Raw genomic sequence first — 72,089 nt, 5'->3', positions numbered from 1 at the left:
TTCGCCAATTTTCTCACCTTGGCTCCTTCGGCTGGGATGCTCGACATGAGTCCCAAGTCTCTGTCTGATGTCGATTTCTTAAGTTTGCATAACACCACCAGTCTATTCAGCCACGCGGAGAACCGTTCCGTGGGTCTTTTGACTGGTTTCGAGCTCTCTTACCTAATTCTCCGGATCAGAAGGCAGACCGGCTACCGAAATATTCTGGGAACGTCTTTTCCCCTTCCCAACCCAATCGTGATCAATTCCCTGAACTCCCTACAAGTCCCAGGTCTCACATGTGATAAGAAAAAGTGCTCACTTCCCCCTTGACCGACCACGTCCCTTGCGGGAGAGTGGAACTGCAATTGTGGGGTCCACACTCACTTCATGATAGAATCACGTCTCACACACATGCTTGATCACACTCCACTCAACCATGCAGTACTCACGGTTCCTTTCCCACATGGATTCTTTGTGCGCACTGATTTTCTGAGTGAAAAAGAAAAAAAAGCACTGCAGCCTCAGAGATCCCTCTTCAGATCGTTCTGAGTTTCCAAGAGCTGGGCCCGTTATTATCCCTCTTTGGCTGTGGTTCTGGCTTCAGTTCGGTGTTTGACTGGTTTTGCGAACTCCCAATCCCGTCAGACCGCTGAAATCAGTGGGGCGCCTTCTGACTGGAAAGGGGTCTCCGAACCCGAAATTCAAGTCACGTCAGGGTCACCAGAATTGTTATGAATGATCAATCGAAAAGCCATATTATAAAAAAATGCTTAAAGATTTATTTCTCTTTTTGCGCAACCAAAATACGGTCCTCAAAACCACCACAGCCAAAGAGACAGTGTTGAGCCCGGGATCGGCACTGGGTGAACCTGGATCTGACTCCTATCACATCGAATCCCCACAAGTTCAAAGGAGTCACTTCTAGCAATGAGGTTTTATACAGTTTATTGCGCCCAAGGCGAAGGAGTCCCAATTTCTTTTGTAACTCTTCACATTCATAGTTGGTTCTTTCACTGTGGACAAAGGCCGTCTCCTGGTTGATAGCCAGCGTTGATCGAATCCCAGGAAGTCATGTATTCACATGTATCTTCCTGACGACTTTGGCTATCTTGATTGATGTTATCCACAGGGTGATGATCGCTCTTAGGTGGTTTCTGATGACTTGAGATACCGGTGATTATCGCGTTGGGTGCGTCTATTCTTGGGCTAAAGTGCCAATTGTTATCTAGCCCGACTCCAGGAATTTTGGAGTTTGAATAGACATCCGCCTCTCGGGCTGCTTGTGGTCAGAGACTCGTTTGGGTTTCACAATCTTTATAAAAGACATTCTTTGATAGCATGAATTATTTCTAACATATATTACACCGATGAATTCTTGGAAGTATTTTGGAAAAGGTCAAAAACTAACACAGAATTCCGTCTTTTATTTAGTATGATGATGAAATGCGTTCTCAGTCTTGAAGATGAACACCAGCTGAAAACCCCTCCTCCGTGTTCCCCTCTTCGTGTCCCTGCACCCCCTCCTCTGTTGCAAGGAAAGACTCTCCCAAGTTCTCCTGTCTGTACTCCTGCTGCCCAAGATGGTGGAGACCACATGGCAAGGGCTGCAGGGTCTCCCCTTCTGCCCTCTGCTCCCCACGCCTTCTCTGACGGACGTGCTTACCTCGGTTGCCATAGCACCGCAAGACGTGGTGGGGGTGGCAAGAGCCGTATCCCCTCGCACAGGGCTGCTGCCACTCTGTCCCCCCCAACGGCCCCCCCCCCCCGTGGAAAATCCACAGCCACCACACTGGCGGTCAGCAAGGCCAGAGCGAGCCAGCTGATATGCGCTGTCCAGCCCGCCCCGCGGCAACCTGCTGCATGAGGGCCGAGGGCAGGCGAGTGAAACTGGTGGACCTGGGGCACCGCTGTCGCGAGTCAGGTGGACAGCCCCGCTGAGGGATGGCTCAGAACCACAGTCCTGGCAGGAAAACCGCTGCCCCCTGACCACGGTTGCTGCTCTGAGAGCCCCGCACTGGCAGTACCCACAGGCACCAGTTGAGACAGACCCCCCGGGAGGGGACCAAGCCTAAGCACGGCTGCCAGCGCCAGGAGCAGAACCAACTTTGCACGGCAGCGCACCAGCACCAGCAATGCATCCAGAAACACCAACACAAACCCACTGGCAAAGGTAAAAAAATCCTTGCCATGAACGTTTTGGGGACAGTAAAATGGTTCATTGTAAAAAACAAATACGGTTTCATAACCCGGCATGATAACAAAGATGTGTTTGTTCATCAGACTGCTATAAAAAAATATAACCCCAGGAAATACCTCCGCAGTCTAGGAGATGGAGAAATTGTGGAATTTAATAGAATACAAGGAAGAAAATGCCCCCAAGCAGCCGATGTGACAGGACCTGGTGAAGTTCCAGTGCAAGGTAGTAAACATGCACCAGACTACAAACCTGCAAAATATTATCCACATCACAGAAGTCCTCCACACACCTACCAAAGAAATAGAACCCGAACCCAACAGCCATCAAGCCCCAGCAACAGACTAAAAGCAAGAAGAGCACAGAACACTGGCAAGCTGTGCTGCATCCAAAAGCCCATGTCGATAATGAAAGAACCTTTTAGTCTGATAAGTCCCACTTCTTCTAATACCCTTTCCCGATTCCTGTGGCCTTCCTGCCCCCCTCCCACTTTCCCTTTTTCCTTTCCATTGTCCTATTGCCCCTTTTTTATGTTCCCACAAATTCCTACCACCCTTTCTCTTTTCCCATGGTCTCCCACCACTAATCCCTTTCCCCAGAGTTCCTTTATAATACCAGAGTGAGCGTGATTAGGAAGGAAAGAAAGGAAAGTTTCCCTAAAGTAACCATCTTTTTCTTAAAGTAATGATTTCTATTTGGAGTTTCCAACAGGCACACCACCACCTACACTACCTTGTGCAGAGTCTATCACAGCCGACCACTTCACCACAGGAGACAGAGAAACAGCCCCTGCTGAAGAAACCTTCTCCTGACTCAGTTTCCTGAAAAACCGTGCTAAGAAAACCCCACATCCCTCTTGCCAGCTCTAAGACACTCCAGAAAATCTGTTTGGACATTGGAGACTCAGAATTGTTTGCATTTTGAAAATTGTCTTATAGACACTTTTGATTGTTTTTGTCATTTTTTGTTAATTGAGTTGATCCTTCAGAAAAGCTTTCTTAATAATATAAAAAATGGGGAGTTGTGGAGGCCCTGGAGGGGCTTCTCCTAAGTTACACCTCATTGGCTCCTTTCCCTGTTGCTATGCCTGAACATAGGTGTTCCTGAGGCTCTCCCTCCCTTTTCCCCGATTGGGCCTCACCTTTATACTGCCCGGAGACCAGGGTCAGCCAGGAGGCCCCTGGGGGAGAGAGGGGGACCTTGGGAGGAGTGTGTGTCTGAGAGGAGAACATCTCACCACGCGGCTGAATTAAACATCTATAGATATTATGCAAAAGCCTTTTTTGCTTCTTTACCTTGGACTCTACTAGCAGCAATTCAGGCTGGAATATTTGGCTTTATTACCAGCTTGTTACTGTGCTATCTCCTTGTTTGGTCAGATTTATGGTGTTATTCTATTCTTGCTTTTTGGGTTGTGGCTCCTGGTTTCTACTAACTAGCTACAGAGATAAAGTGTATTATGTATATAACACTGTCAGAAAACATTACATGAACAGGGAAACATTCCTTGTGGACAAAAGGTTAAAAAGTGATACACTGGTACAAAAATCTGCTACATATACATTTATATGAAAAGCAGAACTGTAGTAAATTTCTACCCCTCTATGTTGCATTAAAAGGGTTGTGATGTCAGGCTGCCCTGTCCTGGGGTGACTTTATGATGCTTGTATCCCCATTCATCTGTTTAACCCAGAAATAAGTTTTGCACCTTTAAGAATGGTTACAAGAGTGAAGGGGGGGAAAGAAGAAGCGCGGAGTTTGTTATCAGAAACTGCACTTTCTTCCCTGCATCCTTCCCCTGGACTGTGTTGTCTGCAGCATGGACAGCGAGAGAGAGCTCTCCTTTGCTTTTTAGTTAGTTTTTAGCTAGCTGAGGCAGCGAAATTCCCTGGACTGTGTTTTTTCTTTTTCTTGGAACTGTTTAAACCTGCTCTGGACTGAAAACCCAGAAGAGCACTGGGAGCTCACACCTGTGGCCCACTGGGCCGGGCCTGGTCCATGGTATTTCCAGCCCCAGAGGGACTGATAACAGACTGGGTGAGCTGAGCTGCAACCCACGAGAAGGACTTTCTGAGTTTATCATCTCTTCAGATTGGTAAGAGATTTTATTGTTTAACAGTGTTCCTTTTTTTTTTTTTTTTTTTTTTTTGTTTTTTTTTTTGTTTTGTTTTGTTTTGGCTGGTGAATTATTTGCCTGTTAAATGAACAGGTTTTTTCCACTTTTCTCCAAGGAAATATTTTCCCAAGCCAGTTGGGGGAGGGGCCGCTTGAATCCGCTTTCTAGAGGAACCCCTTCAGAGGTTTTCTCCCAAATTTGCCCTAAACCAGGACACTGCCCTTAATCTTCAGTTTGCTGACATTATTTCTAGCACTCTGTTCCTTCTAGGATGATAGTGAATAGAATTGGGTTAGAAATAAATATTAGTATTTACTTATTAAAGTCCTTTTTGCCCTTTCCTCACAGGTAAGCACATTTAAGTTTGCTTGACATCAGTTAACTCAAACCCACTGTACTGTAAATCACTGTACCTATAAAGAAAAGCTTAAAGTTACGTGTTACCGTGATGGACAGGGGTCTTGCCCAATCAAATATCTCCCAAGGCTGCAGGCATCTCACTGGCCAGAACCTGAAGGGACAAGGAGTTCAAACCAATGAGAGCATCCAGACCGAGTCTTTCAAATGCACTGTATAAGGGAGGGCTTGGGAGATAAAATCTCTGTTGCCACATGAACACCGGGGTGAGTGGTCATTGTCTCCTGTGCCGCCTTCCCCCCCGCCACCGTGACTTAATACTTGGTGACCCATGAAGTGATCAGACACAAAGGAGACAGACAGCGTAATAGCCGGAACGGCGTAAAAGCCAGAAATCGGTCCAGAATCAGGATATAGACAGCATAAATACTGGGAAGCGGCATGATAGCCAGAATGGCGGGAGAGCCAGCACGATGTACATCTGGGACTTTGCTGGGTAGACAGCGGAATTGTGGTGAATCTACCACAGGCAGTGGAAAACTGCAGCAAAAAATCACCTCGGAAGACAGAGGAAAGTGCTATGTGGCTTCAAACTGTTTTTGTGGACTAGAATCATTATCGAGACCATGGGATCCTGGACTACAACACTAGAAAACTCCACCTTAAAGGTATGGATTTGCTTAATTTAAAAAAAGAGAGATTAATTATAGTAAACGAGCTCTGCAAACTGCTCACATGGTGTGAGAGCCATGAACTAAATGTGTCCGAAGAGACTGCTTTAAATTTATCCTTTTTGGAGGAGGTTGAACAATATATACTTGCTGCAGCCTCTAATGGTGAGGACACAGCCATCGGTGCTATAAAGCCTTGTCAATAGTTATGGACTTGCTAAAACAGTTGGAATATGAGAGGCAAAAGGGCAAGGGCAGCAGCGTAGCCGCTTCTTTGTACAACCCCGCGTGGGAGCCGGCACTTCCCAGGGAGCCGGCGGGACCTGGCCGCTGCGAAAACGTGCCCTGCAGCAGTAGGACTCTGGCTGACTGCTGCAGAGCGACTGTGGGGAGCGGCACAGCTCCGGGGAGTGGGGGAATCTCAGAAAAATGAGACAATCCGAGGGCTGCCCGTGCCGCGAATGCCGGCACTGCCCCCGGGAGGCGGAGGGGCCGATTGCGCAATCCGGTCACTTGGAGAGATGGCGGCCGCCGCAGCCCCGACAGCTCCGAGATGCCCCGTGTCCACTCCGGACTGCTGTAATCACAATGCAGCCAACTTGGGCCACTATATTGCCAATCAAGGCGCGCACACCATGCCGCCCTGTTGTGGAGGACCAGACCACGTGGCGGCCGCTGAGACCACCCCCCCACCATTTGCAACGGGGCCGCCCGCACTTCCCATCACCATGGAAACGCCAAGACTGCCCCCTCCGGAGACCGAGTGGGCTGGCTCCAAAGCCACGCCTTCACGGAGCCTGGCTGAGCCTATATCGGGGGATGTGCCTACTCCCCCGATCCCGCCTGCGTCAGGGGGTAGGGCCCCGCACCCAAGCCAGCCTCCGTGGAACACAGCCGTGCCTCTAGTGGGAGTGGCCTCATTTCCGACCCTGCCCCCAAGGCCGAGTCTGGGAACGTCACCACCTGGCGTTCCTGCACACGTCAAACCCAGAAGTGGAGCGTGGGAAAAGCCCTTGCGAAGAGCCTGTCCGGCTAAAGGCAGAGGAAAAAAGCATGCAAAGATTTCGTGCCGTAAGAGCAGAAACAATCAAGTCTGCCCGAAGAGATGGGGCCGGATACATGGGATAACTGCATCACAACAGCTGAAATCAAACCAACCTTTCACCCAGTCCAGCGAGAAGCCAGCTTTTCCCTGCAAATGAATGGTGAGGAGAAAAACAAAAACTGGCTTTCCCCCTCTCAGGAGCCTCACAACCACTTTGCCTCCTGATATATCAAGGTTTTCATATTTCAAAGATTCTAATAAACTAATAACATATGCCAAGAGTAAAAATATCGAAGGGTTATCACACAAGAGTTACAAAAATGCACAACTGTTTGTAAAATCTGCCTTAGAGTTAATAGTACAATATTTATTATTCTTGTTTGCATTTGCTAAAACCAAAATTGATTAGCCTGTGATTGCTAGTTCTGCTAAAGTTATTTGGAAAATATTACATTTCTGTCTCAGGCAGGTACTACTGTGTCTTAAAGAAACCCTAGTATGTGTATTAACATGTCTTTTCTTAGTACTCCTAGTAATTATTCTTGCATTGCTTCAAGACAAATGGGTAAGATTCAAAGAATATCCACTGAGGTACACATAGAACATCAGTTTATCATAAGCAAATATCATTTGCAAAGTTTTTTAACTGAAATTCTGCCACTTGTCATAATTTTAAAAGTTAAAAGTCATCTATTAAAGTCAATAACAAAATTTCTAATTTCTAACAAATGGAAAAAAGTATATCGCTTGCACTGTTATGTTAAAAATTCTTCTTGCACTAGGTATTAATAAAAGCTTGTTTTTAAAATATAAATACAGAAAACCTCTCCCAACCAAGTTCATGGCCCTGATCAAACCATGAACCTGGCTGGTAAAAAAAAAATATATTAGTAAACCTAGATGAAGCTTTGCATAAGTTAAACCCTTTTCCCATTGGGATAAATGAAAAAGCCTCATCTGGAAGATGTTTTTTCAAGTCCCCATAGGGAAAAAGAGACCCCCTCAGTAACCCCCTAAGTAATAGTATTCAAATTCCATGTTTTGTTCCTATTTTTATTAATTTTACAAAGAAAAAAGGTTGAAGGTACATCCTCCTCTTTTGAGTCTTAAGTAGTATGATGTTCTCATGCTTTACAATAAATCATATAACAGTACAATAACCCTATGAGATCACAAATGATCACCTACCTCATGGACAGTTCATATAAGGACTTGATTTGTTTACAAATTATTTTTCATGTTTACAAACTCTTTTCCTGTTTACAGATTGTTTTCTGGGAGTTGGATTTTTCTCCAAGGGATAAATGGGTTACAGGTTGTTTTTTAATATTTGGGTTTTTCTTTAAGTGTGAAATGGGTTAAGGGTTAAATAGCTTTCTGCTTTTAGAGATAAGTTGTAATTTGTAACCAATAAGCATAATGCCTGTGGCCTGAATTCTCCCCTAAGAGGTCCTGGAAGTGAATGCTGCAGCTCCAGTGCAAATTAGACCCATGCTGTTTTCTGTCACCCTGTTTGCAAAGGGCCCTTGCAGATAGGTGACAGAGAGCAATTCACAAAATTTTATAGACAAGAAGGGTGAGATATTACCGTGATTGACAGGAGTCTTGGGTCTTGTCCAATCAAATATCTCCCAAGGCTGCAGGCATCTCACTGGCCAGAACCTGAAGGGGTGTGGAGTTCAAACCAATTAGAGCATCCAGACTGTCATTCAAATGCACTATATAAGGGAGGGCTTGGGAAATAAAATCTCTGTTGCCACATGAACACCGGGGGTGAGTGGTCATTGTCCCTTGCGCCACTTCCCCCTCCCCCCCCATCGTGACTTAACAGTTACTATGATTTCATTCTAAATGTAAATGTTTGAGATTATTATAGCAAGTGAAGGGGAAAGTGAAATAGTAACTGTTTGGTAGTGATAATCTGTGACCAAGAAAAGATCTGCCATGGAGGGCAAGAAGGCCCTAATGCAGAAGGGGTTGAACTGTCTGGAAGCAGGAATGCCAGAGACAGAACTCCCTGTAAGGGAGTGTTCCCCTGGTGATGAGATAAAAAGCTACAGCATTGTCTTGTAGCCATCCTGGAATGCAAGTGCTCAGAGGCCAACTTTGGGCAGCATAGCTGGGCAGAGGGGTGGTTCCAAGGCAGGGCTGACACCTCATACAACCGCTCATGGGATTGGTGCTGGTGCAGGGTATATAACAAATCAGCTTGTGATGCATCCTACACAAAAGATATTAAGAAATGGGGTTATATTTTTTTATAAATGTTATATTTATGTTCTATCTTGTTGCTTTCTGGATCAAGGCAGGCGACCTGGTTCTGAGGATCAGCACGGCGACCCAAACTATCTAGGGTCGCTCGGGCCAATGACACATGCAGACACCAATATGGTGGACAGTCTAAAGGCCTTTATTACTTCTTCTCGTGGTGTTTTATAGTCTAAGGGGTTGTCTACGTCAAAAGGGGGTTTGTCCTTCTTATCTATGGTTAGTAAGGAATGGAAAAGTACTGGGTAAGGAATGGAAAGTTACTAGCACTACTGTTAGTGGGGCCACACCCCTAGGGTAATCTCTTATCTTAGAGGAACAGGGGGTCCTGCCTTTCCGTGACATCGCGAGATCTTCCAGAGCGCCTTTCCCTATCTACCACACTATCTGTAAGTGCTCCATACTCAACTTCTGTGAAGATTCTCCTTCTGATATGACCTAAAAAATTATATTTTTTGAAGTGTGAAATCACAGTAATGGTCCTAGACTGGAAACCCTTTATCCTTTAATATTCCTAACTGGTGCTTTAAGATGATATTATTACAACTAACTGTTGCTTTCTTAGGATGTTACCTTCATTCAACAAGAAACAAGTTACTGGGTTATAAACACATGTATCACTGTGGCCAAATTGCTATCTGGAAGGATTAGGCTAATCCTCAAGCTGGTTGGGCCAGCCTAATTTATTTGGAATCTTACCACATCTTTGGTCTAGTCACTGCCTTATTTTACAATTTGAGAGTGAATATATTTAATGATAAGTCTTTAATAATATTCATAGATCTTGGGCTGCCCAGTCCTCTGAGTTGGAGGACCAAAACTGCAGGAACAGTGACTTTCCATTTGTGCACACTGAAAATGTACCAACTGTATCAGTTGAGTGTTCATAAGTCCATAAGGCCAGATAGGATTCATCCCAGAGTACTGAAAGAGCTAGTAGATGTTACAGCAAGACCCCTCTTGATCAGCAGGACCCTGACCAAAGGTCTTTGGAGTCTGGGAAGGTCTCTGCTGACTAGAAGCTAGCCAGCATTATTCCAATTTACAAAAAGGGCTTGAGGGAAGACCCAGGAAACTACAGACCTATTAAGCTAACCCCAGTACCTGGAAAAATGATGGAAAATATCATACTGGGTGCTATTGAAAGACATGTAAAGGACAATGCAGTCATCAGGCACAGTTAACATGGGTTCACAAAAGGAAAACCCTGTCTATCTAATCTAATATCCTTCTACAATAAAGTCACCTGCCTAGTAGAATGAAGGGAAGGTGGTAGATGCAGTTTTTCTGACTTTTGGAAGGATTTGGATACTGACCCTTGCAGCATCTTTCTGGAGAAGTTGTCCAACTGTGGTATGAGCAGGTACACACAGCACTGAGTGAAGAACTGACTGAAGGGCGGGGCTCAAATGGCTGTAATGAATGGGGCTACATATGGCTGGTGACTGGCCACCAGCAGCATTCCTCAGAGCTCAATTCTAAGCTCAGTTCTGTTCAATATATTTATCAATTATCTGTGTCGGTTTCTTTCTCGGCTGTTTTAATGACCCGGGAAGGCTCGGGATGGCCTTGGGCAGCCCGCGCTCCAAAGGACGAAAAGAGGCTTCAGGTTTTTTCTCGGTCTTCAGTGTTTATTAGTTATTTATCTAAAAGATTTTCTCTCGGCCCGACAGAGGTCTGCACAGCACGCCAGCCATGAGCACACTGAGAGCCCCCGGGGCGGTCACTTATCTTTATACTCAAAACTACGTATACAATATTTACCTATTTCCCCCAATACCTTTTACCCTTATTGACCAGTACACCTTTAGTAATAACCAATCCCAAAGTGCCAACATCACCACAGAAGATGGAGGCCAAGAAGAAGAAGAAGGAGGACAGGACACGCCCCAATTCCTCCATCTTACTTCTTTAGACCCTCCTGTACAGAAATCTTAAACTCTGTGTTTCACACTCTAATTAACTTATCCCTTCACCATTTACCCCAGTGAAATCCTCCCATCCTCATACAGGTGTCGTCTCCCGTGTAGGATCAAAGTCCAGCCACCAGACACTTCTGGCAACATTCCAGGACCTCCGAGCCCCCCAAGGGTGGTCTCGGTCACTCTGCACATCAGTCCTGAGGTGCTGAGATCCCACAATCTGGATGCAGGAGTTAGTTGAATGCACCATTAGCAAGTGTGCTAGTGCCTCTTACCAGGCATCAGAGGCCTTGCAGGGGGATCTAGATAGACTGGAGCATTGCGCAATCATCAGTGGCATTAAATTTAATGAGAACAAATGCTGGCTTCTGCACCTGGGACAGAGAAACACCAGGCACAAGTATAGATTGGGAGACGAATGGCTGGAGAGCAGCCCTGCAGAAAGGGATCTGGGGGTGCTGATTGACAGCAGGCCCAATTGGAGTCAGCAGTGAGCCCTGGTAGCCAAGTGGGTAAACCATGTTCTGTGGTGCATTAAATGTAGTATAACCAGCTGGTCAAATGAGGTGATTATTGCCTCTGTAACTAGCAGTGCTTTGGCCCATCCTTGAGTACTGTGTGCAGTTCTGGGCTGTATAATTTTAAAAGGATGTGAAGGTGCTTGAATACATCCAGAGGAGGGCAACAAAGCTGGTGAAAGGGCTGAAAGGAATGTCCTATGAGGAGGTGCTGAGGGCTCTGGGTTTGTCTAGTTTGGAGAAAAGGAGGCTGAGGGGTGACCTCACGGCTCTCTGCAGCTTCCTGAAGAGAAGCAGAGGAAGCAGAGACAGGTGCTGAGCTCTGCTGTCTGGTATCCAGTGACAAGATGTGTGTGAATGGTTCAAACTGCACCTGGTTCAGACGACATTAAAAAGCCTTTATTTGCCAAGAGGGTTGTCAAGCACCAGAACAGGCTTCCCAGAGAGGTGGTCAATGCCCCATGTGTGTCAGCGTTTAAGAGGCATTTGGACAAAGCCCTTAAGAACATGCTTTAACTTTTTGACAGTCCTGAAGTGGTCAGGCAGTTGGACTCGAGGACTGTTGTAGGTTCCTTCTAACTGAACTATTTTACTCTATAGCTAATAACTGAAGAATAATAAACCTTGCTGGATGTCCAGCCAAATGGAAGCAAGTCTAAAGAAATGAAACCTCTCACCAGACAAAAGCGTTTTCTGTTACAGTTCTAAATCATGCACAGACTAACACCCTCTGTGGTGGGATGGCCTTCACTGACAGCCAGGTGCTCACCAAGGTACTCTCTCACTTTCCTTCCTCTGCTGGATGGGGAGAAAATAAGATGGTGAAACCTCTGGGTTGAGATAAAGGCAGTTTAATGAAGATAAACAAAGGCTGCACGCCAAAGTAAAGGAAACAAAAGGATTTATTCTCTACTTCCCATGAGCAGGTGATGTCCAGCCACTTCCTTGGAAGTAGGGTTTTACTATGCATAGCAGTTACTTCAGAAGACAAACACCTTAAAAATGCCCCTCTCCCTTCCTTTTAACTTTTAATTCTGGTCATTACATCATCTGGTATGGAAGATCCCTTTGGTCTTTCTGGGTCAGCTGGCCTGACTCTGTCCCCTCCTAATCTCTTCCCCAGCCTATCAGCCTTTGGGGGCAGGGCAAGGTTGGAGAGACAGCCTTGATGGTGTGTGAGCACTGCTTAGCAGTAGCCAAAACATGCCTGAGTCATGGATACCATTCTCCCTACAAACAGAAAGCACAGCACCCTGAGGAAAGTTAACTCCATCCCAGCCAGACCCAATACAGCCTCTCAGAAAATAACCCAAAGATGCCTTGCACAGTTGTGGAGAGCCTGGTTCAGTTCCCAGGCTTGATTTTGTAAATAACTAGGTTCTCAGACACCTTTTCTATAAACAGCAGGATTCTCAGACAGTCTTCTCATAACAGTCCTTGGCTGCTCTGGGAACAGATATGAAGGTTTTGAGAACTTTTCATATCACAGTGAGAACACTAATTTTGGTTTCAATAAACAACCACGGGTATTGTAAACAAAAGGAGGGGTTAGAGTTTTCTCTGTAACCTATCATGAGCTCGGATTTTGCAATATGCATGAAGTTAATTAACACTGTTATATAAAGTGGCTGATTTGATCAATAAATCGGAGTCAATGCTGATCAACAAAGATGGGTTGGCTCCCTTCGCTTTCAACACAGTCATGGCTTGCTTGGGTTTTCTTTTGAGAAAGAAAAGGGAGGACAAGGTAAAAGACCAAGTGTGATATGTAATGCAGTTAATTCATGCTGTATAAACAGATATGTGTGGGTATAAAATATTGTAGAAATAATGTTTTAACCTCCCCAGCCAGGAACGGGGTTCTATTCCAATTGTAACTAATTCCTGGCAGCTCAAGATAGCATCAGGCCTGTTTAACGTCTGAATGGGACCTCCCTGGACCATCATGATCACTTCCCTTGTCTCCTGCACCTGGGAGATAACATCGGGGCCTTCCTGGCCCGTGATTAATTGCTGTGTCCCAAGAATTTCACTAAATTTAGACACGTCCTGATTGCATCTGGGTACTCAGGGACCGATACCAACATATTACATGTGAAAGCAAACCTCCCCTGTGTACCTAGACTTCTGTCTGCAGACTGGGACCCGTCTTTGTCTATTTCAACATATGTATGGAATTGGATTTACATTCGAATAAGTGAATAGAAAGATGTGGTCATCTTTGCCTCAGGCAGAATAAACTGTATATAAACCTGACGCTGGAAACACTCGGTGTGAACCTTTGAGGGGAAGCGTCACTCTGTCGGACGAACAACCAGCGCCTGTACCCGGGACTGACGCTGTCTTGACTCTGGTGGTTGCGTGAAATTCTATTTTTTTGTAATTGACCCAATAAATCGTTGTTAAATTTTTCATAAATTTGGCTATCGATTTGATCATTTATAACACCAAGGAATTAATAATTTATTACTTGTATGAAATAAAGCCTTTAAAGACTCATGCTTTACAAAGTTTTCTCCTCTTCTACTTCCCTCCATTTTTCCCATGGTCTAACATATATTGTTTGGATGACAAAAAGGCTTCCAAAGATATAGTCCAATAAAAAAATAAAAAAAACACCCCAAACTGAAATAAACAGGACCAGGAGACTTCTTCTCCTTTTTAATGCCTTTATTAAAAGTGACCAGCTCAGGATTGGGCAGCTCGGCAGGGCTGCAGTCCCCGTCGTGTCTCCCAGAGCGACTCAGAGGAGAATATGCGCAGCTCTGTCCACTAGGGGCAGAGCTGGGGGATCCGGTCCTCGTGGGAGCCTTTAGGGCATGGTGTTCCCCGTCAGATGTTACTCCTCCCGGCCCAGTCAGCTTGGTCTCACCGCCGGGGACGACTCCAATGGCCAGGGCGGGAGGCTCCGAAGGTGTTCAGCATCTCTGCAGGCTCAGCACTCGGCTCCTCACGTCCAGACCTCACTCCAGTCTCTCAACTCTTATTTGGCTCGTTGTTTTTGGGGTTTTCTCCGTGCGTTTGGAGTCGGGGTCCTACAAAGCATTCTGGTCCTGGAGTCACTTTGCATAACCCCCCCCCAGGTCTCTTCTCCCTTCTGGGAAAAGTACACCTTAGCCTCGGGCAAGGCTCTGCTAATACAAAAGGAGCGATTAGCCACAACGACCCGCGATTACAATAACAAACCACGCAGAACTTTGGCAGGGACAGTGATCTGGCTGCCTTTTGGTAACTTTTTCTCACAAAAAAAATATTATCCGAATTTTTGTTCATAACACAAACCACCTCCTCTTCTAACTACCAATTTTACATTCTTTGAAAAAAAATCAAGGAAGGGAAAAAAGGAAAGAACAAAACCCAAGCAAACCATTTCTGATACTCTGTGGTAGTCTGTTATTTTACAGTTTGTTCTTCTGTAGTAGGTTTTAAATATTCCTTGTTATAAGTTTGTAATGGTTCATTCCATGTACCCCATTTGGCTTCCCTAATGGTTCAGTCCTGAGTTGTTTACCCCAAGATTTTCCCACCAAGTGTATGTCAATCCCCCTGTCTATCAAAGATAGCACAGCTGTTGGAGAATTTTGCTCAGAAATGGCTTATAGAGTTTTGTTCAGACATGCCATAATCATATACAGCTGATGGAAAAGTAAAAGGCAGCTGTGAGGAGCAAATTCTCACAGCCTGTTTCTGTAAACAGCTAAGTTCTCAAGCCTGTCTTCAATAACAAGTAAATATTCTGTCCTTGGCTGGTTTGGGAAAGCAAAAGTTGACAAACATGGAGGCCTTGAGAACTTTCATAACAGGGTGAGAAAATAAATCTTGGATTCAATAACAAACCACAGGTATTGAAAACAAAAGGAGGGGTTAATGTGTAATCTGTGACCTATGATGAGCTCAGATTTTGCAATATGCATGAGCTTAATTAACACCACTATAAAAGTGTGTAAGTGAGATCAATAAAGCGGAGTTCGATGCTGATCAACAAGGATGGGTCGTCTCCCTTCGCTTTCAACACACAGCCTTCTGTTCTGGAGTGTTCCCTGTCCTTCATCCCTTCCTCGAAGCAAGATTGGATTGCAAGGTTTGCTCCTTCTCCTTGTTGGCTTCTATTGGATAGCCCTTACCCTGCACTCCTGCCCTAATGCCTTCCTATTGGTTAAAAGTTGTGTCCTCCCCTCATTCCCTCCCTTCCTTAAAAAGCAGGTTTTTGCCCTCAGTTATTATCACTTATCCCTGACTCCTCTGGGAAAATAAACTTTCCTTAGAACTCAAACAAGTGATCCCTCTTGTTTCCTTCGCCTCGGTCCCTCGTATTGGGTTGTTGCTGTGTCACGTGCGCCACCGCCATCTGCTACAGGGAGCTGCGAGCCCCTGTAAGCACCTCCACCCGGGAAGGTCTCCGTAGAGATCTGAGGGCAGCCTCTCTTGTGACTGTCCATTGGTCTCAGGGAGTGAGCTGGCCAGAGAACATATTCCCTGTGACCGCAGCCCACAGTTACAATACTCTATACACAGTAAGGTGTAGATTATCCTTTGAAAATGACTAAAGAGCTTCCACCAAAATGTTTTCATTTATACTTTGCTAAGCTTGTTTTTTTTTTTAAATACAATCTAAAAGCAGTAATTAAAAAAATTCAAAATTAAAGCCAGGGCAATTATACATGTACATCATCCTTGGAACACAACAAATATTTGACTACATTATGAAAAGGTTAGACTAGTAAACATGAAGAGCAAATGAATAAGGATAGCTGTGGGTTCAAAATTATTAGTAATACTTAACATGCCAAAAAGTAGATCCCCTATATGATACAATCATTCTTTTCTGATATTAAGTGATGTTAGAAACAGTTGGAGGGGTTAGGTTTGTTTTTTAAAATAAGTACATTGCTTTTAATTCCATTTATATATACACTTTTTTCCTCACATGAATATTTAGGAAATTTTAATTTCTCTACACTTCAGGTTCCTGGCATTATTGTAAGTGACTGCATCCAAACAGTTATTGTTTAAATGTACTCAACCATTTTAAGACAAGGCTGGTCATGTCCTATAGCTACCTCTTAAAAATCAGCTAAATAATCATCCTTGAAAAAAGTGTAAGAATTACCTGATTTGTTTTTTATTGTTTCCTGACAGTCCCTTAACCCATATCACCAGTCAAGAAGATAGAGGATTTTGCAGAATAAGAGTGATACATGAATATTTTAAATCAAGCCCAAAAAGTTCAAAAGTTTATTTCAGTAATCTCACCGTAAGAAACAAATTCCTAGCTGCTAAGACATCTCTCACTTTTCCACTAACATTTGAGAGAAAAAAAGGCATACCACTTAACTTTAAAATTTAATTTTCAATAGTCTTTCAGGGAAAATTTTGCCATAAATATTTCCCAATGCATAATCTACAAGTTTGTGCATGTTATTTATTCGAACAATTCTTCAATTGTTCTAGATGCCTTGCATCTGTATCCTGTAGAATCAATACAGTGGCTTTAGACTGAAAAAGGAATCAACTCTATAGTCATCAGAGACCTATCAGTCATTCTTGACATTTCTCTAAACCATGCTTAAGCTTTGGATGTGAAATGGTATCTTTTTCAACATATTCATTTCAGGCAGTGAAAATCCAATTAAACTTGTTCGAACATCATCAGCAATATCTACTTTGAGATAAACTGAACCATCAGAAATTTTTGTGTTTATACCCCTGGACTCATTGCTGTTTGTGAGGTTTCTATTAAGACTTAAAATAAAACATCTAACTTTCAGAATTAGAAATTATTCTCTCATTTCATTAGCACTGTGAAGAGCACAAGTGAGAAGCCTCATTTACAATATAAACAGGCTGGGGTCTGTATTTGTATCATAGAGGTGATTTTTACACTTTAACCACGTTAAAGCTTTGGAACTGATAACAGAAGGCTAGCCAGATCTATCAATGTTATCTAGAGACCCAGTCCAGGATTTGGCTATAATAGCACCAAATTTTGGTGGTCATTGTCTCAAGAACATCAGTGGTTAATATGCTCTAAGTTCTTGACAGTTTTGGAAGCGTCTATGCACATTTAAATTATATAACTTCACTTGGAACCTATTTATCCCCTAAAGGGGGATGACCAAGGAACTCAACCTCCCTACAGAATTACACCAAAAAAAAAATACTATAAGAAAAGTAAAAAACCACAAAGTTTTTGTCTTCTGACATTATAACCCGCAGCTAATAAAAAAATACCCTGCCTTTAAGTTTGCCCCAAAACTCTACCACTTGGAAAAAACGGTATAGTTACTTACAGGAAATAACCCATTTGTTTACTCATTTCGATAAATTTCTCATGTCGTCCATGCAGTCCTTAGCCTGTCACCAGCTTGGCGCTTCTACCCTGTGCCAAGACCCCCGGGGGCGGTAAGGCCAGCTGTCACCCCACATCCCGGCGGACACCGACTAGCTGCAGTGGATAGCGATGGATGCTAAGACAAGGTGGCCCGCCCCACCAGTCACATTAAGGACGACACATGCCTCCCTACTCCTCAAACAGGCTGACCAGAACCCAAGCCCCTTTCCCCACACCCTACCCTCAGCCGAACCACCCCATACACTTATCTGAGGCAGGGGCGGTGCCGAACGAGCGGGCGGGCAGAACCAGCGGGGCAGCCTGCTTCCCCTCACCTGAGTTGTAGGTGGGAAGAAAGACGAGAATACACCTGCCCTCTGTACACAACCCCAAAACCACCGCGGAACTCAACAGCCAATAGGAGGCGTGGCGCCACGCGCGGCTTTAAGCATCGCAAGAACACTGCCCCGCCTCCTCCAGTACTAAGGAACAAGCACAAGACGGACTTTTCACGGACGCCATTTTTTTCAAAAAAACCTCAGCGGTCGCTCTCCTTCGCTGCCTTCTATTGTCTCCACTGTTCTTGCCGCACTTCTCGTGGCCCCCGTCAAGCAGGTAAAACAAACAAACAACCCAGGCACACTGCAACGGTGTAGGGTGGATAGTGCTCTTCTTCTCGTGATTACTTAGGCCTTTCTCTCCGTGGTCCACACGGAGGGCGGGGCGAACTAGAGGCCATCCCTGCCCTGATGGGCAGCTGCCTTACGCAACGGGGCCGTAGTGGGTCTCCCACAGGGGGAGGAGACGAGGTGGTTGGGCCAGTCATTTGGCGGTGCTGGTGGATGTGTGTTGGTAGTAGGAGTTGATCGCCTTTCTCTCCTGTACGTGGTGCGTGCAGGTAAGCGCGGTTCAGAGGGGGTGTTGCTTGCACTGGGGGTGGGATAGGTTAAGCCGGCTTGAAGGAAACTAAGCTGTTGGTTGAACCCCTCCCAACCCTGTTGTGTGACACAAAAACACGGGCGGCCTGTCGCCGCCGGGCCCCAGGATTTTCTTGGACTCTTGCAGAGACTGCGCTGGGCGGCGGAATTGAGTAGGTCTAGGAACTGCTGCGTGGAGAAGGAGGGGGCCGGGAGTATGACTCCTTAGCTAATGTGGAGTGGTTTTGTGTAACCTGCGGACCCAAGGGTCTCCCTCTACCCTAAGGGAAGGGTGTAAAGGATGATTTGTGTCTCACCCGTCGCGCTTCGGTGGCCTTAGTGCGAGCACGGCGGCCTAACTGGTGCCGTTCCCGGAGTGGCGATGTGGTGGAGGTTGGTCGCACTAGCGGGTGCGTGCTAAGGCTGGGGGGGGGGGGGCCGTCGCCGCCCTTTTCTGGCACCTACCTAGGGTAGCTGTGGATGGGGTGAGTTTTTGGTAATTATGGTGGGCAGAGAGGAAGATGAGGGCACTCTGCTGCGGCCTGTGCGGAAGCAGCCGTGTTAAAACGATTGGGGAGCGTTCTGCAGCAGAGCCTGCTTTTAGGGGCCATGCCAGAGTTCTCGTGGCAGGGCTGTTGCGCTCTGTCGGCCCTGCTTGAGCTGGGGTGAGGGCTTCTGAGTGCCTCCTTTGTGTCTCTCTGGTCGGAGTGGGGGAAATCTTGTGACCGCGTGGTGGTGGTTTTTCGGCTCAGGGCTCCGCCTAGCAGTGGGTAGGCGCTATCACAGTGGCCGCCATTTCTGCTGGTCCCTGCCACCGCGGAGGCGGGTCTCGGGCTGTGGGGTTATGTAACGGCGCCTTTTCCCCCTCCCACCTAGGGCGCGAGCTGGGATTTCGAGCGCTCGGCGGCTGGCTGGTTTCAAAAGCTGTGCGAGGGGTAAAGGTGAATGTCAGCCTGAGCAGATTGGCGCGTGGGCTGTGGAAAGGGAGGCGTCCGGGCGGGAAGGGCCCTTAGTCCCGGAGGGAGCGGGGGAGAGACACACCGGCATCTCCCAACCCTCTACTCATGTCTGTGACTGCTTTGTTCTTTAGATGTTTTTAAAAATTTTGCGTTAGCGAATTTAATCCTGCAAACTCGATTTGCACAAAAGAGCACAGCAACTAGTCGAGAGCATCTTGTCCTGAACAGTATATTACATTTCTTCCACTGGCAGGTCTAAAATTTTTGGGAGGGTCGTAAATAGAATGGGGTCTGGAAGGGTTAACCATTTGAACCTGGTGAAATTTATCTTCCTGCCCCCATCCCTGCGTTCTAACGGCGTCTGTTTCGACACTTCGCTATTCTTTAGGCAGTGCTTTTTCTATTAGTTCAAATTAGGGGCCTGGAAATACTAGCATGTGCTGGGGAGGTGGTGTCTCAGCAGCGACTGTAAAAGAGTGCATACCTACCGGCAGTGCTTGCTGTTAGCCTGCAAAAATAGGGTAACTTACAAATTAACGGATAATAAAAAGGATGCTTTAAAAAATTAAACATACCTCACTTTTTCTTTGTAGATATGTATATCAACCATTTGTTCAGGCTGTGAAAGTTGACCAATAAAATCCAAAGGAAGGAAAATAACGTTCTTTGTTTGGCTGTATCTGTACAAATTAATTTTTTAGTAAGGTGCAAAATTATTCTGCTTGACTTCTAATTTGTTTTACAAGTATCCTTAAGTCGTGGATTTAGCAAAAACAGATCTTGTAAGAGGTACCTGTTTCACAAAGTCAAAAAAGTTTTTCTGCTTTTGAGATTCTTCATACATGTATACAGAGGTTATACATGATAGTGTGCTATTTTTAACAGAATTTTTCAAGTGTGGCTTGTGTGTAATGTTTTGTTCATCTGTTATATTGATGGAAGGCATGCTAGTAAGTTGATAGAAAACGTCTAATCACCAACATTATTTTTATAACTTTTGGTCTAAATTGTTGAGTCTAAATTTAGAACTAAACAATTAGCATATTGAAACATAGCATCTCCTAAAAAGGAAATTCAAGATATGGTATATAACATCCTAAAAGTAGGACCCAGATAATTATTCACTTTAAAATATTTGAAAGTCATTGTCAATAAATGTGATTGCTTAAAACTAGCAAATGCTTGAAAATGAGCAAGGTTGAAATAATTCAGAGTGCAGTTGTGTGTCTATAAATCTTTGTACTTGATTATTATTTCTCCTCTTAGTGATGTGTTTGGTCTTGTTGTTTTTTCATTTATAAAGAAAACCTTTGCCGCAAAATCTCAGGTCAAACCTCATTTTCAGTTGTAGCAAGATTCAGACCTGTAAGTGAACAGAGCCTGATCTATGCTGTTTTCATAGGCTTCTGAAGCAGTAGGGTTTTGATCCTGCCCAGAACACTTGGGTTTGCTCTGCAAGTATATATAAACCTGGTAAACTCTAAAAGCAGGCATTTCTTCTTGCTTTTCCCATTAGTATGATGTACAATTAACCTTTTCCCCCACAAAATAATGTACTAGCTCTTTTTTATTCTGCAACAGATTTTATCTTCACTCCTAAGAATAAAAGGTAATGGAGACTGAACAACAGGAGGAAACCTTTACCAACACAGAGACAAATGGTAAATTTTTTTAAAGGGCTATTTTATTTTGGGAGGAGGGAAACTTTTTGAGTCTTGATGTTTCTAACTGTTTTGAAATGCTTTAACTGTATCAAATGCTTCATTTAATCTTTCAATTTTTAAATGTCCCGTGTGGTTTTATGTAATTTTTGTGTCATGAATATGTAATTTTTCTTTGGGAGTATTTTAGTCATGGTATAAGTAACTAAAAGTTATAAGGAAAGATTTGAAAATATTTGATAGCTAAATGCTCAGTATTTGTGTGGACAACGTGATCACGTAAAGATACTGTTAGGCATATCTGTTACTGTATTTAATTTATAGCAGTTGTTAGTTTGAGGGAATGTATATATATGTGAAATATCTCTAAATATTAGCTAAATGAAAAACCTTTTGGACATAATTAGTGAAGAAGAGAGCATTAGTATTGATTCAGGCCATTTTTTTAAAGTGACTTTAAATACTGCTTTCCTACTGTTTCACCAGTATTTCAGTATTGGACAAGCTACTTTTAATCTTTTGTGCTTTAAGGTTTTCCTAGTTGTAAAAGAAATACTAAGTAGGTGATGCAGCACTGTTGCAAACAGTGTTATTTTTTCACAAAGTTTGAAAAATTTACATTTCAGCTGTAGTTTATAGATTTGAATAAGTCTTCACTTATTAATTGATATGTAGACTGATGAAGTAAAAACCTGTTTCTGTCCTATAGGTGCTCAGGGTAGATGTCAGAAGTTAGCATTGGGCTAATGGGAGGGAATGCTTCACTAGGAATACACTGCACAACTTGATATACAGTTTTATCATGACTTAGAAAGTTAAATATACATTTGTGTTTTCCCCCTATGGACCTGTCTACAGGCAAACGTCCTGCAGAAGATATGGAAGAAGAACAGGCCTTCAAAAGGTCTCGGAATACAGATGAAATGGTTGAATTGCGCATTTTGCTTCAAAGCAAAGTATGCTCTTAGTATTGCTATGTTCCTGCTTATACCATTGCTTAAGACAGTGGTGACAGTGTATGTTTAGAAAGAACTTGTGCTTTATTTAAAATTTATTTAGAAATACTTGTGTGCATGAATGACAGTAGAAGTGTATTGCGATCTTCAATAATTTGTTTCAAGGGTGAGTCTAACAATCTATGGGACTTCTTTGATTTTAAAAAAATGTACTTATTGAAAAAATAAAGACATAGAAATGATAAGCCGCTTCCCATGCTTGAATAGAACATAATTGTTTCCAAGGGAATGACTATGTATTAGTCTTTAGAAAGCAAGCAGTTTAGAAAATGATCAGCTTTTAATTGTAAATTAAATATGAGGCAAGATGAGAACTTCCTCAAGATTTTAGTAATTTCTCCAGATTTAATAAATCTATCAATATCAACAGTAGGAAATATAAGAGAGTAATGTTTCATGGCTTGCAATTGCTTCATTGACTAGTATAAATAGTAAAACTGCTATTTTTGAATCTCCTTTAGTATTTCCAGTTGATGCAGATGTTTGTGCTGTCTGAAGTGATTCAGTCTTGTCTTAGGGTAGGGGAATGTTACCTTAACTCTACATGGCATTTCTAATGAATAGTCGAGTACTGCAAAATATTTTTAGCACTGTTAGCATCATGTATGAACTGCATAGTAAAAGTAATAATTTTGCATGTAGTTCTTGAAATAGCCTGGTAAAAAATTAGTTTTACAATTTCCCCTCTTGAATATCTTGAGTTTATTTCTCTTGATTTTAGCAACTAGAGATTAGCAATTGTGTATATTGGTTTTACATTCTTCAGACTGTACCTACCTGAGTGATCAGTTTTACGCAGGCTTCAGTCAAAAGTAGCATTTGCTCAAATGTTTCGAGTGGGAAAGTGAAATTTGCAAACATTAAAAAAGTGATCAAATAAACTAGCAAAGCTGTTGACTTATATAACATGCATGGAAACCTGTAAGTTTTTTTTTTCAGTCATATTCTAACTATGAGATGGTTGTACCCTGAGCAACCTGATCTAGCGAGTGGCATCCCTGTCCATGGGGGGGAGGGGGTTGGAACTAGATCATCTATCTTTAAGGTCCCTTCCAATCCAAATCATTCTGTGTTTAAACATGACAGATCCCAGGACAGACCTCCGTGGTACCCCACTTCTTACCAGCCTCTAGGTGCAATAAGATCCATTAACTATTACCAATCATCCAACCAGTTTTTTATTAATCTGCTTGTCCACCTATGATCCTATGATTCTATGAGAATATAGGCAGAATTGCCTAGAAACTTAAATTTAAAATTGAAAAAATATTATTGAGTATTTTTATCTCTGCATTGATCTTTTTTTTACCTTTTTTTTCCTCATGATAAAATCACATCAGTTTGTTTTAATTTAATTTGAACCTTTCAAAAGGAAACAAGCCTCACCCCACCCTTAAATGCACCCCACAAGGTAATGCAGAAATAGATACGTTGTTCTTAGTCTTTGGTTCAAAAAAACAGTCTGTGCTGTTTTTAGCCTAATGTAAATTCTGAAAACTGTTTTCCAGAATGCTGGAGCAGTGATTGGAAAAGGTGGCAAAAATATTAAGGCACTTCGTACAGATGTGAGTATACATGAGTTTGAATTAATTTAACACCAATTCTTCCAGGGCACTGCATTGAAAACTTGATTGCATACATTTCTAGAAATTGAGAAATTCAAACCTAGACAACAATAATCTAATAAGCCACTTGTAATGATTGTTGGAGAAGATAACTTTAGTTTTTCAATTTGTGTTTTAATTGAAGCCCAGCTCAAGTCATGTGGGAGGAGAGGTTTATGTTAAACCTCTTTGCTTTCAAACAGGGTTCCTCTAAATTACACAATTACATGAGTTAACATCTCTTATTAGAAATATTGGTAAAACTTAAAACCTGTAACTATACCATTTCCCATTTATGTGAATCCATTATAGTGCTATTGAAAACTATCTCTGGTGGCTGGCTTAAGCCAACGATCAAAGAATTTTTGAACTTCCTTAAAAAAAAATCCCAAAACATAATGGTCCATCTGTTTTTGCTTTAACAGTGTGGACATAAAGCACAAAACCATTGATGTTAGGGTTGCATGATTTAGGTACAGGTATAGAACAGTAAAGAAGTATTTTATTTTACTTGGAAGAATTTTTAAATGGTCATAACTTACTTAGCTATTCGTATTTTATGTGGGTTGACTTGTAATTAGACACACATCCAGTGTAAATGTTATGTATTTATAAAACTTGGCAATGCTTCTTAAATTCCATTTGTTTACACTCCTCCACTTAGGATCAGCTACAGTTTTTTTCAAGCAAGACTGTGTTCAACACAATATTTGCTAATATATCATCACAGAATCAGTTCCATCTAAGTTCACAAACTATTGCAACTAGAATTGAGGATTAAGCTGAAATGGTCAGGAATCATGCCAACAAACTTTGGCAGCTAGTGGTTTTGTTTGTTTGTTTAAGTAAATAAACACATCCCTTTACTCCAGATAATTTAACTGATCTGGAATACTAACTTTCCCAACTTGCTCAAGGTTTCAGTAATATGCATTTCAACAGTTTTTGTGTCTACCTTCATGAGCCAGCCTGCTACTGAAACATCCTTGTTAAAAGTAAAATGTAGTTTAGTCAGATAACGTAACTTGTGAAGATCCATACTGTTAAGTCACATTTGATGTAGCAATCCATTATTGTGTTAGTCTTCAAAGCAACTTACGCTTGCTTCATTAACTGAAAGTAATAAGTATAGTTTGTATTAAATTAAAATTTATTGCTTTTCCCCCTTTTCCCTCTCCTTGTTTTTTTGGCCATATATCTCCGTTACCCATGTACTGGATCGACTTGCCCCTGCGTTGCCCACCATGACGTTGGCCCATCCGCCCCTGAACGCCCATGTGAAAACCCTGGTTGGCTATGCCCAAAAATGTGCTTGTTGCCAAACGGGTACCATACTTGACAACTACTGATTGAATGCCCATGCCCAATGCCAACATCCACGAACGCCAATGACCAATGCAGTACAATGCAAGTGTTTCAGTCCCAGACAGCAGTGGCCCTGAGCGGTATGTCCCAACAGTTTATGCCTCACTGCCTGATTAGAAAGAGAGAAATGTGTTTTATTACCTGCCTTTGATATAAATAGTATCCCCTTATAGACCGTGTATTGTTTTTTTTAAAGTTTGCTGTCTTATTTTCCCCATTAAGTCTTTTTGTCACTGAATTTTTACGTGAGTTGGCCACCCAAACAATCCACTAATTTTATTTCAATTGAAAGAGCACAGCTTCAAGTGTTGTATATTTACTGTATTATAAATCAAATTGTTTCAGGAGTCTCTTGCTCTGGTCTTTGTGGCCCACCTTTCTCCCCCCAGCATTGTCCATTCATAATTATTTCTGCCGAAATACTAACTCTAGTTCACTTTTCTTCACTTCTCATTTGTGTTATATTTTTGTTTGTTTGTGGGGTTGGTTTTTTGTTTTGTTTGGGGTTTTCCCCCTTGTATTTATGTTGCATTTTTTGCAGAGCCCATTAGTAATCTAATTTCTAACTGGTATGTTGACCTTACTCCAGATATAATGTTGACTACTTACATATCCTCACCTTTTCTATAAAAAGGTGTGCTAGTTTTAGCAATGTAATGTTAAGCGTATACTAAATTAGTGGTGGCAGGGGAAATGAATATTCACTCATACTTTAGTTTTGCGTCAATTTCTTGCCTGGTTAATCTGTCTGAGCCCTTCCAAAAGCTCTCGTGAGTTCTTTTGCTCTCTCTGCAAGGCCTGCCTAGCCTTAAATTCTTATATTCATCATGCATATGTATTGGACATAAACAAAGATGCATGTGTTGTAAATCCAGTGAACAGGTTTACTTTAAATGGAGAATATTAATTGTAAGGTCTTCTGTGTAGTCAGTCTTGTTAGAATTTTGTGTATGATTATGAATAATAAACTTATTTCTGCTACTTTCCACCTTCTCTATGTTTTCTGACACTATGGCCTCTTAACAGTATCTTGAGTATAAGTGCAGATACAGAGACAATTGGAGAAATCTTGAAGAAGATTATCCCTACTTTGGAAGAGGTATGTCTCTTAGGTTTGTTTCTTTTTCAGAGGTATAAATTTAGATTTTAAAACAATTCTAGATGATTGTGTCCTATTTTTAATATATTAAAATAGAAAGTAAAACCTAGCCTTTTTTTGAAAGAAGACCTATAGCTCTCAATGTATGTGTTGGCATTTTTTTAATAGGGGACAGAGAAAATTTCTTAAAAGAATAATATTTGGAACAGCCTCCTTCCCTTCAAACCACCTGTTTCCTGACTAGTTCCTGATTTAAAGTAGCTCTACTGTAATTTCCATTCTGCCTTTACATGGTAATCAAGTGTGTTGTGCTGTTGGATATATTAAAATTCTGTACAACAGCAATAATAATAAAATAAAGAAAGAAAGCTAATTTGACATCACCTTGTGTTGAGACAAATTACTTAAAAATGTGTCGTTTTTTTTTCTAATAGTAAATAAAGTATTACAGTTCAGCAGTAAATTAAGTCATACCATGCTGTTTGGAGAAAAATCTTAAAAAAGAAAATCAAAATTAGTATTTGTATTTTTCAATTATTTTTTCCCCTTACTAATATTTTATTCTTGTATGCATCTTACAGTACCAGCACTACAAAGGTAGTGACTTTGACTGTGAATTAAGACTTCTAATTCACCAAAGTCTAGCAGGAGGAATTATTGGTGTCAAGGGTGCTAAAATCAAAGAACTCAGAGAGGTACTGTTTCCTATTCTTTTCAGATTCTGCTTTTATTCTATAAACAAATTGGTGTTTTGTGTTCATATGCTGTGAGTGTAAGCTTCATCTATGATCTATGAGATCCTTAAGAACATATTTCATACATGAAGTAGCGGTTGGTGATAGAGCCCAGAACTACTTATAAAGCTTTTAAGTGTATTAGCAGTAATCTTTATAAATAAAGGATACTTTTTAAAATTAAAATGCCATTCATCAGGAACTGCTAAATAGGTTATATCAATGGTGTTAGACAAGGAAAACTATTTAGTGTGAATAGATCTCCATAAGCTATTTAATGATAATTTAATAGATGTTTGAATATTGTTATAAAAAAGTATGGTGGAGTTTTCTTAGGGTTTTGTTTGTTTAGTTTTTGGATATTTTAACTTTCACTTCCTCAAAGGCCATTTTTTCCTTTATGAAGGAATGAGGTTTTGTCTTAAAAAGCTAGTAGTCTCTATCAGTCTAGAGTGTTCTTTTCTGTCCTTTCCTCACATTGCATCAAAGGCAATTCCAGGTCCATTTAGGCATAACTTACTATTTGTGTGGAATGAGGGAAAGGCAAGATGAATAGACATGATCCTTGCAACATTGCTGTCTTGCATCCAAAGCATGTTTTTATGAGATATGAAGGCTTATATAACCTGTAAGGTTATAATGAATATGTGGTCCTTTTGCTTGTATTTGATTAAATAACCGTGTAGATGAGCCATAATTAAAAAACTTCAAAAATCTAAATATTTGATACCAGCTGGCGCCATTGCGCGGGTATTAAAAATATAATATTTTAAGATTAAATTTGTTGTAAGAACTTGGAAGCCAAGCATTCACTTAAAGTGACTGGAAGTTAAATGATTTGTTTGACTGTTTCTTTTCAAATGTTTTAGTGTGTGTCTTACCCATTTTGTTTTCAATAAGTTCATAAAATTGTTTAAAATACTTCTATTTGAAAATTTTGGGGGTTGCTTTTCTTCTATTCAACAGAATACTCAAACCACCATTAAGCTATTTCAAGAATGTTGTCCTCATTCCACTGATAGAGTGGTGCTTATTGGTGGAAAACCTGATAGAGTTGTGGAATGTATCAAGATTATCTTGGATCTTATCTCTGAGGTAATGTGTCTTAAACTTATTCTTTCATTGGTATTTATGAAAGTCAGGATGATTTGGCTGGAAAATTATATCTTTCCATTTCTATTTTAATTCATTGCCTGTTCTCCAGTAACAAAATAAGCATTGGACTGTTAGCACCCTTTGAAATTGTTCCTGCTTGCTAGAATTGGAGTGTACCTTATTGGGGAAGACATTTTTGGTACCAAGGGACTTAGTCATGCTTTACATATCCATAAAATAAGAAAATTTTAATTAGGGAGGAAGTGAGAGAAACGTATGTGCCACCCATCGATAACAGCAATTTCTCTATCATAGATAAGCTCTCAGGAAGTCTATCACTCCCCCTGCCTTGCTTATGAGTATTGTGAAATAAAGAACATATTCAGCATGTATAAATTAATATTTATATATTTATTATATTAATTTATGAAATATAGTTGCATCAGTGCTAACTGGTGGGAGGGGTGTTATTTTTGTTTTTGTGTGTCTTAGTCTCCAATTAAAGGACGAGCCCAGCCTTATGATCCAAATTTCTATGATGAAACATATGACTATGGTGGCTTCACAATGATGTTTGATGATAGAAGGGGACGGCCAGTGGGCTTTCCCATGCGTGGAAGAGGAGGCTTTGATCGAATGCCTCCTGGTCGTGGGGGACGACCTATGCCTCCATCAAGAAGAGATTATGATGATATGAGCCCTCGCAGAGGACCTCCACCGCCTCCACCAGGCCGTGGTGGCAGAGGTGGCAGCAGAGCTCGTAATCTTCCTCTTCCTCCTCCACCACCTCCTCGTGGCGGGTAAGCTGTTGCATAAATGCATTGTACAAGTTGAGTAACATTTACTGAATTGTGTTCATGTTTCCAGGACTTGTTTCACACTCTGTGTTGCTAGTAGTTATTCAAAATTGAGTGTGTATTGCACCAGAAAATTTTGAAAGCATTTGAATTTAATTATTTCTACAGTATTATCAGGACTAGTAGTTCTGTAACTTTATGTCATTCAGAACTAGGCTAAAGCATTTAGAAATTCATAATTGTGTGCAAATTGTTAAAACTTGAATTAGAATATATAAACTAGTTCATAACATGAGTCATATGCTGCTGCTTTTTCTCATTTTAGAGATCTTATGTCTTATGACCGAAGAGGTAGACCTGGAGACCGTTACGATGGAATGGTAGGAGGCTAAAATTTATTTTGCTTAGTAAATACAGTTAGCACTTTGAGGAAACTTCTTGAATACATACATTTAAGTGTGGAATATGTGTGCCTCTGATAAACTTTGATATCTCCACAATCTTTTGGCTATACAAATGGTCTCCCCAAGAATACAACTGTTGGAGTTGTAAAGAGTATTTGGGATGTGATCTGCTGTGTGGTTTTAGTTTGTGGGATTTTGTTTGTTTGGTTGGTTGTTTTTCCCTGCCTGCCATCAATAATGGAATAGAAAGTTGGTAGAGCACAGTCCCTTCAGGTTTTAATTACACAGACCTTCTTGTAGACTGTTACTTGTAAATCAGGATGACAGAAATAGAAATTGGTAGGCTGTTCAGATTAAGAAAGCATGTCAGAACAATGTTTTCCAACAAATGTTTACAAAATTTAAGAGAGCATGAATAATATCTTTAAAGGGATCTAGTTGGTCTGGCAGATAATTGCTTTTTCAATTCAGTTCTTTATGCCAATTTATATCTGAAAAAAATCTACTATGATTTCAAATGTTTTGGAGCCAGGACCACTGATAAGATGAATTTTAAATGAAATTAGATATGTTTCAACCATGTTGGGTGGTGAGGAGAATTAAAAAATGCGTAAAGATATTCTTCCATGTTGCACTCTGAAATATGACTTCCTGGTAGTAATTTATTGTATCCCCTTTCCTGGGAAGAGAAATTCTAGGTATCTGGGAGGTAAACCTCTGGTTAACAATCTCTCTTTTTTTTTTTTTTTTGTTTTTTTGGTTTTTTTTTTTGTTTTTACCTCTTCTGGCTCTGTTAGGCACATTCTTTAAGATGACAGGTTAGATGAGATTATTTTAAATAAATGGAAGAGAAAGTAGAGGAACTATGAAATGGGCTACCTAAATGAGATTTACACATTGGTGCCTCCTGGGAGGAAGAGGCAATTACTTCCAGTAACACATACTGGAAGAACATATTGAAGCAATGTCACAATTGAGGCACTGGAAGCCTAGCAGAAATACTAAAATTAAAGACTTGCATTTAAAATTACTAAAACCAAACAAACCACCCCCACCCTCCCAAAAAAGAAGTAAACAAACCCACAACATTAAAACCAGCAAGTTGTTTATGCTACTCAGAATCTTAAGAAACTAGGAGTTATGAACTAGACCTCTAAGAGCACTTCTTTGTATTTTCATGTTTTCAAAGCTTGGGCTTTGTGTTTTCTTATTAGCATCTGGTAAAACCAATGTCAGGGCATATAAACAGAGCAATCTGCCCTTCCTTGGGTATGTGGTTGAGAACAGTCTTCAGCTTGGGGCAATAGTGTGTTCTAGTTCTGTTCCATTCCATTTAGAATAGAGAAATCTATTTGAACTCTAGTCTGACTTTAATCAGGTTGACCTTGGCTTTCTTGACACGAGTTTCTACAAATAAATAGGAGTCATCTCTGCTTGCTTGTTTTCCACGTTCTGAAAAGCAATTCTATTTCTTCCTCTTCACAGTGGAGCTGCTCGTGGCTTTTGCTGCTTTATGCATGAGTTTCATAGACAGCCTACAATGAGGACTGCTTTCTGACACAGATCTTATTTAATTGCTACTTTTGGCTAGCCATAGTCCCAGTATCCTTAATTGTATAAGCACATGAAAAATCTTTCCATGGATTGTGAGGCTAAAACTGAAAGTGTCATACCAGGAATATAAGGTCTTGAGCTACTATACATTTCACATAGAAACCATTCTGTAGTGAAACCTTTAGAGTAAACTAACATCCTTGTGATTTGTGAAGTAATGCATGGGAAAGGCTAATTTCAGAGAGCAAGACTGCCATTTTACATAAATACATTAAAAGGCAAGAATAGTCTTTTCAGACCAACATCTTGGAGATGTTGAATCTACAGAAATCCTCATTTTCTGCCAGATCTCTTCTCTAAAAATGAGAAAGTTCAGACTTGTAAGATGGTGAACCAAGACTGGATGGTGAAACTTGACTTTTTTGAGATGTAACAAGACTGACAGTCTTGTAAAGTTGAAGATGGGAGGAAAAAATAATTGTGTGTGTGTATATATATAATTTATTCTGAACCATTTTACTGGAAAACATACATGCATTGTTTCTCTTATTTACAGTGGTATATATTTTAGGTTGTAAGTACTAAATGCCTATGGGCCATGACAGCTATTTTGATAGCTGAGAAAACACAAATGCATTTCTGCTATTTTTTTTTAACACCCCCATCCCCATGGGTGCTTTAGATAGACAAATACACAAAAACATACCAGGGAAAAAATAAGGTGGAGAAGTACATATAAAGCTGTTTAATCTTCCACTTCCCTTTTTTTTTTTTGTTATAATGGCCTATGCCTAATGCTTTCAAAGTATTTTTAAATTGGAGTTGAACAAGAGCTAAATCAGTGTCTGTTGTAGTGTATGTTCAGACACCTCATCTGGTTTTTCTCATTCAAATGATTTCTACTGCTAAATCATTATATATATATGTGTGTCTGTGTATATACATGTGTCTGTATTAGGACTTCAATAAAGGTACATACCCTAAAAAAATATTAAACATACTTTATGTTTTAAGAGACTTGATGTTAAGGAGCATGTCAAAGAAGAGAAAGTGAAGAAAATATGTTTGACACATCTACATAAATACTAAAATTACCAAAATTTCAATTTTCACTCTTCTGGGCCAAGGAATTTCCCATCAGTTAGTATTGCATGCGTATTTTTCAATTGCATGCTAAAGGCAATAAATTCTTATTAATACTAATCATTTTGTCTAATCCAGTCAGTGTTGTATTTGATTTTGATTTAATTTGCATTGGTTACCAGTAGTAACTAGCACAAATGAGTCTGTAGAGAAGAAAATTGTATGCGCCTAATATTTTAGGAACCATTTTTAAAGGAGCACTTATATTTTCATAGAATCACAGAATATCCTGAGTTAGAAGGGACTCACAATGATCATTGAGTCCAACTCCTGGCTCTGTACAGGAGACCCCAACAATCCCACCCTGTGCCTGAGAGCATTGTCCAAATGCTTCTTGAGCTCTGGCAGCCTTGGGGTTGTGACCAGTGCCCTGGCTTCTAGTGCCCAACCACCCTCTGGGTGAAGAACTTTTCCTGATATCCTCCCCTGACACAGCTTCGTGCTGTCTTCTTGGGTCCTGTCACTGGTCACTCAAGAAGAGATCAGTGCTGCCCCTCCACTTCCCCTTTTGAGGAAGATGTAGACTGCAATGAGGTATCACCTCAGTCTTCCCTTCTCCCATGACCTCAGCTGTTCCTCATATGGCTTCCCCTCAAGACCCTTAACCATCTTCATAGACTGCCTTTGGATGCTCTCTAATAGCTTAATATCTTTCTTCTAGTTGGCACCCAAAACTGCACACAGGACTCAAGGTGAAGCCACCCCAGTGCAGAGCAGAGCAAGAGAATCACTTCCCTTGACTGGCTGGTGATGCTGGGCCACAATCGGCCCTCCTGGCTGCCAGGGCACTACTGCCTCATGTTAAACTTGCCATCAAGCAGGACCCCCAGGTTCCTTTATGTGGTGTTGCTTTCCAACATCTTTTTCCCCAGTCTGTACATCCAGGGTTGTCCCATCCCAGGTTCAGAATCCAGCACTTTCCCTTGTTGTACTTGATATGGTTGGTGATGGCCTCTCATTTGTTGAGGTCTCTCTGCAGGGCCTCCCTGCCTTTAAAGGAGTCAATAGCTCTTCCCACTTTAGTGTTGTTGGCAAAATTACTTAGTATACCTTCAAATCTTGTGTCCAAGTCATTTATGAAGATGTTAAAGAGAGCTGGCCCTAAAATGGAGCCCTGCAGAACCCCACTAGTGACAGGTCAGTAGTCTGATGTCACCCCATTCACTGTAACCCTTTGTGCCTGACCTATGAGCCAGTTGTCCACCCATTGCATGACGTCGTTATCCAGCTGGACATTTTGTCTAGAAGGATCCTGAGAGAGACGGTATTGAAAGCTTTACTGAAATCTAAAATGATCACATCAACTGGCTTCCCTTGATCAAGTGGGTGGGTTACCTTGTCAAAAAAGAAATCAAGTTTGTCAAGCAGGACCTTCACCTCATGAAGCTGTGCTAACTGTGACCAAAGACTGCAACATAGTCATTATCTATCACATCTTTTTCAGTAACTCCCAGAATAATCCTCCATAAGTTTACCAGGTACTGAAGTGAGACCGACGGGCCTGTAGTTACCATAGTCATCCTTCTTGCCCTTGAAAATTTGGACAACCATTGTCAGCTGAGACCTCTCCAGATTCCCAAGATCGTTCAAAAATCATTGAGGGAGGTCTCACAATGACATCAGCCAGCTCATTGGGTACTCTTGGATGAATCCTATGAGGCAGCATAGATTTATAGGGATGCACCTGGAGCAGCAGATCCTGCTGAACTACAGGGTTAACTGGGAGTTGATCATTCTTGCAGTCATAGTCCTCCAGCTCAGGGCGCTGAGACCTCCTTGGTTTGTCATCCGAGTTGAAGACAGAGGCAAAGAATGCATTAGAGGCGTTCGCCTTGTCTCTGTGAGCTGGCCATCTTCATCCTGTAACAGGCCAATGTTATTTATGGTCTCCTTTTTGCTACTGATATATTTTTTAAAACTTTATTGTCCCCCACAGTTCCGGCAACTTCAATTCCAGTTGAGCTTTGGCTGCCCAGATTTTCTCCCTAGTGGGGCAAGCAGCATCTCTGTATTCTTCCCATATCTTCTGACCTTGCTTCCACTGGGCATACACCTTCCTCTTTTGCCTTAGCTCCAGAAAAAGATCCTTGCTCAGCCAAGCTGGCCTTCTGACTTGCCTGCTTGACTTCTGACATTTGGGAATTGCCTGTGCCCTTAGGAGGTGGTGCTTAAAAAGTGATCAGCACTAATGGACCCCAGCACCTTCCAAAGCACTTTCCCGGGGGCCTTACTTGTTCCCTGAGCAGCTTGAAGTCTCCTCTCCTCATGTCCAGGGTTGAAGTTTTGCTGGCACTTTTTTTCCTCTCACCAGAGATTTTAAACTTGATTGTTTTGTAGTCACTGTGGCCAAGATGGCCTGTTGCCTTCTGGATCAAGGCAGGCGACCTGGTTCTGAGGTACAGCTCGACAGCCCTCTCTCTAGGGCCGTTCGGGCCAATGACATACGCAGACACTAATGTGGTGGACGGTCAAAAGGCGTTTATTACTTCTTCTCATGGGGTCTTATAGTCTTAGGGGTCTCTACGTCAAAAAGGGGTTTGTCCTTCTTACCTATGGTTAGTAGGGAATGGAAAAGTACTGGGTAAGGGATGGAAAGTTACTGGCTTCAGTGGGGCAACATTCCTATTGTTAGTGGGACCACATTCCTATGTTAATTTCTTATCTATGAGTACATGAGGGTCTTATCTATGGGGAACCGAGGGTCCTAGCTTTCCGTGACATCGCGAAATCTTCCGCAGCACCTCTTCCCTAGCTACCACATCTCCCCCTCCCTTTTCACAAATGAATGAGGTAGTCGTGTACATAGATACTGAATTGAGGTATAAGGTTGTAACTTGACAAGGGAAAGGGATTTTGGGAAACCTGAGTAAGCTTTTGCCAGACAAGTTTCGAAAATCTTGTGACTGGCAGTGTTCTTTGGTTGAATTCTCTGGTTGAATTCACAGCAACTGTCGTCGCCCTATGAACAGGATGTTGGTCCATTCCAGGCGGCTCTGAACGAATGAGACCAGCTTGTTCAGCAGGCATGGTCCGAGGGTGACTGTTAGAAACAGCATCGCCAATGGACCTGTTATTATTTCTCTTTTGTGGATCTGGCTGGGTCCCTCAAGATGGTACATCTCTTCGTCTGAGTGGTACAAGACCCTAGGAACAATCAGAACTTGGACACAGAAGTCGTTAGAGTCATTGAATTTGGGAAGGAACACACAAGGACTCACTCCGGATTGCTGGCAAACCCACATCCCCGATGCGGATGGGACTGCCCACTTATTGTTTTTCCTGTTCAGCCTGCCAATTTTGGTGCAGATGTTACCTTCCCGCTTAGCTAGGGTTGAATTGCCAAAGCATCTGCCTCGGCCTGTGACTTGACTCAGGGTGATTCCTTTGCGAGGGGTGTCCCATCTGCACTGGTGAGGGGCGTCGGCTGTGGAATAACTGAAGGGAGTGTCTAAAGCGACTCCTTCGTAAAAGGGGGGTTTGACATCGTAACAAAGCCAGCAGGATTCGGTTAGGTTAGGGTTGGATTCGTTCAGGGATAGAAAGGTAGCCTCTAACATACGAAGGATTGGGTCTGCGTCTGACTCGGTTAAGCGACTCATCTGAAAGGTTTCCGCTTGACTGGTCGGGACATTGCTGACCCCTGTGGGTAAGGTTTTGGGGTAGGTTATGTTTCTCCCTTTCGGCACGCTTTTAATCACTTTGTTGGGTCCGACTGCTCGGGGTGCTGACGGCTGGAGCCTGATAATTTGCACGTTCACCCTCTCTTTTGACCCTTGAAGGACCACTGTCTACGTTCTGCCTGTGGCCCAGCTAGAGTGGTCTGGCTGCAAGACTGTCATGTTGTAATCAGTGCATGCCCGAAAGTTAGGGATTTTAATTTGGTTTCGATGGGGGTTTTCGCGAAAGAAGAAGGGTATTTTGCAGCCGATGGGTGCCCAGGTGAACTGTAAGAATTTGTCTGGCTCTTGTGGATCCCACCCAGGCCCCGACGGTCTGGCATCTGTAACTATGGTTTCGCAGCCTCAGTGCTCACAATATCTCCACCCTGGGTGACTGCAGTAGCTTTTCTCAGGGTTTGAAGCTGGGCACCAGTAGGATAGGTACGAATGTGTGAGGTGTGGGGAATAGGGGTTTACCCTTGGCTGTCCTGGAAACAGGTCGGTGATGCGGAGCACGAAGGATGGGGTGTTTGGTGTGGTGATTTCTCTGAGTACTTTGCCACTACTAAGGTGTCGCATGACCTACCTGAATGGCCGATGGGGGTAGTGATCTGGGCTGGCTTGCCCTCTGGCGACAAGCCCCAACAGCAAAATCACACAGAAACACCTTTGGCGGTTGGGTCTCACCCGTGCGGGTCTCTCGGGTGCTGCCTGACGGCTTGGTGGTCTGTCGCTTTCGTCTGGAACCGGGATGTACGCGTCCTGAGGACGTCCCACGAGCAGGTCCTGTAAACAAAGACTCGCAATTTTCGTCAGTCTCATTCTGCTCGCTATGAAGGTCTGGTTTAATTGACTTAAGTGGACACCACCTGATTTTGCCGTCCTTTTTGACAGCTGCATACCCTCGCCCCGTGAGCATCAACCTCCAGCCCCGTTCCCACTCGCCTAACTCGTTTCTGATTACCACCTGTGGGCTCTCTTCTAGCGTTCGAGTGGCTCAGTGTTTTTGGACGGGACTGTGTGTTTCGTCTCCCCTAGGGAATTGATTCAGTGCCAGCAAAGCGGTTGCCAGCATGCGTGCCTGATCTCCTGGGGGAATGGCATTGGCAAAGCCCTCTGCTTTTGCCAATACTTCTATCTTGGTTTTCAGGGTCTGGTTTGCTCTCTCAACTATGGCCTGCCCGGTACTGTTGTGTGGGATGCCTTGCACTAACGTGATGCCCCATTTCGCAGCGAATTCCTGTACTTGTTTGGAGGTGAAATTGGAACCGTTGTCAGTTTTGATCTGCTTGGGGATACTAAGCCAAGCCATGGCTGTCAGCCAGTGCTGAATTGTGGCTTTGGAGTTTGCTTTGGAGTGCTGTGTGGCTATGATCGTCCCGCTATAAGTGTCTACTGTCACTGCAAGCCATGCTCGGGGCTTCATCAGCTCACACCAGGTGAAGTTCGACTGCCAGATTTCTGAGGGCTTGAGACCTCTCGGGTTGACTCCGTAGGTCCAAAGGGGTGACTTCTGGCAGTAAGGGCAAGTGGCTACCACATGTTTCGCGTCCGCTGTCGGGATTCCGCATCTCTTCGCCAGTGCTTTGACTCCAATGTGGAGCGACTCGTGCAGCTGACGAGCTCTTTGCAGGGTCCAAACGCCTTTCGCTGCGGCGTCCGCTTTATCGTTGCCGGTCTGGAAGTAGCCTTTGACTGGGTCATGGCTGTTGATGTGGATGACTGACACGGTGCCCTGTCGCGAGGAAAGTGCTTCTTCCAGCATTAGGGCTGCTGCTGATGTCGACACTCCTGGTCCTGCCATGGACAGGCAGAGCCTTGCCACGAATATAGAGTCCGTTACGATGTTGAGGTGTTCGTCTTGGAAGAGTCCGCACGCCAAGACCACTGCTGCTGCCTCCAGTTGTTGCACTGACAGTGTGGGGTCGCACGCTTTGATGCAATGCCATTGTTCTCCTGCCTGCCACACTGCTGCTGCGGTTGAAGTCGTGGAGGAAGCGTCTGTGAAGACCGTTGGTCCCGGCTGCGGTCTGTCCTTGACTTTCGGTGGCATGTCCATGTCGACCACGGTCAGCAGCTTCGTCCAGGGTGGCTTGGAGGAGTAGGAGATTTCTCCTCCAAAGCCGGAGAGAGCAAGGGCCAGGTACTCCGATATTGTGGCTGACTCCGAGGTCGGCTGCTTGCGAAACGGAAGGTGGATGCTTGTCGGCTCTGTCCCTAGGTGTTTCAAGGCGAGTCTCCTACCTTTCATGATGAGGCTGGCGATGCATTCGATTCCCGGGGAAAATGCACGAGCGGGTCTTCCGAGGACCACCCATTGGATCGGTCGGGCCTTTTCGGAAGGTCCTTGGGCCAGTGCTCCCACTCCCCCCTTCGGTGTGAAGTGGACATACAGGTCCAGTGGCATGGCTGGGTTCCACCTGGCAAGCGTGCCAGTGGACATCTGGTTTTCGATGAAGTCGAGGGAGCTCGTTGCTTGCGGCGTCAGCTCCTTGGGATCCCAGGGGTTCTTCCCTTTCAGGAGGTCGTACAGAGGGTCTATGACCTCGGGAGGAATCAGAACGATGTTGCGAAGCCACTGCAGCGATCCCACCAGGCGTTGCATGTCGTGGAGCGTCTCGACTTCTTGGTTGATCTTCATCTCGGGGGGTGTCACGTAGGAGCTTGTGATTCCTACTCCCAGGAAGGTCACGCAGGGTCCTCTCTTGATCTTTGCGCTCGCGATCTCGAAGCCGTTGGCCTGAAGGGTCTCTGTGATTGTGGTCACTAGGTCATCTACTTGGCTTGTTGATGGTGCTGCAACCAGGATGTCGTCCATGTACTGGATGATGGTTGCAGTGGGATTGGAGTGTCGGACCGGCGTCAGTGCTTTATCCACGGTGATCTGGCATATGGTCGGGTTGTCGACTAGGCCTTGTGGAAGCACTCTCCATTGGAAGCGAAGGTTGGGCCGCTCGCCGTTCCGAAACGCCACGGAGAAGGCGAATCGTTCTCTGTCCTCAGAGTGCAGGGGTATTGAAAAGAAACAGTCCTTGATGTCCAGTACTGCGCACGGCTGCCCTTCGGGGATGGCTGAGTTCGCGGGTAGCAGTGTCTGGACTGGACCCAGGGGTCGGATCGTCTTGTTCACCTCTCTCAGGTCGTGGATGAGACGATAGCCTTGTCCGGACTTCTTGGGGATCACAAATACAGGGGTGTTCCATGGGCTGGTGGAGGGTTCTATGTGACCCTTTTGCAGTTCGCGGTCGACCAGTTCCAGCAAGGCTGCCATTCGAGGCTCTGTCAGGGGCTACTGCTCAACCCATACAGGGTCTGATGATTTCCAAGTCAATTTGATTGGCAGCAGGGGGTGCACGGCAGTGGCCTTCAGGATAGGTTTGTAATCCGAAATCCGAGCATGGAAAGGACGTCCCATTTCCCCGGGGCCGGGATGCTTGGAGTGAGGGTGCTGCCAGGGAAAGCTGTGCCGGCTGGGGACAGCTCGCTGAGTTGCTGCCCTTCCCCGGAAGCCTGGACTAACGCGGTCGTCCTGCCATTCCTGCTTAAATACAGTCCGCCCCGACCCATCAAAAAGCATGCGGCTTATTTGCTTAATATCAAAAGTGAGCAGATCGTTATTGCTAGAAAGGTCATCCTCAAGAGTGTGTACTACAGCTGAGTTGATCTCTATTTCTGAAATCGCTTTGGCTTCTTTTGGGTTAACCGGAGTATATGCCCTTTGTTGGTTCCCCCGCGCTCCGGCAACTCCCCCCGGGAAAGTGTGCATGGAGGCTGCCGGTGCCCGGTCCCCACAGGCTGCTTTTATTTTTCCCCAATCGCTGAGTTTGTGTTGCGATTGTTTCTCGATATTGTTTAAAGCTTTATTTGGTTTCGCTCGAAACCGCATTAATTTTGCTCTCTCGGTTTCCGAGTCCCAGCCGGACTCGGTCGGCTCTTCTGAGCTGTCTGAGCAGCTGTAACTTGACTCTGAGCCGGAAGCTGACTGCCGGTACACTTCCGGCGCTCCGTGCCGTTTTGTTCGGCTTCGACCTCGCTCCTCCCTTCGGGGGTGGTGCTGCTCCCTCCCCCTGGGCTCCCCCCGCCTCCTGCCGGGGGAGGTCCTTGCCCCATAAGGACCTAATTTGAATAGAGCGCTCTGGTTGTTCTTACGCTCCTCCGCGGGGGCCGCCCCGTCTCCCCGCTCGCCCGCGCATGCGATGTTAAGCAGGCTGACTCCGTTTCCGCCCCCCGCCTCCTCCCTTCCGCCCTCGCCATGTGGTTCGGCGCCATTTTTAAACGCACATGGCGGGGACGAGTTTTTACCGATCCCGGCGGGGTCCGACAATCCGGCCTTGTTCCGCGCCTCCTCCGCGAGTCCCTGCCAGAAGCATCGCGCGCGCTGCTCTGCTTCTTGCGCCGGACCGGCGGCCGGCGGGGAAGAGACGGATAGAGAAACCACGGCTTTTTCGGACGGTTCCGCGGGGGGGCTAGGACCCGGCGGGCTCCGCGGGAAGGTCGGGGGGTCCCCTGGGGGTTCCGGGGGGTCTCTTGGGGGCTCTGGGGGGTCTGGGCTCGGGCTCGGGAAGGGGTGGAACGCGCTCGGCCCCCGAGTATTCCCGCCTTCAATCTGATCGCTCTCAGAGGCGGTCTGCGTCGCGGCCCCCACCCCCGGCTTTGGTGTAGCTAATAAACGTATACGCGCGGCTTCCCGCGTCTCCTGTTCTTCTAACGTCTTGCGTAGGGCCTCTTATACTTTCCCCCACGCTTTGAGGTTTTTACCACTGCCTGCGGACTTTGAGTCCTCTGCTGAGGCGGCAGTGCACTTCTCCTGCGCTTCCCAATATAATATATTTACCGGACGTTCGATCGTCTCCAGCTCTAGGAGCTTTGCAATAGCAAGATTAGAGTTCTTGAGCTCACCTTTAATTCTCCATTGCTCATGAGCCTGACTTACGACCTTCGCTGTGGATTTCATTGTCCAAGCTGGTCTGGGGGGCGTCCCCCCCCGCTGCGGTCAGTCCTGCTGCCGCAGCCGCCGTCCTTGTTCCAGGAGTGTTCTCCGTTCCCCGGGCGCAAGCCGCTGTCCCGGGTTTCGGCACCAAATGTTGCCTTCTGGATCAAGGCAGGCGACCTGGTTCTGAGGTACAGCTCGACAGCCCTCTCTCTAGGGCCGTTCGGGCCAATGACATACGCAGACACTAATGTGGTGGACGGTCAAAAGGCGTTTATTACTTCTTCTCATGGGGTCTTATAGTCTTAGGGGTCTCTACGTCAAAAAGGGGTTTGTCCTTCTTACCTATGGTTAGTAGGGAATGGAAAAGTACTGGGTAAGGGATGGAAAGTTACTGGCTTCAGTGGGGCAACATTCTTATTGTTAGTGGGACCACATTCCTATGTTAATTTCTTATCTATGAGTACCTGAGGGTCTTATCTATGGGGAACCGTGGGTCCTAGCTTTCCGTGACATCGCGAAATCTTCCGCAGCGCCTCTTCCCTAGCTACCACAATGGCCACCAATCGCCACTTCACTCTTGGGCTCCTCTCTCTTAACGAGCAACAACTCAAGGAAGGCCCCTTTCCTAGTTGGCTCCCCTAGTATCTGTACCATGATGTCATCCAGGTGTTTTTAGGAATCTTCTGGCCCTGGTTGTACCAGCTGTGTGGTGTTCCAGTTAACATCCAGCAAGATGAAGTCCCTCAAAATGTCAAGGGCAGTTGATTTGGAGGTGTCCCTTAGTTCCTTAAAGAATAATTCATCAGTGATGTCATCCTTTTTTTGGTGTGTCATCCATGTTATGTTGCATGTTTTAACTCAGCAAAGGCCTTTGCCATAATAGTAATTTGAAGTGGATACTACAAATTGTATTTTTATAATTTTGTTGAATTTTTTTCCCAACATTTGTTAAGGAAGACTAAAGAAAAGATATGCTATATATCACACTTTAACAAAAAAAGTAATTGGATTTCCAATATAATTAGACAGTAGTAGATTATTAGTTTAGCTGTTGGCTGTATGAGGTATATGGAAAATAATAACATATGAGAAGCTGTCTCCTTCCTGCTTGACCTGTTGGTGACACAGATATATCAATGACAGTTACTTGTTTTATCAAATGCCTTTCCTGTTTTATTTTTATGCATAAGAGAAGTAAAAGGTTTTGGTATCTGAGAATAACATCTTTTACTATATAGTGCAGTTCCAGTACTTAGAGGTAAAAAAACCAAGTAACCAACTGTTCAAGCTTTGCTCGGCCCTTAACTGTCTGAATCCTTTGTGTAAGAGGAAAATGTGTTTATGCCACAGAAACAAGGGAAAAAGGAAGTGTGACCAGTAACAGTTCCCTAGCAGTGAAAGTAAAAGGGAGTAAATCGTGTAACTGGTCTATTTACTTTTGAGCCTTTGTAGTAGTTTTAAGTAGTGCAGAAAAATGTTTCTTTCTATTGCTCTCTGTGTGTTTGCCAAGTTATCTGTAAGTCTCCATAACATGGACTTAATTTGGATTAATTTCCTCTTTTTCTTCTATTACATTGTCCCTGGAAGATGATGCAGTGTCATGTAGATGCCTGTGATGACATGCAGCCACCAGAGTTGGTGAGTGTGCTCATGCTTTTATTTGACTAGTTTAATAGTTTATTTTTGAGGAAAATAATTTGAATTGTTTAAGTGATAACTGGAATTTTTTGAGATTGAATGTAGTTAGTGGCAGCTTGCACCTTTGAAAAGTCTCTAAAGCTGTCATTGTAACTCAAGTTATTAGCAGTTTATGTCATAAACAGTGAATCCTATACAGGCAGTTAATGTTCCTCAATGGAAGCATGCAGCAGCACAGCCAAGAGAAGCTTTTCTCTAGTACTGTCTCTTTTGTACCCTGTTTTACTGTTTCTGTTTTAACTTTTGCTGTAACTCTTGCTTTGTCAGCACCCTGTAGATACATCTATTTAGGACTATGTTTTATTTTAACTTCATCATGTTGTGCTTTCCCCTGTTTCAAATGAGGAATGCTGAAAGTAATTCTTTACTTATAGTTCTGGATAAATTTGTGCATTATCTATCCATATATTTGAAATATTCCATTTGGTTTGTGTTTATCAAACTTCTTACTCTTAGAGGGTTTAGGGAGGAAAGTTCAAAGGGTATCAGCAAGTGTTTATGCTGTGTAGAAGATGTCAAAGTGCCACCAAATATTAAATGTTAGTTCCTAGCTTACATAAACATTGCAGTTAGAATTACTCATCTGCTGTCAAATTAATTTGCTGTCTTGTAGTCTGGGGAGGGGAAGCAGCAGAAAGGATGAAGAAAATGATTGTTCATTACAAGTTAGCCCAAAAAAGAGATTCCCTGGGCAAAATATCAGCAGAAATAGGTAGAAGAGTATGTGTGGAATATGCAGTTCTGATCAGTCTCTGAATTAAGTTCTACGCAGTGTCCTTCATTGTTTTGTATTTTGCACTCCACTACAAGCTCTTTTTATATTTTATTATGGTCAGTATTGCTAAGCAATGTGATTGCACAACACAGGTTGCTTAGAAACAGATAAGTTTTTCTGAATAGCTTCCATTTTGATGTGGCTCTAAAAAGCTGACAGGTGTTTGGTTATTGTTTTGGAAAAAATTATTGCATTACAACTTCTGCAAACAAGTAGTTCACAGATTCCTGTATTTCAGTGTTATCAGTTGAGTTCTAGAGAAGTGTGCACATTTGTTTCTGCTTCTACAGGAAGATTAAAATGAATGTGTGTGCATACAAAAGGCATTAGATCAAATTAAGCACTTGATATCAAGTACCAGTCCTAAAAATAAAAACAGTCAGGAGTGCTGCAGTACAGTGATTTGGATTTGTTATATGATAGTTTTAGCAGAACAGTAGTAATAAGTGTCATGATTGTCCCTTCTAAGATGCAAAGGATTGTAGCATAGTCTAAATGGAGAGAGACAAGTTATAAAGTTATTAGAGTTGAATTGATTTTTCCTCAAGATGGAGTAGGAGGGTTGACAGTTACCAGGTAAATGTCTTGTCTCAAACTGAAACTTTAATTTCTCCTGAGCTGTATAGGTAGTAATAATAAGGCTGAACTCTGATCTTTGGATTTGAATACTAGTTTAGTTCAAGGGTCAGGAATAGATCAATATCAAGAGCTGTTTACCAACTGAATTGATAAGGTTGCTTGGTAAATTGGTATGGCTGGATCTTAATGACTTATTCTTAGAGATTTTAACAGAGCTAGCTAAAAGGTTCTTGTGAGATTCCTCCCTGCCCTCTTGTTCCCGGTCTGCCCTCTTCCCCACTTTGTCTTTAATGACACTTAGATTAAGGTTGTGGGTTAGGATTTTTGCATAAAATAGGCTCAAAGTTAACAGTATGATACTTGAGATGAAAACATGTTAATGAATCACTGCTGGTTTCACTAATTAAGTTTTTTCTTTCTCTTTTTCTCATAGTTTGAGGGTGGCTCTGGATATGGTAAGTTTTTATAGAGAACTTTGACATGCACTTCATTTAGTCAGTAAGAGGCTTGATGCATGTGTTTAAATCAGACTATTCTTACACAGGGGGCCGTGGTTCATATGGAGATCTTGGTGGACCCATCATCACAACACAAGTAACAATTCCCAAAGATGTAAGTGAAGCTGACTTGCTTTACAATTGTGTTTAAATAAATAAATAAAAAGTCACAGTCTTTTCTTAAGCTATGTAAGTAAATCAGAAGTATTTGGTATGCTTGATAAGTACTTTTAATATAAAGCAAGTGTTTCTAAATCATTGGAAGTTTATTCTTAAGGATGTTTGTTTTGTCTTGACTTTAGAGATTGCACCAAACTATTTTTAATTGTTAATATTCAATAATAGAGATGGTCTATATAACTTGGTTTTACAAACACTTGGTTCTTCCAACTTTATCCCACCTGTGTTTGCTAATATACATTACAGCGACTGCTTTGAGGCTGTAAAAGAGTAAGCTTCCATTGAAACTCATAAAACTAAATGGATGGAAGCTACTTGAACAGTACTGTGCAGAGAAAGTTATATCAAGAAATGAATGCTTTATTTTCTCCCCTAGTTGGCAGGTTCTATTATTGGGAAGGGAGGCCAGAGAATCAAACAAATACGTCATGAGTCAGGAGCTTCAATCAAAATCGATGAACCACTAGAAGGCTCAGAAGATCGGATAATAACTATTACAGGAACGCAGGACCAGATACAAAATGCTCAATATTTACTGCAGAACAGGCAAGTTGAAGCTTAATGCTGTCCTTACTATCATTTTTAAACTGACTTTCCTACTACTACATTCTAAAGCTCTTCTCTGTAATATAGTTTTAAGAAGACAGGATTTAAGTAACTATTGAACCTAACTTCTCTAGTGGTAGGTCTGCCTTGATTCTCTTTTCTCTGTTCTAACAAAAATGAAAATTCCCTCAAAACTAATCTTGATGGAAGACACCTTGGCCAAACAGTCCTTTCATTTCTCTGGTGGAAATTGCTGCAAAAAAATTACTTGTAATTAATTATATAGAACCTGTAGAAAATATAGAAGATTTCAGTGGATGTTGGCCTAGTTCTGTGTGGAAGACTAGTGATTTTGTTGTTTTTAGATAACCGACAACAAATCACAGTCTGCCATATGGCACAGGCCATGCCTCTACAGGACAAGTTAAAATCAATTGGTGCTGTTATGCAGCATTTCACACCTTGCTGGCATTACTTTCTCTTCTTCTGAATATTAATAGTTTTGGACATAGTTTACCTAGTTTTGCTTTAATAACATGTTGGCTGTCATAGGATTTTTTAATGTTTACTTGAATGTTTGGCTTTAGATTGCTAATATTTAAATGTGCTTTTAAATAATTAAATGCCTATAATTATTAGTCATTACCCTTTCAAAATTATTTACTTTAAATAGTATTGGAAATTTATAGTTTAAGAATGCCATTGTAAATATTGATGTAAGATGTATGGTCAATCATTCTAATACATGCTTTTTTCTTTTTCTTTTATAGTGTGAAGCAGTATGCAGATGTTGAAGGATTCTAATGCAAGATTATTTTTTCTTTTTTATAGTGTGAAGCAGTATTCTGGAAAGTTTTTCTAAGACTAGTGAAGAACTGAAGGAGTCCTGCACCTTTTTTTTTTTTTTTTAATATCTGCTTCTGTTTAAATAGCCAACATTCCTCTGCTTCATAGGTGTTCTGCATTTGAGGTGTAGTGGAATCTGCTTTTCGCCAGATGTAATGTTTTAGTTCATTACAAATATTTGGGGTAGGAAAAGGTTGCACAAGACTAACACTGAAATTTTGAAACAGCAGCAGAGTGGATTTTATTTTTGTTCAGTGGTAGTAAATTGTAATGTGGTTTTATTTTTCCTGTAGCAATTGTGAACACCCTGCTTTATGTACACTGTAATTTTTTAAATTTTTTTTTTGAAGGGGGAAAGGACTGGTTGTTCACATGTCCCTGGCATCCTTTGAGGGCAGTGTGCAGAATGTAATGTTCTTTTCTAAGATGTATTTTACAATTTTTAAATAAATTTAGTGAACCTATTATTGGTGAACGTTTTTTAATATATGTAAGGTAATATCTAAAATGAATACACCCTTCCCCCACCCCCAAGAAAATGCGTAAATTAAAGTTGCTGTTAAGCTTACTCTTCTGCTTCTTTAATATAGATGGAGTTACATGTTTTTGGCAAATTAAAGAAACAGTGTGAAAACTGGCTTGGCTTTGCTATTTGAGGGGAAAAAAAAAGTAAAAAAATATTAAAGCTTACATTGTGTGAAATTTGACCTTTTTTCATATTTTTGGCCCTCTGCCTTGTATATATATCTATATATAGGTGACAAAAAATATTTTAAAACTGTGATGCCACTGAGTTAAGTGGGTTAAATACACCTGGTTCTACACAGATTGCTTAATGCAAATATAGTTAAAAATAGCAGCTGATGAAATTAATGACTGGTACTTTTCAGAGCTCATTTTTGTCAGATAAAACTTTTATGAATTGACAAATTGGCAGTATCTAACTTGATTTTCATTGTATACAGACTCAATTTCTTTGATTTCCCTGTTTCTTGAGTTCCATAGGAAATATTTGTGAGAAATTAAAAAATAATAAAGTACTCCTGGATATTTCATGTAATACCTTGGCATTTGTATTTATAGGTTACAAGTTTTATTTTCACTTCCTAAATAAAAGCAAAAGCAAGAAGTTCGAGAACTTTGTAAATCTCAGTGTGATTGATCCAGATTAAGTGGATTATTTCACTCTGGGGGGGTTGTGTCAAACTTTTTTTCTTATATTTTTGAACCATATGGGGTAATTCCTGTCATAAGGAGCTACACTTAAAATGTCATAGGAAAGGGCAAGGAGGTAAGAGATTACCTACTTAGCAGAGCTGTAATATATCCCTAGAAAACACCCAAAACCTGATTTTTACTAGGGTAAAGGAGTATGGCAGTTTTCTCAGTAAATAAACATACATGTAGAATTGGTATTTCCTTAGGAATGGCTGAACATAAATGAAGGAATTAGCAACCTAGTAAAAAGGGTCAAACAAAACTGCAAAGTTAAAACAAAATGGGTGCAGGTTTTTTTTCTATGCACTTCTACACTGTGTCTATGGTTTGTGTTTTTAAAATATTTTAGCAGGGAAAAAGCTGCACAAGTCAATATACAGAAGAATGTGTTTTGTTTTTTCTTGTTAATGATCTGCATCTTTTTAGAAGCTAGCCTATTCTTATAAACAAGTTAAGCACCGTCTCTAGCTTTAGTTGGATTTTCTTTAAGGTTTCCTTAAAACCAAGCACTTATGTTTTGAGATGAGCCTAAGGGATTCCTACTGTAAAAGGAACTGGGTTTGGGATTTGTCTTATGCCTCTGTCCCCACCCCTCTTTTACCTACTGAGTTAGGGCCAAAAAGATGCTTGTTTCTTGAGGAGGACTATGGTGGTGTTCACAGGGGTCCCAGGACAAGGGAAGAGATGAGAATCTTGACTCCATGTTTCAGAAGGCTGATTTATTATTTTATGTATTTTATATGAAAAGAAAATTATATACTAAAAATACTAAAAGTATAGAAGAAAGGATTTCATCAGAAGGCTAGCAAGGAATAGAAAAGAATGGAATGATAATAAAATCTTTTGACTGACCAGAGAGTCCAAGACAGCTGGACTGTGATTGGCCATTAATTAGAAACAACCATATGAGATCAATCAAAGATGCACCTGTTGCATTCCACAGCAGCAGATAATTATTGTTTTTCTTTTCCTCTGAGGCCTCTCAGCTTCTCAGGAGAAAAAATCCTAGCAAAAGGATTTTTCATAAAATATGTCCATGACAGAGGACTGCTGGGGTTTTCTGTTGGGAAAGGGATGTAGGGGAATACTGATAGCACGATAGTCCTTATACTTCTACTTCAAAAATAGTTTGGTAATACTGATTGTAGAAACTGAAAATATTTATTCTTTATGGAGGCCTTTTTTAAAGGCTGACTGTTATGTACAGAAACTGCTGGATTTGAAATGTAGCCCTTAAGGCATGGGTTCTATAGCAGCATTCAGGTCCATGTTTCTGTAGATTGTGTCTGAAATTAACTTGAAATATCTATGTGTAGAAAAATCACACTATGAAAAGCCAGTGTCCATAAAGGAGACAGAGGAGTCCAGCAACTTTATTAGAATAAAGAGAGTCCTCTGGGGCACACGTCCACGGGGTTTTCTCTCTCAAGGGTTTGGAGGGCTCAGCCTCCTTTTACCCTAAACTTCTGGCTACATGTTGCTCTCTTCCTTTTCCCACTGGCTGAGGTACTAGGAAGGTACAGCCTTCCTGAACTGCCTACCACATATTCCCACCTTAAACATGTCATTTTATCCCAAAGTTCAGAAACTCGGTGTCCTTGGTTGGTAGGCCAGAGCCTTGGACAGAGAAGGCCCCCGCAGGATGGAAGGGTGGAGGAACACTGAGAGGCATCAGGCAGTCCATCAGTCTCCCCTGTCTCTGCCCCCCCCCCCCCCCCCCCCTCCGTCGGGAGGGAGAGTGAGTGAGAGCCTGTGCCACCTTGAAATTTGATATCTTGTGCTGGCAGCACGGCCCTGCCGAGAAGGGGAAAGGGGGGGGGGGGGCAGCAAGAAGGTGCCTGGCAGCCATAGGAGTTCTGGGCAGGCAGAGCCTGAGATTTTAACCTGTTTCTTGGACAATGAAAACTTTACGAAACATTAAAACCTCCTAGAAGAGAGACAAACATAAAATAGAAGGAAATGGGCAACTTTGGTGAAGGTTTGAGCAAGTGAAAGATGCCACAAGAGTTGAGAAGAATCCTAGGTGGGAGGAGATGTTGGAGTGGCCTTCAGCTGGACTTTTCTTGTATAGCCATGGACAGAACCTTTTTTTTTTCTGTAACACAGAGACTGCATTTGGGGCAAGGCAATGGCTTGGAGCCAAGAGAGTGTGGTGATGTTAAGTGAAGGAGTGACATGAACAGAGATGACAGATGAAGAGGGTGGTGCCCTCTGTCTTCAGTGAAGAAGAAAATCTCTGTTCTCTAGACCTCTCGGCCCCAGGGGGTGCATTTGGGGGGGAGTGGTGTCCCGAAAGTGAGAGACTGTTGCTTTTTTGGAACTGGGCAAAGCATCCTTACAAAGGGAACCCTACAAGCAGCTCTGGTCCATGCGCAGTGGTGAGAGTGAAATAAACAGGGCAGGAGACTTTTTCTCTTTTTAATGCCTTTATTAAAAGTGATCAGCTCAAGATTGGGAAGCCCAATGGGTCTACAGTCTCTGTCGTCTCTCCCAGGGTGACTTGGAGGAGAAGGATATGTGCATCTTTGTCCACTAGGGGCAGAGCTGGAGGTCCAGTCTGTTATGAACAAAAATTCTGTTGATTTTTTTCTGTGAGAAAAAGGTTACCACTACTGCTGGGGTGCTGCTTGTGTTATGGTAATTACGGGTCGTTGTCGTTAATAGTTGTTTTTGTATCAGTAAAAGCCCTGGCTGGGGCGAGTTAATGGCCGTTCTCCCAGACAGTGAAGGGTGGGGACCTCCCCGAACAGTGAAGAGAAGACACTTTGGAGGGGAGGGATATGCAAAATACTCCAAGGACCAGCATGCTGTGTGGGACCCCTATTCCAAATGCACGGAGAAAACCCCAAAAACAACGAGCAACCTAAGAGTTGAGAGACTGGAGTGATGTCTGGACGTGAGGAGCCGAGTGCTGAGTCTGCAGAGATGCAGAACACCTTCGGAGTCCCTCTCGCCCTGACCGTGGGAGTTGTCCCCGGTGACAAGAGCGGGTGGGAAGGGGCCGGGAAAAGTAACATCGGATGGGATCACCACGCCCTAAAGGCTGCAACGAGGACCTGATCCCCAGCTCAGCCCCTAGTGGACAAAGCTGCACATATCCTCCTCCTCTGAGTCGCCCTGGGAGAGACGACGGGAGACTGCAGTCCCGCCGAGCTGCCCAATCCTGAGCTGATCACTTTTAATAAAGGCATTAAAAAGGAGAAGAAGTCTCCTTGCCCTGTTTATTTCAGCTGGGGCGCTCGTCCGGAATAGCCACGCTGAGGGAGGACATCAGGACTGGCCATCTTGGACCTCCAGGACAGCTGGCTACCAGGACCAGAGGGATCAGCTCAGGAGCAGCGATGCAGAGGAGCACCGGAGCACCGGACTGATGAGAAATCCGGTGGCGGGAGTGGGAGAAATGTGCATGTGTGTGTGAGTGAGATGAGGGCCGGTAGCCGGACCTTCGGAGCGAGAGCGGGCCCCTTAGTACCGTGTTTCCAAACTTTCGCGAGAAAGCCGGCCGGGAACAGGGGAAAGCAAGTGGAATTAGTGTGAGTGAGTCATCTCCTAAGGGGGAAAAAAAGCCCCCCCCCCCCTCCGGGCGTGCGGAGGGAATAGTTGTATGAATGGCACGCACCCAAAGTAAGTCCTGACAGAGGGAAGTCAGGCAGATTTGTAAGTCCCAAGAAGGATTCAGGTAAGATTTGTAAGTCCCGAGAAGGATTTGGGTAGCTCACAAGCCCTGCAGGCAAAGTAAGTCCTGACAAAGTAGTCAGGCACAAACCCCAGCGAAGGAGTCTGCGGTTTGCTTTTAAGTCCTGATACGGTGAAGCCTAAGAATTGGCAGGTTAGGCAAACTAAAAATCAGGCAGTTGTTTTTCCTGACTGAGGGAGTCAGGCACGACCCGGATTCTTAGGCCGAGGTTTTGTGTGTTCAAGTCCCGATAGATGTAAGACCTGACGTTGGGAAAGTTGGGCAATCAAGACATCGGGCAGTTGTTTCAGTATAAAGTCCTGAGCATCAGGCAGAAATTTGAAGTTCGGTGGAGGAGGCTGAAGCTCCTCAAAGAAGGTTTTCTTGAAATTACCGGTCAGTAGAGGCACCTTTGGGATTTTTTTTACTGTTGAGACCTGTAAAATGGGAGGGTGTAATAGTAAAAAGACTGGCAAGAGACTGAGGAATATACCTCCCAGTAGTCCCTTAGGAGAACTGTTAGAGAAATGGGATTCTATAGAGGCCACGCAGGGATTAGATAAAGTGAAAATGATCCATTATTGTGTAGAAGTCTGGCCAGAATTAGAGGTGCAAGGAGGATGGCCTTGGTGTGGGACAAAGGATAAGTGGATGTGCCAACAATTAAATAATTATCTGACAGCTCGAGGAGATACTGATCCTGAGCAATTACTGTATGTATCTTGCTGGGTAAAGAGCGCTGTTGGGGATGAAGGGGTGCGAATTTGTAAGGTACAGAGGAAGAAAGAGGGAAATGAAGGAGGGGATGATAGGACTAATAAAAGATGGGACCCCGGGATTATTTGCCTCCTTCTGCCCCTCCACCTTATAATCCTCTTCTTCAAGCATCTCAAATGGCAGGTCTGGTTCTTCCCCCAGCTGCCATCTCATTACCACCTGCTCAAATTCCTCCTTCTACCTCTTCAGCTTCCCCTATGATAAACCCAGTATCTCCTCCAGTAACCACTCCCTCACCACCTTCAGCTCCTCCAGTTCCTTCTGCATCACCACAAGTGCCTACTCCACCTGCTGCATTCTCCACCCCTTCTCCAGCTCCACTTAATATCCACTCAGGCCCTTCTCCCCCTCCAATTGCTGTCCCTTTACCTCCTCCTAGTTGGGACACAAATGCCTCCTTGCCCAGTAAACAGCTATCAGCAAATACACCTGCTGATGTGCAGAAAGTTCAGGGTAACCCAGATATCCCTCAAAGTAGTTTGGCATCTGAAGATGGGCCATACTGTAGTACCAGATCCAAGACCTCCAAGGCAGAGAAACTCTTTCCCCTCAGAGAGGTTCCTATGAGAGGAGTAGCGGGAGGTGTTGGCTTTGTGAATGCTCCCCTAACTGCTTCTGAGGTGAGAGGATTCAAGAAAGAGTTGGGGCATTTGGTTGAGGACCCAGTGGGCATAGCCAACCAAGTGGATCAATTTCTAGGTCCAAATATCTACACTTGGGGGGAGATTAATTCCATCGTGAGTATATTATTTTCCCCAGAAGAGGTTCAGATGATTAGGGTGGCTGGCATTAGAATATGGGAGAAAGATAACCATCCAGGACCCCAGGTGCCATCAGGTGAACATAAATTGCCATTAACAGATCCCAGCTGGAACCCTAACCAGGAGGAGGGGAGGAAGGCCATGATGGAATATAGGTCTTTGATAATACGGGGGATCAGAGTCAGTTCCCAAAGGAACTAACACCCAATTGGCATTTGAGGGTGCACAAGAGAAGGATGAAGCTCCTGCTGCCTGGCTTAACTGCCTAAAGTGGAACTTCCAGTTGTACTCTAGAATAGACACAGACACCCTAGAAGGTCAAATGCTACTAAAAGTCCAATTTGTTACCAAATCTGACCCTGATATAAGGAGAAAACTGGAAAAAATTGAAGATTGGCAAGAGAAGGACATAAATTAGTTATTAAGAGAGGCATTTAAGGTGTATTTAAGGAGGGACGAAGATAAAGCAAAGGCCAAGGCTAAGATCATGGTTGCTGTAGGTAAAGTGCAGGGTGGGCAGGTCCACCACCAGGAGGAGGCAAGGATAGGCCTCTTGTACTGTCAGGTGCAAGAGGGATGGAGAGACTTCAAGTCCCTTTGAGAGAACGATATTGCTATTACTATGGAGAGGCTGGACACGTCAGGAGGTTTTGTAGAAAGCTCAGTCTCGATGAGGTAATAGCCAGGGAACAAGATAATTTAGGGAAGATCCTTAAAGGTGGCGATTAGAGGGTCAGGGGCTTTACACTTTAGGGGACCCGATGCAACATCTAGAAGAGCCCTTGGTAAATTTTGAGGTGGGACCCCTAAATGAAGAATTTGAATTTTTGAGTAGATACAGGAATAGATAAGTCCTGTCTCAACAAAGTACTAAGAAGTATAGTATAGTATAGTATAGTGAAAAAAACATCTGAAGTTAGACAAAAACAGCTAGGTAGAAAGGATATCCAATAGCACCAAAACTGGACAGTAATACTTAACTTGTAATAAGTGATGTGAAAGTAAAAGGTACCTTATTGTTGTCTTGTTGTGTGTGTGAGAGTGAGTCACAAAGTCAGCCTCAACTTCCCAGGCAGGTGGGAAGGGGGCAGTGGAAGTGTGTGTGTGACCTGCAAAAACCAGGATAATGTTCCCCGGGCAGGCAGGGACTGTGTCCAAAGTGTGTGTCTGTGTGTGACCTGCAAACCAGGCTTGTGTCCCCCGGGTGGGTGGGGGGCAGTGGCTGAAGTGTGTGTGTGGCCTGCAAACCACACTAGTGCTCCCCAGATGTGTGAGGGAGCTGTAGCTGTAAGAGCGTGAGTGACACACAGACAACCGCACAGGTGAATGTGCACCAGAGGCAACCAGAGTCAGGGCCCTTCCAAGAGGCCCAGGGATACTGAGACCTGTGGGCCAACCCCAAGGTGAGGGGGGACTACAGGGACCCTTGATTTTCTAGCAATAATGATCCCGTTTTTGTCTTGAGGGTGTGAAGGAATGTGTGAGAGTGAATATAGACGAATTAGAATAGAGGTAATGTAGATTGTGCATTATAAGTTTTACCACATCTCCTTAGAGGGAAGTGTATTGTGTAGAAGAATAGTGTGAGAAAAAGTGTAAGGGGTTGAAAGAAAAGTAGTATTTAAGCTGTAAGTGAAAGTAAGAAACAGAAGCAAGAGATAAATAGATAAGATCTTGAAAAACAGAACAGAAAACCAGTTAATTAAATACACAGAAATATAAGAGAATAAAAGTTCTTTGGGAGTTAAGTTAGCTGACAAAAATACAACTCCTTGCAAAATACAGAGTATGTAGAAGTTGATGAGAGAAATATGCAAGCTATGGAAAAAGAGAAATTACCAATAACATTAAACAGAGAAACTGAGTTTTGATAAAATCATAATATAGCAGACCATTAATGCCTGTGTTTGAAAGCCTGTTTCAGGTACTCTTCATTACTAATTCAACTGTGCAGACCAAAAGAAAAAGATTGGACCCACATCACTCTCACCCCCTGGCATTGGACCAGCATTCAACATCACTTTTTTTCACCCTGGCATTCTGGCATTGGACCGCACTCCACCCCATTCTCCTTCTGGCATTGGGCCAGAATCCCAGTTTCTCCCTCTGGCATTGGGCCAGAGTCCACACCACTCTCACCTCCGGGCACTGGATAAGGATTCAACCACTTCACAAGTTAATTCACCTGAGTATACTGTGATTTAAAGTTGACTCTCAGAAGGAAGAGTCAAAAAGACTGAACTGTATGGGATAACTAGTATCAGAGTTCTAACATTGATTAAAAGTTTCAGGACTGTTCTGTGTAAACTATGTTGGTAAAAAGTTTAAGACTGTAAATAAGTAATTCTAGTTAAGTTCCCCAATTTAATTCTAAAGACTCCAGGTTAATCCTCTACAGAGCACTCCCCTGGGGGAAACCAAAATTGGTAGGGAACAGACCAAGAGAGGTTTAACCAGAGAAGCGGGTAGAAGGGACTCTAAAGAGCTTGGAAGCTTCTTCTCAGTAAAATTCCCCAAGAGGTAAGGCCGGGTGGGCAGGCTCTGCAAGATGACCCATACCGGACTCTTGGGAAGGGTAGTAATGATGGCTCTGATTGCTGGTGGTGCTCTAGGGAGCCCAGGAGAGCCATGCAGTGAGTGCTACCAACCCCGCTATGAGGAGAAAGAAGTGAGCTCCTTGTCTAGAGTCCACATCAGTTCTAACCCTGATTGTGTTAACCTCTCCCAATTGGTCCTTTATCAGAAAAATAAGAGAGTGTATTGGATAGCCCACAATACTGCCACTTTTAGGCAGCCACTCCTAGGAGAGTGCCCTATAGGGGAAGCCTGGTTGTGCTTTGAATGTGATGCTGCAGAAAAAAGCTCAGTAGATCTAGTAAAAAAAAAAAAAAAAAAAAAAAAGAAATGGTAAAAATGGTAAGAAAAATGGTTTGTAACAAGTATTTAGCAGTAAAGTATTCAGCCACCCAGTGGATCCCAAGAAATCCAAACAAAATAGAGTCTGTTGAAAAAAAAGAGACAAGTGTACTCACCATGAAGTTTATGAATGTTATGAGTGTACTGAAAAAGAGATAAACCCCTTTTTGAAAATGAAAGAACTATGTAAATGTTGGGAATGCCCAACAGAAGCTGAAAACACATTTCAGGGGAGCTCTAAACCCCTAGGTTTGATCTCTGATACCACAGCACACAGCAAATTGTCAGGAGACTGGTCTGGTAGCTGCACCACTAGAATGATAAAACCAATTTTCTTCTTGTTGCCCAAAGAAACTGGATCAAGTTTAGGAGTTCCTATATATAATTATTTGGGAGAAATTAAACAGAACAAGCAAAGTGAAATAGAATTTGAGGAAATTCAAAATTGTAAAGTACAAGTTCAGACCCCAATATCTATGTTAAATAAAGTCATCAGGCTCCAGGCAGTATTAAAAATAAAGAATGCAATTATTAGGAATATTTCAAACAAAATAGAAAGATTAGCATGTGTAAATAATCAAGAACAAACTCCTACACTTGATTCCAGTTGGTGGGAGAACCTGGAGATTTTCAAAAAGGATGTATGGGAAAGAGTAGTTTCTCTCACTGTGTGTATACTTGGAGGATTGCTCTTTTTACTATGCTTATTTATCTGTTTCATTAAAACAGCATTTGCCGTGCAGACTAACCTAAAGAAACCAAGGAAAGTAACAAAGTTAAGTAACCGTGATTACCAAAGTGCACAAGAAATTTATAGTCAATTCAAAAAATTAAATATGAAACCCATGAATCAAAAAATTGTAAGTTGATGCGGGCCTAAAATTTAAGCTTGATCAAAGAAAAAGAGGGGGGACTGTTATGAACAAAAAATTCTGCCAATTTTTTTCTGTGAGAAAAAGGTTACCACTGTTGCTGTTGAGCTGCTGCTTGTGTTATGGTAATTACGGGTCTCAGTAAAAGCCCTGGCTGGGGCGAGTTAATAGCCCTTCTCTGAGACAGTGAAGGGTGGGGTACTTCCCGAACAGCGAGGAGAAGAGACTTTGGAGGGGAGGGATATGCAAATAACTCCAAGGACCAGCATGCTGTGTGGGACCCCTACTCCAAATGTGCAGGAAGAACCCCAAAAACAACGAGCCACCTAAGAGTTGAGAGATTGGAATGATGTCTGGATGAGAGGAGCGGAGTGCTGGGCCTGCAGAGATGCGGAACACCTTCGAAGTTCCTCTCACCCTGACCATGGGAGTCGTCCCTGGCGCCGAGGGCCGGCTAAGACAGCCAGCAAAAAGTAACATCGGATGGGATCACCACGCCCTAAAGGGCTCCCACGAGGACCTGATCCCCAGCTCTCCCCCTAGTGGACAAATCTGCGCATATCCTCCTCCTCTGAGTCCTCCTGGGAGAGACGACAGGAAGCTGCAGCCCCGTCAAGCTGCCCGATCCTGAGCTGATCACTTATAATAAAGGCATTAAAAAGGAGAAGAAGTCTCTTTGCCCTGTTTATTTCAGAGTGGCGTAGGTTTGGAGATAAGTTATGGGAGGCGGTGCTAGATGATTGTAAAACTGCCAAGAAGTTGTCAAAAACTTGGCGGATAGTTGTGAATGCACTAAAACAACATCAGGCTGAGCTGAAGGTTGCTCAGGCAGCCTCCGCTCGACTGAGAATGCCTGTTTCTAGTGGGGATAGCAGGGCTTCAGCGTCCACATCTCCTTATCCTCTCCCCCCAGCAAGTAACACGGTGTATCTGCCTGCGGGGACGGCCTCAATGGCAGCCGCACCCCCGACTCGCTCTGTGCCACCACTGGCCGCGGGAGCTTGCTCTCCCTCTGCTCCTCCTGTACCTCCGCTGGCCGCGGGGGATTGGCCCCCCCCTTCGGCTGAAGGGGACGGCAGGAAAAGATCAAAGGGAATGCCTGACCCAGAAGCGGTGTGAATTGCGAATGAAAGGCGTAAGGTTTGGCAAGACATTACAGCAGGGGCGATAGCCGCAGGCGACACAGTAGCTGCTGAAGCTTTACTTGAGGTGGCTTGCCCCATAGTTTTTACACCAGATCCTGCTGGAGGTTTTCAAGCAACAATAACTGCCTTAGATTGGAAGTGGCTGGCGCAACTCCGTGCCACTGTGAGTGTGGTATCCACAGAGAGCCCACTCGCCAGATGCTGAATTATTTATGGGGAGGAAACATACTGTTGCCATCAGATATTAAAAGCCTCATGAGACTAGTGCTTACCCAGCATCAACAGTTGTTGTTCAATGGTCACTGGCAGGCTGCGTGCCAAGAGTCTGCGGCCACCCAGAGACAGCCAGGAGACCTGCTGTATGGAGTCACTGTAGAGGAGCTTATGGGGATAGGGGCATACCTAAGGACGGAGGTGCAAGTGTTAATTGGACCCGAGAAGCTGAGGGAGGCTATGCCGTTGGCCCGGGTGGGGCACACTAGGGTGAAATCCCCAGGGGGTATTCCCTCATACATGGGAATTAAACAAGGGAGAGATGAGCAATTTGGGTTGTTTATTGACAGAGTGGCGAATGCAATTCAGACAGCAAGGGTCCCTGACTATATGCACGGAGCACTATTAAAGCAATGTGCCCGGCAAAATTGCAATTCTGCTACTCGGAATATACTTGTAACACTCCCTGGTACCTGGACTGTTGAGGAGGCTTTAGAACGAATGGCTCAGGTACCGGTGGGGCCGCAGGCTATGTTGGTGGAGGCAGTAAGGGACTTAGAAAGTAGTTTAAAAGAACAGGCGCAGGCAACACAGCGTCAGGTGTTAGCTGCTCTTGCCCCCTTGCAAACGTTGGTAATTCGACCTCAGGGAAAAGGACCATCACGACCCAGATGCTTCCACTGCGGAGGTTTTGGCCATGTGCAACGGAATTGCACAGTGAGAACTGTCTGGTGCTGGCGCTGCAAATCCAACTCACACCATGAATTAGCCTGTCATCGCGTGTCGGGAAACAGGAAGGCCAGTGGGAGGGGCCACCCCGCTCCGACAAAAGTGACTGCCCAGAACCCGAGCGCCTTCCCAGCACAAGTGCCTCCTCCCTCCGCCCCGCAACCAGCGGAAGCCTCGGCTTGGACCTGGCAACCTCAATAGACTGTACCTTAATAGACTGCAAACCACAGCGTATCCCAACGGGGATTAAGGGCCCTGTTACAGCAGACGGACAACCAGTGAGGGCTTTATTGATTGGACGCTCATCTGCCAGCATGGTGGGACTTACTATTATTACTGGATTAATTGATGCTGATTATACAGGAGAAATACAAATAATGGCACAAACGCTATTCCCACCATTGTTCATTCCGGCTGGATCACGAATTGCTCAATTGGTTCCCTTATCTCAATTAACCAGAGGAACTTTGCCACTTGGTTAGCAGCAATGTGGTGAGGGTGGTTTTGGCTCAACAGGAACAATGGCATTGTTAACAGTGGACTTAAAGCATTGTCCTAAAAAGCATATTGACATTCAGTACCAAGGTCACACCATCACTCTGGTTGCGCTCCTAGACACTGGCGCAGATGTCAGCATCATAGGGACGCAGAAATGGCCACCTCAGTGGCCCACCCATGCGGCAAATGCTACAGTGGCAGGAGTAGGAGGACTCACACTTGCACGGAAATCCCCTCTGCTGAAAATTCTTATAGAGGGAAAGACTGTCACTTGTGCAGTTTCTGTAATACCACTCCCTGAGGGTGTCCATGCCTTGCTGGGCCGTGACGTGTTGGCACAGTTGGGAATGGTCCTTACCACAGATCTCCCTTTATAGGGACGGCCATTGCATGGACTTTCCCAATCCCACTACGATGGAAAACAGAAGAACTGGTGTGGGTTGAGCAATGGCCTTTAAAAGGGGAAAGTCTCATTCAGGCACATAAACTGGTACAGGAGCAGTTTGCCCAAGGACATCTCCGGCTATCTGTTAGTCCTTGGAATACTCCTGTTTTTGTGATCAAAAAGAAATCTAGCAAATATCTGCTCCTGCGTGATTTACGTGACGTCAATGATCAGATGCATAGTATGGGAGCCCTGCAGCCCGGACTGCCTAATCCTGCAATGCTCCCTGAAGGATGGTCCCTCCTCATTATTGATCGAAAGGACTGCTTCTTCACCATTGCCTTGCATGAAGCAGATACGCAACGCTTTGCCTTTACTCTGCCTGCTTTGAATCAGGAAGGACCTGCCCAGAGATATGAGTGGACGGTACTCCCACAGGGAATGCGTTGTTCGCCTACCCTTTGTCAGTTGTATGTTGATGCAGCCTTGCAGCCAATTCGAAAGGCATGGCCCGGAGTTATAATTTACCATTATATGGATGACATTCTTCTTGCTCAATCATCACCGTTCTCTCCAGAGCAAAAGCAACAATTGGCTCAACAGCTCCAACAGCAAGGCCTGGAAATTGCTGCAGAAAAGGTGCAGGAAACGAGCCCTTGGAAATACCTAGGATGGAAGATCACTGACCAGCATATTCAGCCTCAAAAACTCACTACTATGATTGATCTTCAAACACTCCATGATGCTCAGCGACTATTAGTAGATCTGCAATGGCTTCGCCCAGTGACTGGCATTCCTAACGAATATCTTGAGGAGCTGCGACCTCTTCTGAAGGGTACGGACCCTGCAGCTAAAGTATCCTTAACTCCACGACAAAGAAGATACTGCAGGACATTGCCTCCATGGTTGCCCATCACGTCACTTGTTGCCGCCAGGAGGGCCTTCCATTAAATCCTACCATCCTGGCAGGAGATAGGCACCTATTAGGGGCCATCATGCAGCACAAAAAGAAAACAGGGGAGAAGCAGGCAGCCGAACAGATCGTGTTAGAGTGGATTGCCCCTCCCCTACAGCCTCGAAGAATGGTGCAGGAAAAAGTACGGACATTGGCGGAGCTTATTAAGAGGGGCAGACTCCGAATTCTGCAAATTACAGGAGAGTGACTGGGTGAAATTCATGTTCCTATCCAGGAAGAAGATCTAAAGTGGTATTTGCTCAACGCCACAGCCCTCCAGACTGCATTGCTGGAAGATGGAGCTGCAATTCATATTGAGCCTTTAAAATCACCTGTGTTAGCGTGGATGGCAAATCAAGGCTGGATAAAAATTCCGAAACGGGCTGATTAACCACTGCCGAATGCTGTCACAGCTTTTATGGACGCTGGGAGGTGGTCTCGAACAGCTGCCGCCACTTGGAGAGACGTTGATGGATGGCATCATCAAATCCTGCAGGCAGAGCAAAGTGATTCCCTGCAGACTCTTGAGCTGTTGGCAGTAGTATGGGCCCTGTCACACTGGTTGCACAAAACCTTGAACATTGTCACACATTCACTATATGTGGCAGGTGTAGCAAGTCGCATTGAGGATGCCAGTATTAGGGACGTGACCAATAAACGGTTAGGAGAGCTCCTGATGCAGCTCCAGCGGGCTACGCGGCAAAGGACTGCCGGCTATGCTGTTTTGCGTGTTTGCAGTCATCAGTGGGACCAAGGGCTCGGAGAGGGCAATGCGAGGGCAGATTGTCTAGTGACTCTGACGAAAGAAGCCCCATTGTTGCCTCATTGCCGAGCTAGAGAGGCTCATGCAATATTCCACCAGAACGCTCGGGGTCTCCACCGAGCTTATGGTCTCTCCTTGGAAGAGGCTAGGGCCATTGTGAAGGCCTGTCCCACATGCAGCCATCATAATCAGGGTTTGGAGGTTTGGAGCTTGGGGCAGGAGTAAATCCGAGGGGGTTGAAGGCCAATGAAGTGTGGCAGATGGATGTCATGCATGTGCCTGCATTAGGTCGGTTAAAATACCTGCATGTTACCATTGACACTTACAGCCACGTGATTTGGGCCACCCCTCAGCCTGGTGAAAAGTCAAGGGATGTACAATGGCACCTTACAAGTTGCTTTGCAGTTATGCGATGCCTCAATGTATTAAAACTGACAATGGGCCTGCCTATAAAAGCAAGACAGTTGTGCAATTCATACAAACATGGAATATCAAGCACGTAACGGGCATAGCTCATTCCTCTACAGGTCAGGCAATAGTGGAATGAGCTTAATGGAACTGTGAAGAAGTATCTTGAGAAATTTCGGAGCATAGTGGACCGACGTGAAAGGGTTAATAAGAGCCTGTTTGTAATGAATCATTTATGTGTGTTTGGTGACCACCAAGAGCCTCCTGTAATTATGCATCATGTCAGCCATACAGAGAAGCAAAAACAGCCATCTATGTGGGTCTCTCACAGAGACCCCAAGACAGGGCAGTGGAATGGGCCTGCAGAAGTGGTCTTTGTAGGCAGGGGTTATCTTTGTGTGCTTACCCCAACAGGCAACATCTGGGTCCCGAGCCAGTGGACCAAACCTACAGTCGGCCATCCTGGATTCAGCAGCCGACGAGGAGGAAAGGCGGTTGTTCCGGCTCCACCTGGCAATCGACCCACTTCTCCGACCAGTGAGACAGCAGATTGACCCTCGATTACTCAACTGGAGGACTCTTGACCAGCTGGCACAGCTGTTAGCTACCTTGCCTAATATAGGACCTAGTGGCCTTGCGCGCACTCTTTGTAGAATCTGTAGGGACACGCGTTGTTGCCGCTGGATCAAGATTTTCTGTGGGGGTTGTGAAAGAGATTTCTGGGTGTGGCAGAGTGTGTTGACAGGATTGTGGTGTGTTGAGTGTAATCGTGTGTGGAGAAGGAAAACAACACTTTGCTGCATTACAGGAGGAAACCGGATTGCATAGGATCCAGGGGTTATCCCTATATGACAGTTGGGAGCAAAGGAAGATTGCTAGGTTAAAGTGGGAAGTACGGCAGCAAGTCAGCAGAATTAAGAGCCAAGCAAAGACAAGAGTCCTGCAGGAAATTTGTGGTAAACATGTCGACCTGCCAGGGCAGTGGATGGTTCAACTAATGCAGATGGAAGAGCTATGTCATCGCCTTAGTATTCTCCCTCCTCCTAGTAGAGACAATGAGCCATGTAGAAGGCGCAATAGGAGGAGGAGGGGTAGGAATTCCCCGCATAGCCCCAACTCAACCTAAGACCAATATTTGGGTCACTCTAGCAAAATTAACCAACCAAGAGGCCATTTGTTTGTGATTGTCTTCTCCAGGTAACCCATTTACAACCTGCTTGGTCGGGCTACCAGCGGATCGTTGGCCATGCCCCTCAAGTACACCCACCTGCCGGACCAACAATGCTAGGGCAAGTGTAGATCACTGCGACCAATGGGTTTCCCATTTTCCCATAGCACTGCAGGAATCCCAAGAATTAGAACTGTTAGGCTCAGTGATGGCAGATGCATGCCTTAATTTTCACCATATAAGCCGGCTGCCAGTCAAAAATCATTCCACTATTGTAACTTCCAGCATGGCTGTCTACCGTAATGCAACCGCCTGGTGCAATTATACTACAAAGAAAGTGTCAATCTCGTCAAATGACCCTATTCAGTTGCTGGCCGGTTACTTCTTAATATGTGGAGACCGTGACTGGCCTGGTATCCCATCTATGCTGTGAGGGGGGCCATGTACAATTGGACGGCTGTCTCTACTTACACCCAACACTTCCATGATACTAAATATGAGCCGCCGCCATCATCGAAGTAAAACAATGGCCCATGCATTTACTGCTGATTGGAAGGATGATGTAAAATTTTCATGCCCAGGGGCCATAATTGCGGCATCCTTTCTGGCTCCAGGGGTGACAGCAGCAGGTGCCCATGCCACCCTAAATAAATTGGGATGCTGGCTTGCGAAGCAAACCAATGCCACTTCTCTGGGACTTTCTAGCCTTTTACTTGATGTTGATTCTATTCGCCATGCAATGCTTCAAAATACAGCTGCCATTGATTTTCTTTTGCTTGCACAAGGCCATGGCTGTGAAGAATTTGAAGGCATGTGTTGCATGAACCTTTCTGACCATTCGCAGTCCGTCCACTCCCAGCTCTCTGAGTTGCGGAGGTTAACTGGAAACTTACAGGTAGAATCGGGCCTTGGTATTGATGGATGGCTCAAATCCTTAGGCCTGGGATCATGGCTACGCTCTATTGTTAAGGCTAGTATTATAGTAGGTATTATAGCTTTGTTAGTAGTGTTAGTGTTGCCTTGCTTTTGTATATGCTTGCAAAATATGGTGCAAAGGATGATATCTGCTGCAATTAATCAAACCTTGCTTGTGCAAAAAGAAACCAGGGGAATTGTGGAGGAATGGCTACATGACAGAGGTCATGTAGACATTCGCTTGTTAGCCGACCAAAGGCTGGGAAAGTACCGAGCTCAGCTAGTCTGAGTTCTTGCACCTGCAAGATATCGTGTCCTTGGGCATAGCTGGGTATGATAACAAGTAGACAGAGAGACGTGGGAAAAGGGAATGTGGGCCCGAAAGAATGAGGAAGAATTGATGGTATAGCATAACCAATAGGTCGCTTGGCTTGCAGAATATTCATGAGCTTATTACTTGTTGTGTATAAAAGTTTGATGCTCTTTGCAATAAATGAAGCTTATTGATCTCATATTGAGCGTCCAAGTTTTCCCTCACCGCGACAGATAGCTCTTCTCACAGTGAAAGGAGGGGACAGGAAGGGGAGACATCAGAGGACATGCAAATTAACCTCGGAACCAGCATGCCATGGGAATGTCACCCCATCAAACTTCTCGAAAGACCCCGAAAACAATGAGCCAACACAGAATTAAGAGATCCAAGTGATGCCTGGACGTGAGGAACAAAGTACCCAGCCTGCAGAGATGCTGAGAACCTTTGTTGCCCCTCACCCTGAGCAAAGACCTCAGCTGGAGCCAAGACTCCAAGATGGCAAACCCAAAAAGTTGTAACAAGGGGCATATCCCCACTGCTCTCGTGAGGACGGGACCCCCAGCTCTGCCCCCTAGGAGACAAAGCTGCACATTCCTCCTCCTCCAAATCACCCTGGGAGTGATGATGGAGAGGCCGCGGACCCGTCAAGCCTCCCAACCTTGAGCTGATCACTTTTAATAAAGGCATTAAAAAGGAGAAAAAGTCTCCTGCCCTGTTCATTTCAATTGTAGTACACATTACTAGTCTCCCTGAAATAGTATATAAGCATTTGTATCCCACAGTAAAATCGAATTCTGATCACCGAGTCAGTCTCCCCGTCTCTCTCCATCGTCGACAATTGGAGCTTCCTTGTGAGGAAATGAACTGGCCTGACTGGTGGCAGTCAGCGAGCCCCTGGAACTGAGTGTGACGGTGAGAGAACCGTGTTTGGGCCCGCAATCCCTGTTTGCAGCTGACAGGTGAGCCAGGGGACCTAAAGAAAATGCCCAAGGAGAGAGACGTCTATGAAACCATGCTTGCTGGTAAGCATGACTCCCCCATCCTGAAGGAGAACCTTAAGTCACTTTTACTCCCATCCTGGAGAATACCTTTTAAAGACATTGAAAAAGCGAGAGCGGCTGGATGGTGCCAGTCCCCTACCCCGCTCTGTCTCTCCTCACTTTCACTCTCCCTGCGCGCTTGAAGCTGGCGCCTCTGATACTGAAGAGCGGCCGCAGCCATCAACCTCGCCCCTGCCCAGACAAAGGAGGGGGAAGCATCCTTTCTCACGGTCATTAGCAGTTTATATCGCTGACCACGGCTCTAGCAGGGAGGAGGGAGAGCCCTTCGATCCAGGGCCGATAGACTCAGATCATGAGACTGATCCATTCCCTCCTGACCCTCGTGAAAAATGGATGCAACTAAAGAAAAAAGCCCTCAAGGAGGGGGACCCCCAAACTTGCAGGAAATCTCGGCATTTGAAAAAGGACTGTTTTGAAAAGGGGGAGGCCAGATCCAAAGCTCCCGGTATTTGCCCTCGGTGCCGTAATCAATGTCGGTCCAAGTATGATTTTGAAGGTTGTCTGATATTAAGAAATGGGAGCGGAAGCACAGAGCGGCATCATGTGAGACACAGATGCCCCAGCCGATGCCTCAGAGAGACCACCGCAAGCCTCAGCCCAGTCTCCCTAAGCAGCCTTCGCCGGACCACAGGCAGCCCTGGCCGGACCGTCACCGACCAGCCACCCCAGTGCAGGGATGGACCTGGCAACCTCCAACACAGTAACGTTGCTTGATTCATCTGTTCATTTGATTCCCACAGGAGTCTTCACACCACCTAGACAGTGTATAAATACTTTGTTTGTTAGTTTTCCCTGGAGCTATTGACTCCGACTCATGGCGTGGACCCCCCAGTCACCCTGTGTAGTCCCAGCCGCGAGCCATATATCCTAACTCATACTTTTTCCAGCAGCACCCCTATCTGCATCCCTGATAATTGAACAGAGAGAGGGGGATTTTTGGTACCGCAGGAGTCCTGCAGATTTTATGGACACAACATATTATATCTGAGCGTCCAACATGCCAGTGCAAAGTGACTCTGAAAGGCAGAGACACTCCTAACAGGACTCATTGATATAAGAGCCGATGTGACTGTTATCTCAAGGAGCCAATAGCCCAATGAGTAGCCATTAACGACTCAGGAACTCTCTGGCATAAGTGGAAGGAGTGAAAGCCTGCAAAGCCAACACTCAGTGCAAATAACAGAGCCTGATAGGCAGATCGCCACAGTTAAACTTTTTGTGCTGTCTGTCCACCTGGTTTTGTGGGAGAAAGATTTGTTAACACAGTGGAGGATTTTTATGCATTCAGATTTTGTACAAGAGTAATTTGGGACACTCGACACCCCCACAATGGTCCCTGGCTGAAGCACCCCAAGCACTTTCAAGCATTGGAAGGAACAGCCCAGCTATCAAAAGCCACAGTTCATACAGATCTAAAGCCCTGAAGGACACCTAGCCTGAAATAAACAGGGCAGGAGACTTTTTCTCCTTTTAATGCCTTTATTAAAAGCGATCAGCTCAGGATTGGGCAGCTCGGACGGGTCTGCAGTCTCACGTCGTTTCTCCCAAGGCGAGGAGGTGGATATGCGCAGCTTTGCCCACTAGGGGCAGAGCTGGGGGTCCGGTCCTCGTGAGAGCCTTTAGGGCATGGTGACCCCTTCGGATGTTGAATTGGTCCCAATCTCGCTCCCTTTGAGACCCGGCCCGGGGGCTCTCAAACGCAGGGTGAGGAACAACGAAGGTTTTCAGCGTCACTGCAGGCCCAGCACTCCGCTCCTCACATCCAGACATCACTCTAACTTCTCAAATCTGCATTGGCTCGTTGTTTTGGGGTTTTTCTCAGTACATTTGGAGCAGTAGTCCCCCACAGCATGCTGGCCCTGGAGTCACTTTGCATAGCCCCCCCCCAGGTCTCTTCACTATTTTGGGGAAAAGTACAACTTAGCCTCGGGCAAGGCTCTGCTAATACAAAAGGAGCAATTAGCCACAACGACCCGTGATTACAATAACAAAACAAGCAGAACTTCGGCAGCAACAGTGATCTGGCTGATTTTTGTAACCTTTTCTCACAAACAAAATTAGCAGAATTTTTGTTCATAACATAGCCCTGGTCAAATTTCCAGTTGCTTGTCTTTTTTTAACAACATATTTATTGTGAATTTTTTGGTACAGCTATTTAGTACTATATAACTAAATACTAAGCCAAACTTAAATCTATCCTACAAGCAATCTTTAAAGCTGCTGCAAGGGGTGCACCCCCCCCCTGCCTGGCACCAGCCAGTGTTGGGAGTTACCTTCTAACTTGTGATTTGTGATTTTTAACAAGATTGTTACTAGAAAAATTCAAAGGTGTTAGTATAGAGGTAGTGTCTTTTTATATAGTAGTAACATAGCAAAACTACATCATTCACTGAGGAATTACATAAGTTTTAAATTCAAGATTATTTAGCTCACAATCAACACAAACCTTGAACTTTCTCTGTACTGATTTTTTGAGACTTAATTCCACTGTCAGCTTTGTTAAGTTCTTGCTTTTTACTCCATAGTTCTAACAAGGTAATTTTATGGTGAAGATTTCAGTACAGTTGTTTACTTGCATGTTGTTTATTTTAATGTTTAACTGTTATATGACAAATTTTCAGTAACCGTTATTACAAATAGAGTTTAAATAAGTTAATTCTTGTTAAGACTGATTTTTGTTTAATCTCAGTGATGTTAACTTTAAGTTCTTTTAGAGATACTTCATTAAGGTTAAATTTTAGTGAAGTTGATTTTAAGTTTTGTTGAAATACACCTGTTTGAGTTATAATTCATTTGCTGTACAAGTGAACGATATAAAGTCTGAATGAATTTTTGTCAAAATTTGCTCATTTAAATTACAAGATAACACTATTTTACTATAGAAATAAGAACAGTTTTTTGCTATTTTATTTTTTATAAGTAATACTGATGAATGAGAAACAATTCCATATTATGACTCTATTTAGGTATGAGTTATTTAATGCTTTCTTTTACTTTTTTCCTTTAATGTCATATATGTCTGGGGAAATATGACCTCAATTTCTTAAGACAATTTCTACTGATATATTAAGTAACCCTGATTATACTGTTAATTTTATGATGTGAATTCACTGACTTTTTATAACAAGCATTACTTTATTCATTTGCTATTTGTCTATGGTACCATTGACTAACGATAAATGAGAAAGCCAGCTACTTTACAAACCTTCCCTTACTGTTGTATAACTATTTATAAGACATATATTATTTTTCTAACTACTATTACTAAGAGGATTCTAAAATATATTAAAAAGACTCTTCCAGTTAGAAGCCTGGACCCTGGACAAGTCCTGGCCTTAACTAGCTGAGAAAATTTTCAGCACCAAAATTATATTCAAGTAAGTTTGACTTACCAAATTTGGACCTATAACAACTAAGCCTCCTTTTAAGGTGAACTTAGAAATCTTACCCGGGAATGATTTTCCAAACCCTAACTTTAAAAAATAAAGCTTGCCAATTACTACAGACTCTAAGTAATAGTACAATATTAAAGAAATTGATAAGGTATTGTTTTAAATCACCATTCTGTTTTTTACATGCTACTAATTTTATCTATTATCTGATTTATTTTTACTTTGTATAAGTTCATTGTTATGTTACGTATTGTTTGCTTTGATACCTTCATGTTCATAATGACAAACACACATGTTATTAAAAAACAAAAAAATAGGGGGGAATATAGCTCCTCCAGAACTTTACACTATTTTTTTTTGAAAGCCGATCAAATCACATTAAATTGGATCCCTTACCCTCCTGAAACACCATTGGTGGAACCCCAAGAATTAGAATTCCTGGGTTCTGTGAAATTGGATTTTTTGTGTTAATTTTAAATACATGGGAAGGAATCAGTCTAAAAATGTTTCTCCCTATCACCCTGTGTATCACCCTGTGTATAAGAATCAAAACTTTTGGTACAATTACACTTCTGGCAGCCTTTCTAAATCGAGTAATGTGGCTGCCATCAGGAATGTTTTTAGTTTATAAAGATCAAGCCTGAGCCTTGTAGTGGCTGGAGTTTTTAACTAAAAGATTCTCTTTAGAATAGGTACGTATGTAGTAATTTTAATAATAATTGTATTAATCATGATAACTTTCAATGTGTGCAGAGATTAATTAATAAGGCCATTTAGTCAAAAGGAAAGGGGGAGATGTTGGAATGTTGGGGGACACAAGACAGATGATGGACTTTGGACCTGGTTAACATAAGAGATTTGATAACAGGATGCCTTGGCAAAAGCAAACGGAACTTTGAAAATTAGACCTAAATAGCAAGAAGATGAAATCAAACGGGTTTACCGGAAAAAGAAAATCCCATTAAACTCTGCAAGCAAGAGATGTTGTTATATGCATAAGTTTGTGTATGTGATTCTAACCTAATAATTGTAGTACGCATTACTAGTCTCCCTGAAATCGTATATAAGCGTTTGTATCCCACAGCAAAATCGGATTCTGATCACCGAGTCAGTCTCCCCATCTCTCTCCATCACCAACAGGGCAACAGGGGTCCACATTATATTTCAAAAATTGTGCAGCAAATTAGACACCATTTAAGCATAGGCTGGGAACTTCATATTCCATATCATCCTCAGTCAAGTAGCCAAGTAGAGAAAATGAATCACTTGATTAAAACTGGGACAAGAGGTGAAGTTACCTTGGCCTTAGGCTCTTCCATTAGCATTATTATGAATTCGGACCAAACCAAGAGTAAAAGAAAAACTGAGTCCCTTTGAATTCAAGAAGGGACAACACCCACTCAAATAGGGAAGAAATCCTACACAGATATATGGTGGCCCTCAACAAACAACTCAAAGAAATTGAGAAACATGTGGCTGGGGCTCGAAGCAGAGAATTAGATGGACCAGTACATGATGTACAACCTGGGGATTATGTATATATTAAGTCTTTTACAGAAAATACTCTGGAACCGCAGTGGGGAGGAACCATTCCAAGTGCTCCTCACCACCTTTACTGCAATCAACATTAAGGAACAAGGAGCCTGGATCCATCACTCCCGAGTAAAGGAGGCTCCTGAGAGACTTTGGAAAGTTATACCAGGTGACAACAAACTGAAATTAAAACTTTCTCGGGAAAATAAATAGTGTGTGGGTGAAATTATAAGCATAGTGTAATAATCCCCCAAAGAATAGAAAGTCTTGTAGTTGTTATGAATAATCAAGTAGGTGTAGCTTGGAGAGTTGTGACATTTATGATTATTGCTACAGCCACAGCTAATGCATCACCACTTGCATATAATGTGACTGGTATATATAAGTGCCAAGGGAAAGCCTATGATTTTGACTCCTGTAGGTCTCTGGGTCAGATGCTAAAAGTTACAAATGCAGCTGTGTGGGAAAGAAGAAATGTCTGGGGATGTGAATATGTGTTTGTCCAGGACTGATTTAATTAATTAATCTTAAATACTGTGACAAATGCTTAACTAACTGCTCTGAGTTTAGGCTCTGGATACAGAGCAAAGCACATGTCACTTTGAAATGCATCCCAGTAACCAGACAACCTTACTTCTGTATGCAGGACAAGATTGTGTCTGTCTTAGGACAGCATGCCCCACTATCATGGTAGATGAGATCACTGTGAATGAAACTCAATTTAACCTGTGCATTTGTAACTTTGCTAAAATTGAAGGATGTGACTTCTATTGGGCACCTGTTGTATTGTACCAACATACAAAGGCAAATTTGACTAAATATCACCTGTACCTATAGGGATGAACTTAACTTTATTTGCCCAGTTGTTGAAACATAATGAACTAAAGAAAATTCTTAGGGAAATTAAAGATGAAGGAAAGAGAACTTTGATTACACCATGACACAGAGACTATACAGAGAGTGTTTAAAAGATTAGAGGAAGGCCCATCCTATCACTGGTGGGAAGCACTTTTTGGGTGGTCACCAACAGTAACCAGCTTGCTCAATACCTTGGTTCATCCAATTATTGTTTTGCTTATTTTAGTTGGTATAAGTTTGATTTTGTCTATTATAATACTTGTTTGGAATTGGAGACTTGCAGAGAGCAGCCAGCATCTTTAACTTCAGTATTGTCCTGGGTTGACTATATGATGCTTTTATCCCCAATCGTCTCATTTTGTTTATGCTAAATAATAAGCTTTGCACCTTTAAGACTTGTTCCCGAGAGTGAAGGGGGAAGAGAAGAAGCGCACAGTTTTTTTTCAGACACTGTACTCACTCCTCCACATTCCTGATCCTGGACTGTTGTTATCTGCAGATGGACAGACAGCGGGACAGAGCTCTCTTTTGCTTTTAGTTAGTTTAGCTAGCTGAGGCAAAGAAGTTCCCTGGACTGTGGGGTTTTTTCCCTTTTCTTTGGACCTGTTTAAACCTGCTCTGGACTGAACACCCAGAAGAGCACCGGCAGCTCACACCTGTGGCCCACCGGGCCTGGCCTGGCTTGCTACATTTCCAGCACCGGAGGGACTGATAAGAGACTGAGTGAGCTGAGCCGCAACCCAGGGAGGGGACTTTCTGTTTGTCATCTCTTTTGGAGCGGCAAGGGGTTTTATTGTTTGATATTGTTTAGGTTTTATTGTCTAATAAACAGGTTTTTTCCATCTTTTGCCAAGGAGGTATTTTCTCCCGGACCGGTTGGGGGGAGTGGCCGATTGAATTTGCTTTCCTACTGGAGCCTGAGACAGAGTGAAAAATCCCCCCAGAGTAAAAATCCATTTTGAATTAGGTGAAATGTCTAGGAAGGGTGAAAAGTCTGTAAGGCCAAAGCTGAAGGGAAAACTGAAGGACAGAGATAGTGAGGGGACAGAGAAAAAAAAAAAAAACAGAAATTATTCAAGGGCAGGCCGCCCTGACCCAGGAATTCTTTTTGATAAAGAGGAACTGGCGATAGATGTCACACGGAGTCCATAAGAATGAATATGTATGAGCCTATTGTGAAACTGTATGCATATGTATTTGAGAGAGAGATAAAAAGAGACCTGAAGTTCTCAGATGTACGCATGCCTTTTTTGAGGAGAGCAATCTCCACATGCGTCCAGTGCTGTAATAAACATACCAGATTTACAACTTTGTAAAAGTTGTGGGGTTTTCTTCTTTTCTCTGCAAAACAAGCCCCATTGGGGATTGTCTCCCAAATTTGCTCTAAACCAGGACAAATATCAAGAGCATATGGTACAGTTTTAAGAAACACCTGTGACGGTGGTCACAACAGTTGCAGGTGAAGAGAGATGCGAGAATGTTGACCTCATGTTCAGAAGGCTTGATTTATTATTTTATTATATATATTACATTATAACTATACTAAAAAGAAATAGAAGGAAAAGTTCTCAGAAGGCTAGCTAAGCTAAGAATAGAAAAGAATGAATAACAAAGATCTGTGTCCCGGCAGAAAGCGAGAGCAGCTCTGCCGTGAGTGGTCAGTAAATCCAAACATCCACAGGAGACTAATCACGGATCCACCCGTTACATTCCACAGCAGCAGATAACCATTGTTTACATTTGTTGCTGAGGCCACAGCTTCTCAGAAGGGAGAAAAATCTCAAGAAAGGAGTTTTCACAAAAGATGTCTGTGACAAACACCTACCTCACAGGTTGGTTAGATGAAGAAGAATCAATATTTTAGTAAAAGAATTTACTAACCTTGAAGAAGGAGTGGGGGAATGAATCATGATTTTAAAAAGTTAAGATTTTAGCTGAGGGATAGAAACAATTTATCTAAGTTAGGTAGGTAGACAAAAGGTTAATGGTTGTTAGATGCTTATGCTAAAACTGATTGTTCCATTATGAGCTTGCTTATAGAAAGGAGTGGAGTAAGTGAACCGTTATA

At 43.5% G+C, this 72,089-nt stretch overlaps 1 protein-coding gene across 1 annotated transcript; it reads left to right on the top strand.

Annotated features, from left to right (window-relative positions):
- The first annotated feature begins 20,892 nt into the window (after positions 1–20,892).
- LOC134431429 (heterogeneous nuclear ribonucleoprotein K-like) lies at positions 20,893–45,519 on the top strand. The gene is made up of 13 exons (XM_063179439.1): positions 20,893–20,949; positions 21,799–21,897; positions 23,466–23,522; positions 24,963–25,006; positions 25,953–26,025; positions 26,607–26,720; positions 27,726–27,854; positions 28,347–28,654; positions 28,977–29,031; positions 43,830–43,851; positions 43,926–44,008; positions 44,450–44,619; positions 45,390–45,519. Exons 1-13 carry the CDS (start codon positions 20,893–20,895, stop codon positions 45,421–45,423), a joined length of 1,245 nt encoding a protein of 414 aa, XP_063035509.1. The 3' UTR covers positions 45,424–45,519.
- The last annotated feature ends 26,570 nt before the right edge of the window (positions 45,520–72,089 follow it).

This window comes from Melospiza melodia, chromosome W (genome assembly GCF_035770615.1).
Source record: "Melospiza melodia melodia isolate bMelMel2 chromosome W, bMelMel2.pri, whole genome shotgun sequence".
NCBI classification, from domain to species: domain Eukaryota; kingdom Metazoa; phylum Chordata; class Aves; order Passeriformes; family Passerellidae; genus Melospiza; species Melospiza melodia.
This window is presented reverse-complemented; position numbering and strand designations above follow the sequence as displayed.

Bases quoted from the DNA above. Each gene is read 5' to 3' on its own strand.
- LOC134431429 (XM_063179439.1), top strand. From the start codon at position 20,893: ATGGAGACTGAACAACAGGAGGAAACCTTTACCAACACAGAGACAAAT. The intron at 20,950-21,798 runs TTTTAAAGGGCT...GACCTGTCTACA, and splicing joins CAGAGACAAATGGTAAATTT to GGCAAACGTCCTGCAGAAGA. The intron at 23,523-24,962 runs GTGAGTATACAT...TGACCAATGCAG, and splicing joins TTAAGGCACTTCGTACAGAT to TACAATGCAAGTGTTTCAGT.